General features: G+C 42.4%; 2 protein-coding genes and 1 pseudogene across 2 annotated transcripts; 1 reads left to right on the top strand and 2 right to left on the bottom strand.

The window, feature by feature from the left end:
- Positions 1-23,152: 23,152 nt before the first annotated feature.
- On the bottom strand, positions 23,153-23,950 carry LOC137940626 (uncharacterized). The gene has a single exon (XM_068785780.1). It carries the CDS (start codon positions 23,948-23,950, stop codon positions 23,153-23,155), a length of 798 nt encoding a protein of 265 aa, XP_068641881.1.
- A 14,978-nt stretch (positions 23,951-38,928) lies between these two features.
- LOC137940627 (thaumatin-like protein 1) lies at positions 38,929-39,604 on the bottom strand. Its single transcript, XM_068785781.1, has 2 exons — positions 39,473-39,604; positions 38,929-39,345 (listed from the first exon to the last, which is right to left on the bottom strand). Exons 1-2 carry the CDS (start codon positions 39,602-39,604, stop codon positions 38,929-38,931), a joined length of 549 nt encoding a protein of 182 aa, XP_068641882.1.
- A 12,809-nt stretch (positions 39,605-52,413) lies between these two features.
- Positions 52,414-52,939, top strand: LOC137940628 (aspartate carbamoyltransferase, chloroplastic-like; annotated as a pseudogene).
- Positions 52,940-72,089: the final 19,150 nt, after the last annotated feature.

A 72,089-nucleotide genomic window follows, 5' to 3' on the forward strand; every position in this document is an offset into this window, starting at 1 on the left:
AAGAGGTATTTTATTCCTTATGTTGTGGATAAGTTTATGTGACCAAAATATTCAAGAAATGGGGAGCACAAAAGATGAAGCTTGTGCATCAAAGAAGAAATTTTTATATCGGATTATTTCATGGGTTCTTTGACAAAGTTTACTATTTGGTTTGTGTTATATGTGTTGGAAGATGGTGTTAGGTTCTTCCCGAGCCATGGATCGAGTTACCCTTCTTTCCTCTCTTCCATCCATATTTAATCTTGACGTTGGAAGAGGATTCTTGTTTCTTGAACGTGGAAGGATGGAAATAGGAATGGAATGATTGAGCATTGAAGGAAGCTCGACCTGGACCTCAAAGGGAGAATCCGACCTAGACCTCTGAGGGAGAATCTGACCTGTTTTATTCTAATTTCTCAATACTTACTTTCCTTCACCTTGACGTTCCCATAAATAGGGTTGATGACAGAAATACAAATTAGACCCATGGGTCAATTGGTTCATGCCATATTACATCTAAACCAAACCAAATGGAATTACATTAAAAGTAAAATGACGTAATTTAATTCCTATGCCTATGGATAACTTGTGATGCTATGGAGTCCATAACATCACCCCCTCCTGGAGAAAGAGCTTGTTCTCAGGCTCGAAGTAGGGGTAGAAGGTTTGGAATGCTGCGAATGGCTCCCATGTTGTGTCACTAGGATCAGCATCAGCCCATTGCACTAGGATCTCCCAATCACCCTGAATGCGGCGAGCCTGTAACACCTGTGCTGGAGTAGAAAGGACACGTCCCTCATGTAGTGGGGACAGAGGTGTGTGCAGCAAGGGAGAGTCACCTTGGAAGGCCTTCAGTTGGGAGACGTGAAACACGCTGTGAATCCTGGCCTTTGGCGGAAGCTGGAAGCGGTAGGCAACTATACCAATGTTGTCCATTACCTGAAAGGGACCATAATACTTTGGAGAGAGCTTGTGGTGTTTGGAGGCTATCAGTGACAGCTGCCTGTAGTGTCGGAGACACAACCATACATAATCTCTTCCCTGTGCTTTTTGTCATAATAGAACATCATAGTATTTTGGGCCTCCTGGAGATGAGTGCGCACCTCAGTGAGCAAGGTGTCTCTTTCTGCTAATGCTTGATCCAAAGTGGTGACCTTGGAGGCACTCGGTTCATATGATAAAAGGCTGGGCGGGTCTTTACCATATACTACCTTGAATGGGGTAGTTCCGAGTGCGCTGTGGTAGGAGGTGTTGTAACAGAATTCAGCCCAGGCAAGCCACTTAACCCACCATTTAGGTGAGTCCCCCACGAAACAACAAAGATACATCTCAATTGTTCGGTTGACAACCTCTGTCTGACAATCAGTCTACGGATGGTAGGCGGAAGAGAATGCTAACGTTGTGCCCTGCAGCTTGAATAGTTCTTTCCAGAATGTACTGGCAAAGATAGCATCGCTGTCACTGGTAATGGAAGTAGGCATCCCTTGTAAGCGGACAATATTGACCATAAAGAGCTGAGCTATGTGAGCTGCAATGTAAGGATTCACTAGAGGTATGAAATGGCCACACTTTGAGAAACGATCAACCACTACAAAGATAACAAATTTGTCGGACGATGAGGGAAGACCATCTATGAAGTCCATGGAAATATCTTACCAGACTTGTGACAGCAACTGAAGTGGTTGGAGCAACCCAGCTGGACTTAATTATTCAGCTTTATTCCATTGACAAATCTGACTAGCCGCCACATAATCGGCTATACTGCGCTTCATATCCCTCCAATAAAATTCCCGACTAATCCGGAAATATGTTTTTTGTCGGCCCTCATGTGTATTGTCATGGAAGGAGGCTAAAATGTTGTGAATAAGTGGTGATGTGTGGTGTAGAAAGATTCAGTTTTTGAAGAGGACCAGACTATCCTGAACCGTCCAATGTTTTTCTTATCTCCCATGCTAGATCTCATGATATAAAGCGATAATTTTTGGGTATTGTTGTATCTCTTCCCAAATAGAATCTAACAAGAGAGCTCTGGGTTGACTGATGGCATGTAATTGCAGCTTTGGAATGTCTCGGCGAGATTAACCATCAGCCCCCACATTCAAACTCCCAGGTTTTACTCCAATGTAAAGTCAAACCCCATAAGTTTACTTAACCAATGCTGCTGCGGTGAGCTAGTGAGGCGCTGCTCAAGCACATACTTGAGGCTGCCATGATCGGTGTGAATCAGAAATGGGCACCCCCAGAGATAAGGCCACCAATGTTGTATTGCTTTAGCTAAACCGATCAGTTCCCTCTCATAAGCTGCTAACTTTTGGTGGTGTTGGCCAAGTTGGCGGCTAAAATAATCGATCGGGTGTCCCTATTGGTGTAACACTGCACCAATACTGCCCCCTGAAGCATCACATTCCACTACAAATGACTCATCAAAGTCTGGTAGCTGCAAAACCGATGCGGATGATAAGGCCTCTTTCAACTGCTGAAAGGAATGAGCCACTGTCTTGAGTAGGTTGTTGAGCGGTGCTGCAATCTGGCCATAGTTGTGAATAAATTTCCTGTAATACCCAACTAGGCCCAAAAATCCCCTTAATGTTGTAATGGAGGTGGGAGGAGGCCAATCTGTGACAGCCTGTATCTTACTTTGGTCTACATTCACCCCAACTGCTGAAATAATGTGGCCCAAGTATGCCACTTCTGAGGTCCCCATAGAACATTTGGACTGATTTAAAACCAAATGATGTGAGCGGATAAGAGTAAATACCTGGTAAAGGTGCTGAAGATGTTCTTCCCAACTGTTGCTATATACCAAAATATCATCAAAAAATACCAAAATGTATTTCCTCAAGAGAGAGGAAAATACCTCATTCATGAGGGCCTGGAGTGTGGAAGGCACATTTGAGAGACGAAATGCCCGTGGTGCGTGCGGAACACAGTTTTCTCCACATCTGATGGATGAACTCGGATTTGATGATAGCCAGACTTCAAATCTAGCTTGGTAAAAATTGCAGCACCATGTAACTCATCTAGCAACTCGTCCACCACTGGTAATTTTAACCCCATTGGCTACTGATACAGAAAGGCCTGTCTATTGCTGGACGACTAACCCAAGTTGTTCGGCCGCTGGCTGACTGATGAAATTATGTGTACTGCCAGAGTCAACTAAAGCAAGTACGTGTAGATGATGTAACTGGGCTTTAACTTGCATGGTATTAGAACTGCGTAGACCAGTCATGGCATGAAGTGAAATCTCTGGACCCTCTTGGTCTGTCTCCACAATCTCCTCCTCTAGTAGTATGTCCTCACAATCCTCCCACAGACATATACTGAATAATCTCTTGCATAGGTGACCCTGGACATACTTTTCATCATAGTTAAAACAAAGGCCCTCGGCCTTTCTCTGATCCATTTCTTGTCTATTCAGTTTTTTGAAGTAAGGAGATGGTGGAGTAGAGTTAGAACTGTCTGGGCGCGGTGCTGCACTGGCTCTAGAACGTGGAGGCCCATAATATGTTACTGGCACAGTGGCATTGTGCCTTCCTGGCCAAGCTGGTTTTCTGACCAGTGTATCCTGCAAAACACGCTGCTTATGCTCAATTGACCTGGCTAAATTCATGGCGTGGACCAAATCTATAGGACCATGTAATTCAACTTCTAGATGCAGAGCTTCTATCAAACCAGCAGTAAAGATGTGAACATATTGGGTGTGACTGACAAACTCATTAGTGCGGGCCAAACGTTCCTGGAAGGTCTTTTGATACACCTCTAGTGATCCAGTCTGCTTATAATTGATTAATTTGCCCAATGGATTGCTACTAGTTGGAGGACCAAACCTCATCATGCATGATTGTCTAAAGGTTGCCCAATCCTGAACTAATTGGTTATTTCGGAATTGGTGGTACCATAGGAGCGCTTCATCGAGCATGTGGTAGGCGGCCAAATAAACTTCTCATCCGCATGTGTTTTTTTATGATAAAAGAATTGATCACACTTGGTTAACCAAATCAAGGGGTCCTTAGACCCATCATATGTAGGAAAATCGAGTTTTAGATACCTGAGAACCGTATTTGGTCCCTGAGTGGCAGGCCCCAGATGGGGATTGGTATGGTGCATTGGTGGTCGTGGGTGGTAGTGATGGTGGTCGGTCGGTGGAGAGTAGGCTGCCGGCGGTTGTGCTTGTATACTATTGTCATCTTGTCACCGGAGGAGGGCTTGGATGGTGGCATCCATGGATTTGATGGCCTCACATAGGTCAGATGTAGTCTAACGCACTTCTTCTAGGGATTGAGCTTGAACGTCTGTCCTCTGGCGATTATCTTCAACTAATTGCCTCAAATCCTCAGGGGAAGAGGAATCCCCAAGGGTGGACCTGTCTAATACCAAGATGTTAGGTTCTTCCCGAGCCATGGATCAAGTCACCTTTCTTTCCTCTCTTTCCTCCATATTGAATCTTGACGCTAGAAGAGGATTTTTTTTTCTTGAACGTGGAATGATGGAAATATGAATGCAATGATTGAGCTTTGAAGGAAGCACGACCTGGACCACAGAGGGAGAATCCGACCTAGACCTCTGAGGGAGAATCTGACCTGTTTAATTCTAATTTCTCAATACTTACTTTCCTTCACCTTGACGTCCCCATAAATAGGGTTGAGGACGGAAATACAAATTAGACCCATGGGTCAATTGGTTCATGACATATTACATCTAAACCAAACCAAACCAAACCAAATGGAATTACATTAAAAGTAAATTGACATATTTTAATTCCTATGCATGTGGATAACTCGTGATGCTATGGAGTCCATAACAGATGGTCGTGTTATATTCAGCTACAACTATTATGTCTCTTTGGGGATATTATTATTGAATAAGAGGTAGTGTCATGTCATCATTTATTTTACCTCGTCAAAAAGATCAAAATTGTTTGTGGTTGGGAGTCCACGACGGAGGAACTTCATCCCCGTCAAAAAGATGAAAATTATTTTTGGTTGGAAGTCCATGAAGGAGGAACTTCATCCCCATCAAAAAGATGAAAATTATTTTGTGGTTGGAAGTCCATGACGGAGGAACTTATGATTACATCAATGTTATCCCCCCCCCCCCCCCCCCTGTAATGGATTTCATGTCTCCTACCACTAGAGAGTCGTTGTCCTGTGGAGGGACACAGTGGTGGACACTTCAGAGCAATGCCAAGAGACACACTACTGATAGCAATGGAGTGTGCCCTACATCCAGCATTAAGATTGGAGTGAAGCAATGGCTTACCAGCTAGGAGTGATTTTTTGTTATGGACTCTATAGCATCACGAGTTACCAACAGGCGTAGGAATTAATTAATGTGATTTTCAATTTCCATGTAACTGTCTTTGGTTTGGGTTTGTATTTGGTTTGGGTTGGTTTAGCATTTATTGGTTTGAACCATTGACGCAAGGGGTCTAAAGTGTTTTGGGCGTCCTCAACCCTATTTAAGGGGACGACTAGGGTAATGAGAAAGTAGCAATTGAGTCTACTCTAGCTTAGATTAAATTAGATAAACAGGTCGAGACCTCCTTCAAGCTCTCTCCCGTTTTTCCCCACTTCCTTTTCCGAAATTCTGTCTTCATCATTCCATCATTCCATATCAACGCCAAGCAAGGTAATGGAAGGAGGAGAAGAGAGGAGGGTGACAAGATCCATGACTCGTGAGGATCCTAACAATGTGGTATCAGACAGGTCCACCCTTGGTAATTCCTCTTCTCCAGAGGACATACGTCAAGTACTTTCAGAACTTCAACAACGATCCACTCTTCAAGGTACTGAAATTTCTCACATCCATAATACATTACATACGCTGGAATCATCTCTCCAAACAGTCATCCGACAACTTGCTGCAATTCAATCACCAATGCCACCACCAGCCACCAACTTTCAACCACAACCAGTACATCACCCACAATTCACGCCACCACCAAACCCACCAATGCGCCAACAACCTGTTCCCATGGCTACTCACGCACAAGGACCAACCACGGTTCCATGGTACTTTAAACTTAACTTTCCTACATATGATGGCTCTAAAGATCCTTTACTTTGGTTCACAAAATGTGAACAATTCTTCTATCATCAACAAACGGTGGAAATGGACAAGGTTACATTTGCCGCCTACCACCTGCTCGACGAAGTGCTCATGTGGTTCCATCACTATCGAAATGTCCATTCCACTCAAGATTGGCTACACTTTAAACATGCTTGCCAGTTGAGGTTTGGACCTCCACCTAGCAGCAACCCAGTGGGGGAATTGATCAACATTAAATAGACAGGCACCTTAAAAGTGTACCAAAAAACATTCCAAGAAAGGTTGGCCCGAGCCAGTGAATTTGTTCCTCCTCACCTACATGTTCAGATTTTTATTGCTGGATTGACAGAGGTGGTTAGATTGGAAGTGGAATTACTTGGTCTGACAGATTTGGACTCAACAATGAATTATGCCAGAGTTGTGGAACACAAAAAAAGAGTTCTAAAAGGATCTTTACACTGAAAACCACTTTTGAACAATAGAATACAGGGTACTGCATCTGGTCCACGTTTTGGGTCCTCTACCCCTAACCGATCAGATCAGTCTACTGTGTGCCTCCCCACACTCTTCCACGTAAATTTTTGACTAAACAGGAAATGGAGGCTGGAAAGGCCAAGGGCCTATGTTTTAATTGTGACGAACAATTCCTTCCAGGACATACCTATAAACGTTTATTCAGTATTGAACTTTTGGAAGAGGATTCTGATGAGCTTCTTGAAAATGAATTTGTTGAAGAGGTACAGCAAGAACCAGAGCTCTCTCTCCATGCCATGCATGGCCTGCGTAGTTCTAACACCATGCAGGTAAAGGCCAAGTTACACCACCTCATGCTACTTGCTTTAGTTGACTCGGGCAGCACACATAATTTTATCAGTGAACCAACAACGACACAATTGGGATTGGAAATTCAACTGCAAAGGGGTCTCTCGATTTCAGTGGCCAATGGGGCTAAAATTTCAAGTGTGGGTGTTAGGTTCCTCCCTTGCCATGGATCGAATCACCCTTCTTTCCTCTCTTCCCTCCATGGATGATCTTGACGTTGGAAGAGAATTCTTGTTTCTTGAACGAGTAATGGTGGAACTCAATTAGAATGAAGGAGCTTTGGAGGAAGCTCAACCTTGGACCTCAAAGGGAGAAATTCGACCTAGACCTCTGAGGGAGAATCTGACCTGTAAAATATAATTTTCTCAATACTTGCCTCTCTTCTCCTTCACGTCCCCCTAAATAGGGTTGAGGACAAAAATACAAAGATGACCCATAGGTCAAGTGGTTCACGCCACATTACACTGAATCAACCCAAAGTAAACCAAACCAAATAAAGTAAACCAAACCGAATTGAAATTACATGAAAAGTAAATTGACATAATTTAATTCCTATGCCTATGGATAACTCGTGATGCTATGGAGTCCATAACAGTGGGGTTATGTGCAGACACCCCTTTCACCATTGAGGGACATTCATTTCAGGTAGACTTACTGGTCTTTCCCTTGGCTGGATTTGATTTGGTGCTCAGGGTCAAATGGCTTCAGTTATTAGGCCCTATATTATGGGACTTTCAGGCTCAGACTATGATATTTATAGCAACACATGGCCAGATTACATTACAAGGTATTGTGGCACAGGTCCTTAATGCACATCACACTTTATAGCTTCAGAACAATGGTGATAGTCAGTTAGCACCTTTACTTACAACATTTATGGATTTATTTAATGACCCTACGGGTCTGCCACCAGTACGTCACTGCGATCACCGCATTCGTTTAAAGTTGGGAACTGATCCAGTAGTGGTGCGGCCTTATCGTTACCCGCATATACAGAAAGATGAAATAGAACAACAATGCCTGAATATGCTCGCTCAGGGAGTGATCCAGCCCAGTCGATCTCCTTTTTCCTCACCAGTGTTATTAGTACGCAAAAAGGATAAATCATGGAGGTTTTGTGTCGACTATAGGCAACTCAACTTGCAGACAATTAAAGACAAGTTCCCAATTCTAGTCGTGGACGAGTTGCTGGATGAGTTACATGGTGCAACAATTTTTACCAAGTTAGATTTGAAATTGGGCTATCATCAAATAAGAGTTCACACGACTGATGTGGAGAAGACTGCGTTCCGCACACATCACGGTCATTTCGAGTTCCTCGTCATGCCCTTCGGTCTCTCCAATGCACCCTCCACCTTTCAGGCCCTCATGAATGAGGTATTTTCATCGCTTCTGCGCAACTATGTGTTACCAGTCTCCAACACCTCCATCAGGTATTTACCATTCTACGCTCCCATCATTTGGTTTTGAATAAATCCAAATGTTCTATGGGTACATCTGAGGTGGCATATTTGGGCCACATCATATCAGCTGTGGGCGTGAAAGTTGACCAGAGCAAGATACAAGCAGTAACAGATTGGCCGATTCCCACCTCCATCACAGCATTAAGGGGATTTTTGGGCCTAGCAGGTTATTACAGAAAATTTATCCAATCTTATGGCCAAATAGCAGCACCACTCAACAACCTTCCCAAAAAGCATGCCTTCCACTGGTCTTCTTTAGTGGATCAGGCCTTTCAGCTGTTAAAGGAGGCCTTAGCCTCAACGCCAGTACTATAATTACCAGATTTTGAGGGAGACTTTGTGGTGGAATGTGATGCATCCGGGGGAGGTATAGGGGCAGTGTTACAACAATTGGGACACCCCATTGCTTATTTCAGCCGTCAGTTGGGACAACACCACCATAAGTTAGCTGCATATGAGAGGGAAATGATTGGGTTAGCCAAGGTTGTCCAACATTGGCGACCTTATCTATGGGGATGACCATTTCTCATTCGTACAGATCATTGTAGCCTCAAGTATCTTCTTGAACAGCGCCTCACCACATCCCCACAGCAGCATTGGTTAACTAAACTCATGGGCTTCGATTTTACGGTTCACTATAAGCCAGGTAGTTCGAATTTGGGGGCTGATGCTTTGTCATGTCAGGATATTTCAGCCCCACAAGTTTATGCTATCTGGCCACGTTCACTTGTGCTAGATTCTATTCATGAGGAAGTACATCAATATCCGGAACTCATGTCATTATATCAGGAAATTCAACAGGGGACAGCAACTCCTCATTGGACGATTTAGGATCATCTTATACTCTACAAAAATAGGATTTTTATGCATCATACGTCCCCACTTCTTCACACCATCCTATCTTCTATCCATGATAGCACACATGAGTGTCGACAGAAAATATATTTCCGAATCAGTCGGGACTTTTACAGGTAGGGCATGAAGAGCACGATTACTGATTATGTAGCTGCTTGTCAGATTTGTCAACGAAACAAGGCCGAATCTTTAAGTCCTGCCAGCCTTCTGCAACCTCTGCAACTACCGTCTCAAATCTGGTATGACATTTCATTGGACTTCATTGCTGGCTGTCCCATTTCATCAGGTAAATCAGTGATATTCATCGTCGTTGATCGATTTTCAAAATATGGTCACTTCATTGCTTTGGCGCATCCATATACTACTGCTCAGGTCGCTCAATTATTTATGGACAACATTGTCCGATTACATGGAATAACCACATCCATTATCAGTGACAGGGATGCCACTTTTACTAGTATCTTTTGGAAGGAATTATTCAAATTACATGACACCCAATTGGCATTTTTGTCTACATATCATCCACAAACGAACGGACAAATAGAGGTCGTCAATTGCACGATTGAAATGTATCTTCGTTGTTTTGTGGGGGACACACCTTGACAGTGGGTGAAATGGCTTTCATGGGCAGAATTTTTCAATAACACATCTTACCACATAGCACTGGGAACTAATCCTTTCAGGGTAGTCTGTAGCAGAGATCCACCTCGTCTGTTACCATATGAACCTGGGGCATCCAAAGTCGTCACTTTGTACCAAGCGTTAGCTGAAAAAGACACTATGCTCACTGAGGTACGTACTCATCTTCAGGAGGCCCAACACTCTATGAAGCTCTATTATGATAACAAGCAACGGGAGGTATCTTATTTTCCTAGAGACTATGTGTGGTTAAAGCTTCAACACTACCGCCAGTTTTCCCTGACTGCATCAAAGCGCCATAAGTTGTCTCCAAAATATTATGGTCCATTTCAGGTGTTGGACAAAATTGGGCCCGTGGCTTACCGCTTGTACCTACCAACGGAAGCAAAGATCCATAATGTATTTCACGTCTACCAATTGAAGCCATTCCAGGGTGACTCGTCCCTACTGCACACTCCACTGCCGCCACTACATGAGGGCAGAGTCCTTTCTCTTCCAGTTCAGGTTTTAAAAGCACGCCACATTGAGGGTGATTGGGAAATTTTTGTCCAATGGGCAGATGCCGACCCTAGTGACACCACATGGGAGCCGTTATCAGCATTTCGACTCCTATATCCTTCCTTCGAGCTTGAGGACAAACTCTTTCTCCAGGAGGGGGGTGATGTTATGGACTCTATAGCATCAAGAGTTACCAACATGTGTAGGAATTAATTAATGTGATTTTCAATTTCCTTGTAATTGTCTTTGGTTTGGGTTTGTCTTTGGTTTGGGTTGGTTTAGCATTTATTGGTTTGAACCATTGTCCCAAGGGGTCTAAAGTGTTTTGGGCGTCCTCAACCTTATTTAAGGGGATGGCTAGGGTAATGAGAAAGTAGCAATTGAGTCTACTCTAGCTTAGATTAAATTAGATAAACAGGTCAAGAGCTCCTTCAAGCTCTCTCCCATTTTTCCCCAATTCCTTTTCCAAAATTTTGTCTTCATCATTCCATCATTCCATATCAACGTCAAGCAAGGTAATGGAAGGAAGAGAAGAGAGGAGGGTGACAAGATCCATGGCTCATGAGGATCCTAACATTTTTACTCTCACTTATAATGACATAGGGACTCATGGAAGGGCGCAATAGCGTGAGAGGGAATGTTGGAAGATGAAGGCATTTTGGAAGATGTGTCATTTTATACAAAAATATTTTATACATCATTTGCAGCAAGCTGGGAGTTCATGTTGTTCTCTCACCCCCAGCTTGAGGGGGCAGTGTTGGAAGATAAGATCAAGCCCAAACCACCAAGGAAGGCCTACATATGTAGGATTATTATATGATGGGCCACATTACCAAAGAAGTCCCACAAGATGGGCCCAAGCCCATAAGAAGTAGGACCCACAATGATTACCAAGAGCTGGCATCCTTATCACATCAGTTGGAAGATCAAGGACTCACAAAAGTATCTTTATCTTAGGGTCATGACCAAGAAGAGTTTTAGTTTAAGTTATATTTGTCTTTTATTAATATTGAGTTACCTAATTATGTTAGGACTTACCTTAACTGTTAGAGTTTGGGTGTAATTGGGACAAGGGTAGTTTTATTGTAATTGGACTCTACTACCTTCCTCTATTATAAATAGAGGTTCATGTACTCTGATTACAACAAGTTATTGAAGTCAATGAAGTATTTCACTTTTCCATAAATTCAACACTCTCCTTTCCACTTGCTGGCGAGCACTCAAAATTTTGATGGGAGTGAGAGAAACTTTACCGTCTTCAATCAGTGGTAAGGAAGGAATGGAATTTGGTGTTGATCCTTTGAATGGCTTCAGCAAAGAGATATGAAAAACATCGTGAAGCTTGGACTCTGGAGGAAGCTGGAGCTTATAGGTGACTTAGCCAACCCGCTAGATAATGATGAAGGTACCAAAATATTTCGGAGAAAGCTTGTGTCGATTGCCCGCAATGGAATTTTATCGGTAAGGTTGGAGACGGAGCCATACGAATTCCCCCAGAGTGTATTGAACATCGCGGTGACCCTAATCATAATAGTCCTTCATCCGTGCTTGAGCTTTTCTTAGGTGTTGGACAGCATACTCCAACAATTGATCTCGACCCATAAGATCTTGGTCAACTGCATCCACCCTGGTTGACCCCTTAGCATACGAAAACAAATGAGGGGGATCCCTACCATAAAATATTTTGAATGGTGTCTCCTGTAGAGCCATGTGGAACGAGGTATTGTAGCAATACTCCACCCATGGAATGCATTGCACCCATCTTTTAGGGTTGTCCCCCACAAAACACCTTAAATACATTTCAATGGTGCGGTTCACCACCTCAGTCTGGCCATCTATTTGAGGATGATACGTGGAGGAATATTTAAGTTTTGTACCGCATAATCTGAATAGGTCTTTCCAAAAGTTACTTGTAAAGATTACATCTCGATCGCTTATGATATATTCCGGAATGCCGTGGAGACGAACAATATTCTCAAAAAAGACGTGGGCTACGGTCGCTGCTGTATAAGGATGCTCCAAAGGAATGAAGTGTGCATACTTTGAAAATCGATCAACCACCTAAAAAAGAATAGACTTCCCCGATGCCTTAGGGAGGCACTCAATGAAATCCATAGAGATGTCCGACCATACCTGTGTGGGAAGCTCGAGTGGTTGCAGTACCCCAACTAGAGTTAAATGGTCTGTCTTGTTCCGCTGACACACCGGACAAGCAGCCACTTATGTTGCAACTGTGGATTTCATACCTGTCTAATAAAAATCCCCACGGATTCAATGTAATATTTTCTATAGGCCGTCATGAGTGTTGTCATGATAAGATGATAATGCCTCAGCCACCAAAGGAGAAGTGTGAGATTAATAGATGTGCCATTTATATATAATAATGTTGTCATGAAGTGACCATGTGGACGGCATTTTTCCCTTTGCAATCTGTTGGGACAACTCCTTCAGTTCTTGTGTGTGCTGGTTTTCCTCTCGTATGGAATCACGTAAGAGAGCTGTAGTAGTTCTTCTGAACGACGTGAGAGTGCATCAATAGCTTTGTTCAATGTACCAGCCTTATGTTCCACTGTAAAATTGAACCCCATTAATTTGCTAATCCAGTGATGTTGGGGAGAAGTTGATATGAGATGGTCCAACAAAAACTTCAAACTGGACTGGTCAGTGCGGATGTTAAAAAATCTGCCCCAAAAATAAGGTCTCCAATGGCGGACGGCCTTTGCTAAGCCAATGAGTTCTCATTCATAGGCCGGTAACTTATGATGGTGGAGCGCTAGTTGACGGCTGAAATATGCAATAGGGTGCTGAGATTGTTGGATCACCGCCCCAATACCGCCTCCAGATGCATCACATTCTACCACAAATACAGCTTTGAAATCGGGTAACTGTATTATTGGAGCGGAGGGCAAAGCTTGCTTGAGTGTCTGGAATGATTGTTCAGTGGCATCATTCCAGTGGAAGGCATTTCAGCAAAGCAGGTTGGATAAAGCAGCTACTAGTGGCGCATAATTGTGGATGAACTTTCTATAGTAACCCGCTAAGCCCAAAAATCCCCTTAATGCTGAAATGTTTCTCGATTGTGGCTAGTGTATGATAGCTTCAATTTTTTTTTGGGTCCACTGTGACCCATGTTGTTGTAATAATGTGACCCAGATAGGCCACTTGATGTCGACCAAATGAGCACTTGGAACGTTTTAAGTATAGATGATGAGTCCGAATAAGTTGGAATACCAGACGTAAGTCTTTTAAATGTTGATTCCATGACTTGCTGAAGATCAAAATATCATCAAAGAATAATAAAAAAAAAATTCTGATATAGGCACTAAATACCTCATTCATTAAGGTTTGAAATGTTGAAGGGGTGTTAGATAGACAGAAGGTCATGTCGATGAAATCAAAGTGACCAAGGTGAGTACGAAAAACGGTCTTCTCTATATCCAAAGGGTACATTCTGACTTGATGATACCCCGAGCGCAAGTCCAACTTTGTGAAGAATTGTGCCCCATGCAGTTCATCTAATAACTCATCCACAAATGGTATAGGGAACTTGTTCTTAATGGTCTTGGCATTTAATTCCCGGTAGTCCACGCAAAACCTCCAAGTGTTGTCATGTTACATCACCAATAGAACTGGAGAGGAGAAAGGGGACGTACTCATTCTTATGATGCCTTGTTCTGACATAATTTTGCATTGACATTCAATTTCATCCTTTTGGAGGTGGGGGTACCTATATGGTCTCACAACCACCACTTCGGACCCAGACTTCAAACGAATCTGATGGTCACAATGTCTCAATGGTGGTAGAGTGATAGGTTCCTGAAAGGGGTCTGTAAACTTATCCAACAAGTTATCTAAAGTGCTCTCCGTCGGGTGCTGTTGCTGAAGTCCATGTACATGGGCTGTAACCTCAGGTTGACAGCCATGTAATTTAACCCTATCATTTTCAAACTCAAAGCTCATGGTAAACGCTGCGAAATCCCACAAGATTGGGCCCAACGTTTGGAGCCAATTGATGCCCACAACCAAATCAAATCCTGCTAATGGAATGATAAAAAATTACGTCAAAAATTGGTGTCCAGCAATACTAAACACGACTACCTTGCTGACCCCGTAACTAGGAACCTTTTCCCCATTGGCAACCGAAACTGAAGCTACTGGCCGAGTTTGAATTGGAAGTTGTAAATACTTGGCTACTATGAAACTCAAAAAATTATGAGTGCTTCCTAAGTCCACAAGACTTAAAGGTGGATGATCACTGACTAAGGCACAGACTTGCATTGTTTTGGTGGTCTGGAGTCCTGTGATTTCCTGTAAGGAAATGGCAAGTTCTTCAGCCTCTAGCTGCTCTATTTCTGGTTCTTCTTGTTCCTCATCCTCAATTTCTAACCAGAATAGTTTCTTACATTGATGGCGGGAAGTGTACTGCTCATCACAATTGTAACATAACCCCTTTGCTCTACGTTCTTCATTTCAGCCTTGTTTAATTTTTGGATGAACGCTAGAGTGGATGGAGGATTTTTAGGGGTTGGAGGATTAGGGGCAGCAACACTACTTCTCCACATTGGTGCTATAGGGGGCACTCCCGAACTATTTTTCCCCCCTTGCCACATTGGTCTTCTTGTTTGAAATTTTTGTTTGACCTCCAACGTTCTTGCTAAATTCATGGCTCTAGCCAAATCCGTAGGTCCAAAGAGTTCTACTTCTAATCGTAGTGCCTCAGTTAAGCCTGCCATGAACAAACTAATGTGCTGGTCTATGCATATGTTAGGATCCTCACGAGCCATGGATCTTGTCACCCTCCTCTCTTCTCTTCCTTCCATTACCTTGCTTGACGTTGAGATGGAATGAGGAGTTGAAGGGAATTGAATTTCGGAAAGGAGAATTGGGGAAAAACGGAAGAGAGTTTGAAGGAGCTCTTGACCTGTTTATCTAAATTACGCTAACTAAAGTGAACTCAATTCATAATTCTCATTACCCTAGTCGTCCCCTTAAATAGGGTGGAGGACGTCCAAAACCCTAAAGACCTCTTGGGTCAATGGTTCAAACCAATAAATGCTAAACCAACCCAAACCAAGACAAAACCAAACCAAGAAACAATTACATGGAAATTAAAAAACACATTCATTAATTCCTACGCCTGTTGGTAACTCGTGATGCTATAGAGTCCATAACATCACCCCCCTCCTGGAGAAAGAGCTTGTCCTCAAGCTCGAAGGAAGGATATAAAAGTTGAAATGCTGATAACGGCTCCCATGTGGTGTCACTGGGATCGGCATCTGCCCACTGGACTAGAATTTCCCAATCCCCTTGAATGTGGCGTGCTTGTATTACCTGAGCCGGAATAGAAAGGTGTTAGGATCCTCACGAGCCCTGGATCTTGTCACCCTCCTCTCTTCTCTTCCTTCCATTACCTTGCTTGACATTGAGATGGAATGAGGGGTTGAAGGGAATTGAATTTCGGAAAGGAGAATTGGGGGAAAAACGGAAGAGAGCTTGAAGGAGCTCTTGACCTGTTTATCTAAATTACGTTAGCTAAAGTGAACTCAATTGATAATTCTCATTACCCTAGCCATCCCCTTAAATAGGGTGGAGGACGTCCAAAACCCTAAAGACCTCTTGGGTCAATGGTTCAAACCAATAAATGCTAAACCAACCCAAATCAAGACAAAAACCAAACCAAGAAAGAATTACATGGAAATTGAAAAACACATTCATTAATTCCTACGCCTATTGGTACCTCGTGATGCTATAGAGTCCATAACATCACCCCCCTCCTGGAGAAAGAGCTTGTCCTCAAGCTCGAAGGAAGGATATAAAAGTCGAAATGCTGATAACGACTCCCATGTGGTGTCACTGGGATCGGCATCTGCCCACTGGACTAGAATTTCCCAATCCCCTTGAATGTGGCATGCTTGTATTACCTGAGCCGGAATAGAAAGGTGTTAGGATCCTCATGAGCCACGGATCTTGTCACCCTCCTCTCTTCTCTTCCTTCCATTACCTTGCTTGACGTTGAGATGGAATGAGGGATTGAAGGGAATTGAATTTCGGAAAGGAGAATTGGGGGGAAAATGGAAGAGAGCTTGAAGGAGCTCTTGACCTGTTAATCTAAATTACGTTAGCTAAAGTGAACTCAATTTATAATTCTCATTACCCTAGCCATCCCCTTAAATAGGGTGGAGGACGTCCAAAACCCTAAAGACCTCTTGGGTCAATGGTTCAAACCAATAAATGCTAAACCAACCCAAACCAAGACAAAAACCAAACCAAGAAACGATTACATGGAAATTGAAAAACACATTCATTAATTCCTACGCCTGTTGGTACTTCGTGATGCTATAGATTCCATAACATCACCCCCCTCCTAGTGAAAGAGCTTGTCCTCAAGCTCGAAGGAAGGATATAAAAGTCGAAATGCTGATAACGGCTCCCATGTAGTGTCACTGGGATCGGCATCTGCCCATTGGACTAGAATTTCCCAATCCCCTTGAATGTGGGGTGCTTGTATTACCTGAGCCGGAATAGAAAGGACTCTGCCCTCATGTAGTGGCGGCAGTGGAGTGTGCAGTAGGGGCGAGTCACCCTGGAAGGGCTTCAATTGGGAGACGTGAAATACATTGTGGATCTTTGCTTCCGGTGGTAGCTGCAAGCGGTATGCCACGGGCCCAATTTGGTCCAATATCGGAAATGGACCATAATATTTTGGAGACAGCTTATGCGCTTGGCTGCAGTCAGGGACAGTTGGCGGTAGTGTTGAAGCTTTAACCACACATAGTATCCAGGGCAATAAGATGCCTCCCGGTGCTTCTTATCATAAAAGCGTTTCATAGAGTGTTGGGCCTCCTAAAGATGTGTACGTACCTCAGTGAGCATAGTGTCTCGTCAGCTAATGCTTGGTCCAAAGTGATGACTTTGGATGCCCCAGGTTCATATGGTAACAAACGAGGTGGATCTCTGCCATAAACTACCCTGAAAGGAGTAGTACCCAGTGTTGTGTGGTAAGATGTGTTATAGCAAAATTCTGCCCATGAAAGCCATTTCACCCATCTTCTCGGTGCGTCCCCCAAAAAACAACGAAGATACATTTCAATCGTATGATTGACAACCTCTGTTTGGCCGTCCGTTTGTGGATGATAGGCAGACAAAAATGCCAATTGGATGCCCTGTAATTTGAATAATTTCTTCCAAAAGAGACTGGTAAAAATGGCATCCCTGTCACTGATAATGGATGAGGGAATTCCATGTAATCGGACAATGTTGTTCATAAATAATTGAGCAACCTGAGCAGCATTATATGGATGCGCCAAAGCAAGGAAGTGCCCATATTTTGAAAACCGATCAACGACGACGAATATCACCGATTTACCTGATGAAATGGGAAGTCCAGCAATGAAGTCCATGGAAATATCAAACCAGATTTGAGATGGTAGTTGCAGAGGTTGCAGTAGGCCGGCCGGACTTAAAGATTCGGCCTTGTTTCTTTGACAAATCTGACAAGCAGCTATATAATCAGCAATTGTGCTCTTCATGCCCTTCCAGTAAAAGTCCCGACTGATTCGGAAATATGTTTTATGTCGACCCTCATGTGTGCTATCATGGATAGAGGACATGATGGTGTGAAGAAGTGGGGATGTATTATGCAAAAAGATCTTGTTTTTGTAGAGAATGAGACGATCCTGAATCGTCCAATGAGGAGCAGCTGTCTGATACCACGTTGTTAGGATCCTCACGAGCCATAGATCTTGTCACCCTCCTCTATTCTCTTCCTTCCATTACCTTGCTTGACGTTGAGATGGAATGAGGGGTTGAAGGGAATTGAATTTCGGAAAGGAGAAATGGGGAAAAATGGAAGAGAGCTTGAAGGAGCTATTGACCTATTTATCTAAATTATGCTAACTAAAGTAAACTCAATTCATAATTCTCATTACCCTAGCCGTCCCCTTAAATAGGGTGGAAGACGTCCAAAACCCTAAAGACCTCTTGGGTCAATGGTTCAAACCAATAAATGCTAAACCAACCCAAACCAAAGACAAAACCAAACCAAGAAACAATTACATGGAAATTGAAAAACACATTCATTAATTCCTACGCCTGTTGGTAACTCGTGACGCTATAGAGTCCATAACAGCATACCATCTTGCTTGCTTGTGCTAATTTTTCTTGAAATTGTTTTTGGTACTGTGGTACTCTTCCCGTTTGTCTTAAGAGTACTAAATCGCCCAAAGGATTGCTTTGAGTGGGCGGTCATAACCGAATGGTGCACAATTCCTTAAATCCCTCCCAATCTAGACCAGGATGTTCCAATTCGAGTTGATGGCCCCATAGCTATGCTTCATCGAGCATGTGGAAGGCGGCCAATACAACTTTGTCTATTTCAGTCATTCTTTGATTAGAAAAAAACAACAACGATACAACCAAATTAAAGGGTCCTCCGACCCATTGAACACTGGAAAGTCTAGTTTAGTGTAGCTTGGGACCACTCCTCTGCCTGGACTGAAATTTCCCCCATATACAGTGTGCTCTGTGTGTCCAGCCTGATGTGCGCCTTGACCATTCGAAGGGCCCCTTTCCCCCTCTCTCGGGGTTGGTGTCCTTCCTAAAAACATCTCATACACCCGATTAGTGACCGCTTCTACTTGTTGAGATACCGCTTGAGAGACTTGGCTATCCAACAGTGCTGCTAATTGGCCCTCAGTCTCTTCTTGACTGGCATTGATCACTTCCGTGAACCTTGCCAGCAATTCCTCATGGTTTGAAAACTCCCCCATACTTACCTGCTCTGATACCAAAGTGTTACGGTCCTTGACCATGGACCTCATCACTCAATGAAGTGAAGGATCGTCAAGGGGAGCAAGGGATGAACCAGGGCGAACAGACCTGCCTGGTCGACCTATATTTCCAAGAATGGATGGAATGATGGATTGAGTGGAGAGAAGAAGTTAGGCTTGTCGAAGGGAGACCTGAACCTTGGGTTCGTCAAGGATAAAACCGATCCTAGGTTCATTAAAGGAGAACGTTGATCCTGATTTAGGTTGAAATGATGCTTGCCTTCTTCCCTTTCATAAGCCCTCTTAAAGGCTAATCACGCCAAGGACTTGATTTAGTGTTTTTACAATAATGCCATTGTTGGCGTACATGCTACCATCTACTGAAATAAAGTAAACATATAAATCCTAAGGTACTTGAATGATCCTCTGAGTCACCAACTCACCCGCATCGTGTTATGGTCCTAGGTCATGGATCGAGTAACACGGTGTGGGATTTGTGAATCCGGCACTGATACTGAGTTGCTGGACTCAGTAAGGAGGGTTAAAGATCCCTTCTTTGACTTCTCTTCCACACGTGATCAGTCCCCCTTTTTATGAATCCACTCTAGTGCTAAAGTTATAGCTAGAATTGAATTAATTCACGTGGAGAAAGAACTGGAAGAGATACCTTTTGTTGCTCACGGAAATCAGGGTTTCAACCCTGGTTTGGTTGCTGCTCGTGCTAGGATTGAAGTCCTAGCTTATGGGTAGCCCTTGGCTCACCTTGGTGAACGTTGCTGCTATGTTTCCATGATGTCTCCAAGCTAGGAAGAGATGCACCAGCCCTTCACGTGGAAGAACCAAAAAAACCTTCCTTTTTCTACTCGTCAAGAGGGTTAGAACCCTTGCTTGTTGTTGACGCTGAGGAGGGGAGACCCTCTCTTTGGGCTTAGAGAAGGGGCAGGAAGTTCCTCTTCCAGCTATGGATGATGGAGGATGAAGGTTGATGAAGATGGATGGCAATGGAGGGTGAAGGATACGTTGGATTTTTGGAGTAAACCCTAAACTCGAGATCAAGAGGTGATCTCAGCCTGTTTACACTAGGTTATTCTAAAATCTCAAAGCTTGCCTCTTTCATTCATTCTTTCCCTTTAAATAGATCACGTCATGGAATTATAGGGTTAGGGTTACAATAATTCCCATAATAGCCCTACATATAAAAGTAATTAGAAATAACTCCTACTTAAAAAAATATAAGAAATAAATCCTATTGAGTGAGTTGTTGTTGCCCCCTTCGTTGTGTGACTTAGTGTGCTATTGAGTCCACAACATCTGCCTCCCCCTGGAGAAAGAGCTTGTCGTCAAGCTCAAAAGCTGGGTAGACTTGTTTGAAGATGTCCACATGTTCCCATATTGCAGCATCGTGATCAGTGTTTGTTCACTGAACGAGAATCTCCAAATGGTCACTGGTCAGTCGAGCATGTAACACCACAGCAGGGGTAAGAATAACCTCGCCATTATCAATCGGTGGTAGGAATGGAGTGGATGTAGGCAGCACCACGGAATTTTGTTTCAAAAGAGAGACATGAAACACATCATGAAGTTTGGCCATGTCCGGTAATTTGAGCTGATAGGCGACTGGTCCCACGCGCCGAGGAATGGGGAATGGCCCAAAACATCTGGGAGAGAGCTTATATCATGGAGGTCTGGCAAGAGACTACTGGCGGTAGGCCTGGAGCCGTAGCCACACATAATCCCAAACCTCAAAAGAGACCTCACGGTGGCCTTTGTCTTAGACATCCTTCATCCGAACTTGGGCATGTCGTAGCTGTTCTATGATATTTTGTTGCAGTAGATCACGGTCCATGAGTGCCTGATCAATCGCGTCCACACGGGTGGACCCTGGGGTGTACAAGAGAAGGCGAGGTGGATCCCGGCCATATAGAACCCGAAAAGGAGTGGATTGCAAGGCAGAGTGGAATGAAGTGTTGTAACAGTATTCAGCCCACGGAAGCCATTGAACCCATTGCCGCAGACAATCACCCTCCAAGCACTGGAGATACATCTCGATGGTGTGGCTCACCACCTCTGCCTGCTCATCTTTTTGCGGATGATAGGCAGAGGAGAACTTCAATTTAGTCCCACTCAAGCGAAAGAGTTCCAGCCGAAAGGTGCTCGTGAAAACTGCATCTCGGTCATTCATAATGGATTCGGGAATGTAAGCAGATTATCTGCTCCAGGAAAGTTTGAACAACCCCTGTTTCTGAATAAGGATGAGCCAATGGTATAAAATGTCCCTACTTGGAGAATCTAACAACCACCACAAAAAGTACAGATTTGTCGAAGGATAGGGGTAGACCTTCCACAAAATTCATCGAAATGTCGGCCCAAACCTGCGTAGGAAGGGCCAGAGGCTGGAGAAGACCGGCTGGATTCAAGTGCTCGACTTTTTTTCGCTGGCAGACTTGACAATCACCCACATAAGTCGCAATAGAGAGCTTCATGGCTTGCCTGTAAAAATCAACTCAAATTCTGTGCAAGGTCTTTTGTATCCCTTCGTGTCTACTATCATGGTAGGCCGAGAGAATAGTTGGAATCAACTCAAACTCAAGTGGAAGGAAAAGCTGCTGCTTGTAATAAATAATTGAATCCTGGATGGACCACTTCGAATTCATTGTCCCTTTCGAAATCTTCCGATGCAGTTCCTACAGTGCAGGGTAAGTGGCATGTGCATCTCTCACCATCGAATTCATTGTCCCTTTCGAAATCTTCCGATGCAGTTCCTACAGTGCAGGGTAAGTGGCATGTGCATCTCTCACCATCGAATTCATTGTCCCTTTCGAAATCTTCTGATGCAGTTCCTACAGTGCAGGGTAAGTGGCATGTGCATCTCTCACCATGTCAAGGATGAGAAATCTCAGCTGGCTGATCGAATAGACCGACTGCTAATCCTCAAAACACCGCAACAAGGCGTCTGCCACCTTATTCAATCTCCCCGCACGATATTCCACTGAGAAGTCAAACCCCAACAACTTATTGATCCAGTGCTACTGTGGCAACGTCGTCAAACGTTGTTCCAGTAGGAATTTAAGGCTATAGTGATCTGTGCGTATGAGAAAAGCCCGGCCCCATAGATAAGGCCTCCAATGTTGGACTACCTTGGCCAACCCAATTAATTCCCACTCATAGGCTGCTAGCTTGTGATTTCGGACTGCCAACTGTTTGCTAAAATACGTAATAGGATGGCCCAGCTGGTGTAAAATGGCCCCAATGTCCCTCGCTTGAAGCGTCGCACTCTACCACAAATAATTCGTCAAAGTTGGGAAGCTGTAATACTGGTGCGGATGCGAGAACAGATTTTAGTGCTGCAAACGACCGGGTGGCCTACTCATTCCAAATAAAGGAATTTTTTTAGCAGACTGGTCAATGGTGCTACCACCGGCCCACAGTTCTGAACAAAATTTGTGATAGTAGCCCGCAAGACCCAAAAAACCCCATAATGCAAAACAAGACTACAGCTTCGGCCACTCATGAATAACTTGGATCTTCTCGGGATCCACCATAACCCCGTCATGTGAGATAATGTATCCCAGATAAGCCACATGTGAAGCCGCAAAATAACACTTGGAATGATTTAAATAGAGCTAATGTGCTCGTAACAAGTCAAAAACAATCCTCAAGTGTACACAATGCTCCTCAACCGACTTGCTATATATAAGAATATCATCGAAAAACAAAAGAACAAATTTTCGAAGATAGGGGCTAAATACCTCATTCATCAAAGCTTAAAAAGTGGAGGGTGCATTGGATAACCCGAATGGCATGACGACGAACTCAAAGTGGCCATGATGTGTGCGGAACGCCGTCTTCTCAATATCAGAGGGGTGCATCTGGACCTGATGGTATCCCGAATGGAGGTCGAGTTTAGTGAATAACCACGACCCATGTAACTCATCCATCCACTACTGGAATCGAAAACTTGTTTTTCATTGTCTACACGTTCAACTCCCAATAATCCATGCAGAATCTCCATGTCCCATCATGTTTCTTCACAAGTAAGATGGGTGAAGAGAACGAGGAGCGACAGGGATGAATAAGACCCTATTGTAACAAATCATGGCACTGATGCTCTATCTCGTCCTTCTGAAGGTGTGGGTAATGGTACGGTCGCACGACCACTACCTTAGATCCTGGTTTCAGACAGATCATATGGTCACAGTGCCTCAGGGTAGGCAATCCCGAAGGCTCCTGGAAGAGGTCAGAGAACTCAACCAGATCAACAATAGTACTGGTAGGTTGTTCCAGTGTCTGCAAAGTGTGAATGCGGTGGGCCCTATCCACCTGACAACCTTGTAAGAGCAGCCGACTCCCCGCCAAATAAAAGCTCATGGTTAAAAACGAAAAGTCCAACAGAATGGGCCCCAACGTTTGTAACCATTTAATGCCTAATACCATATCAAATCCAGCTAGGGGAATAACAAAAAATTCTGCATTAAACGAAGTAGAGGCAATGGAAATAGTTACCGCCTTACTAATCCCATAGCTAGGGACCTTCTCGCCCTTGGCCACTGAGACGGTGGCTGTCGAACGAGGGTGTATCTGGAGTTGGAGGTGTTGTGCTGCTGTCAAACTCAAAAAATTGTGTGTACTCCCCGAGTCGACTAGTCTCACTAATTCTCGGTTAATGACATGAGCTCGGACTTGCATTGTGTTAGGCGATTTCTGCCCAGTAATAGCATGCAAGGATATCTCTGGTGGTTCCTCCTCGATAATATCCTTTGGCACCTCTAGATCATCTGAATCTGCCACCTTGAGCCAAAAAAATTGTTTACATTGATGCCCCACCCAATACTGCTCATCACAATTGTAATATAAATTTTTGGACCGCCATTCTGCCATCTCTGCACTCATTAATTTTTTGATAAAATGCGGTAGGGGATTGGCTATCGGAGTCATAGTCGGAGTGTATCTAGAGGATGGTGCTGCTAGAGATGCTCCCTAAGATATAGCGGCACCCTTTCCAAGTGGAGGAAGTGTTCCTCTCACCCGACCAACCCGGCTTACGTTGCTGCAACTGTTGTCGTTGTTCCATTGCTCGGGCCATATTCATTGCATGAGCTAAATCTGTAGGCATAAGGAGTTCTACCTCTAGCTGTAAATACTCATTGAGACCCACCATGAATAGGGAGACCTATTGGTCGGCCAATATCCTTTCAACACCATGAGCCAACTTTTCCTGGAACTGTTTTTTATATTGTTTCACATAACCAGTTTGTCGCAATAGGACTAACTCCCCCAGGGGGTTGCTGTTGGTGGGAAGGCCGAATCTATCTGTGCATAGATTTTTAAATGCTCCCCAATTCATCCATGGTCTCTCTTTTTATACCTTAGTAACCCATAACAGGGCTTCATCTGTCATATGGAAAGAGGCTAGTTGCACCTTATCCCATTCAGTCGTCCCTTGGTTTTAAAAAAAAATTCACATCTATGAAACCAAATTAAGGGATCAACTAAACCATCGAAAGAGGGAAACTCTAAATTGGTGTACCTTGGAACTGTGCCTCCATGTCGGGGTTCTTGGACAGCAGTGCGCCCAGGCCACTGTTCCCCTCTTTTGTGATATGGTTGAGTCACCTCTCTCACCTCTGGGGTCTGATGTCTCTCTGCCCTTAGTTCAGTTAGCATGTTAATGACTCATCTCTTCTTCCAAACCACAAACCTTTCCCAGTACTGGTTGTGCTGTTTCAAGGTTCTCTTCTATCTTTTGTATCCTGATTTGGATTTGTTTATTGCTGAGAGTATCCCCCATGTGTACCCTATTCTGATACCACATTGTTACGGTCTTGGGTCATGGATCGAGTAACATGGCGTGGGATTTGTGAATCCAGCACTGATACTGAGTTGCTGGACTCAGTAAGGAGGGTTAAAGATCACTTCTTTGGCTGGTCTTCCACACGTGATCACTCCCCCTTTTTATGAATCCACTCTCGTCCTAAAGTTATAGCTATAATTGAATTAATTCACATGGAGAAAGAACTGGAAGAGATACCTTTTGTTGCTCACAGAAATCAGGGTTTCAACCCTGGTCTGGTTTCTGCTCGTGCTAGGATTGAAACCCTAGCTTATGGGTAGCCCTTGGCTCACCTTGGTGGACGTTGCTGCTATGTTTCCGTTATGCCTCCAAGCTAGGAAGAGATGCACCTGTCCTTCACTTGGAAGAACCATAAAAACCTTCCTTTTTCTGCTCGTCAAGAGGGTTAGAACCCTTGCTTGTTGTTGACGCTGAGAAGGAGGGAAGACCCTCTCTTTGGGCTCGAAAAAGGGGCAGGAAGCTCCTCTTCCAGCTATGGATGATGGAGGATGAAGGTGGATGAAGATGGATGGCAATGGACGGTGAAGGATACGTTGGATTTTTGGAGTAAAACCTAAACTCGAGACCAAGAGGTGATCTCAGGTTATTCTAAAATCTTTCATTCATTCTTTCCCTTTAAATAGATCACGTCATGGAGTTTTAGGGTTAGGGTTACAATAATTCCCATAATGCCCTACATATAAAAGTAATTAAAAATAACTCCTACTTAAAACAATATAAGAAATAAATCCTATTGAGTGAGTTGTTGTTGCCTCCTTCGTTGTGTGACTCGGTGTGCTATTGAGTCCACAACACGTCGCCTTTGGATGACTCATCTGGCTATCGACTCCATAACACATACGGACTCCCCCTCAACCACATATCCAGGTGGTTGAATCATATAAATTTCCTCGTGTACATCACCATTTAAGAAAACATTTTTGACATCGAGTTGATAGATGGGCCATGAAGAGTTAGTGGCAAACAATAATAGGATACATACAGATTTTAACTTGGAAATAGGAGAGAAGATCTCCTCATAATCCACTCTAAAACATTGAGTGTTCCCTTTAGCTATGAGGTGGGCCTCAAGGCTAGCAATGTACCATCCAAATTATGTTTGAATATAAAATTCCATTTAAAACCCATTGATTTCTTACTCGTCGGAAGTAGTGCTAAGCTCCATGTCTAATTTTCTTATAAGGCTTGCATTTCCTTATCCATAGCCACCTTCCATCCTAGATGTTTCAGGGCCTCCTCATAGGATTTTGGAATTGAGATGGAAGAAATAGATGTAACGAACTGATAACATGTGGAAGACAACCGATGGTGAGACATAAAGTTGCAGATAGGATGAGAAGTAGTGTAAGTACGAGGTTCTTTTCTTAGTGCAATGGACCGAGTATCAAACTATGGACCAAATGGAATAGGGGAAGCACTTACCTTGGTAGGATAAAAAAATCCACAAGTGTGGTGTTGGTCGATGCTTCTAAGGGGATGGAGTGTCATTGGCATTAAAAGGCACAAATGGACGAGGAGAGGTAGGAGGGAATGATAGACCCGAAGGAGGATCATTCGAGGTATGGAATGATGTATATTAAAAATAGGTCACATCCCTAGACACAAGTAACCGCCGAAGGGTAGGCCTATAACAAACATAAACTTTTTGGGTGCAAGAGTAACCCAAGAAAATGCACTTCATAGAATGAGGGACAAGTTTACTATTCGAACGAGTTGTGATATAGACAAAACAAGCACACCCAAAGACCTTTAGGGAAGAGAAAATGGGTCGTCACTAAGAAAAAATATAGAATATGGAGTCCTATTACCAACTACAGATGAAGGTAACCTATTGATAAGAAAAAAAAACGTAAGTATGGCATGAGGCCAATAAAACTAGGGTACCTTCATAGAGTGGAGGAGGCCTCGGGTAACCTCAAGGAGATGATAGTTCTTTCTTTCGGCACCAACATTTTTTTTGAGGTGTGTAGGCACATAATATTTGATGGATAAGGCCGTTACCTTGATAGAAGGACAGGAACTCACTAGAAAAGTATTCTTTATCATTATCAGACCTAAGTACTTGAATTTTCTTGTCAAACTGGGTTAATACCATAGCATGAAAGTTCTCAAAGATCATAAATATTTCAGATCTTTCTTTAAATAGATATAACCAAGTAACTCGAGTAAAATCATCAACAAAAGTAATAAAATATTTAACTTGAGAAATATTGGAGACACTCAAAGGTCCCCATACATCTGAGTGTACTAGAGAAAAGGGAGCAACACTTTTATTGGTAGGGCGAGGAGAATATGTGCTCCTCTGGTATTTTTTTAATTGACAAACCTCACAATTTAAAGTAGACAAAAACTTTAAAGAAGGAAATAAATGTCGAAGAGAAGATGTAGAAGGATGGCCAAGCCGGTTGTGCCAAAGTTACACTTCAAATGGAGAGGATAAAAGTGTAGCAAATAAAAGCAGGTCCAAGTAATACAAACCCCCCTTTTTATGGCCTCCACCAATAACCCACTTTGTTGATAGATCCTGAAATAAACAAGAAGAGGGTGAGAAGGTGACAGAGCAATTTGGATGTTTTGTGAGCTGACTTACTGAGGGTAAGTTTAAAGGGGATTTAAGAAAAAATAGGACATTTCAAAGTGGGATTGAGGGTGTAATAGAAGATTATCCCTTGCCAAGTACTTTGGTTTGGGTACCTTTATTTATAATAACAAACTTATCGGGAGCACTGTTATGGACTCTATAGCATCACGAGTTACCAACAGGCGTAGGAATTAATAAATATATTTTTCAATTTCCATGTAATTGTTTATGGTTTGGTTTTGTCTTTGGTTTGGGTTGGTTTAGCATTTATTGGTTTGAACCCTTGACCCAAGGGGTCTTTAGTGTTTTGGACGTCCTCAACCCTACTTAAGGGGACGGCTAGGGTAAAGAGAGATATGAATTGAGTCTACTTTTGCTAGAGTAAATTAGATAAACAGGCCAAGAGCTCCTTCAAGCTCTCTCCCCTTTTTCCCCAATTCATTTCCGAAATTCTCTTTTCTGAAATTCAATCTCCATCATTCCCTTATTCCATCTCAACGTCAAGCAAGGTAATGGAAGGAAGGGAAGAGAGGAGGGTGACAAGATCCATGGCTCGTAAGGATCCTAACAACGTCGTATCAGACAGGTCCACCCTCGGTGATTCCTCTTCTCTAGAGGACATACGTCAAGTACTTTCAGAACTTCAACAACGATCCACTCTTCAAGGTACTGAAATTTCTCACATCAATAATACATTACATATGCTGGAATCATCTCTTCAAACAGACATCCGGCAACTTGCTGCACTTCAAGCACCAACGCCACCACCAGCCACCAATTTTCAACAACAACCAGTACATCAACAACAATTCACGCCACCACCAAATCCACCCCTGCGCCAACCACTGGTTCCCATGGCTACTCACGCACGAGGACCATCCACGGTTCCAAGGTACTTTAAACTTAACTTTCCTACATATGATGGCTCTAAAGATCCCTTACTGTGGTTCACGAAATGTGAACAATTCTTCTATCATCAACAAACGGTGGAAATGGACAAGGTTACTTTGGCCGCCTACCACCTGCTCGATGAAGCGCTCATGTGGTTCCATCACTACCGAAATGTCCATTCCACTCAGGATTGGCTGCACTTTAAACATGCTTGCCAGTTGAGGTTTGGACCTCCAGCTAGCAGCAACCCAGTGGGGGAATTGATCAACTATAAACAGACACGCACCTTAGAAGTTTACCAAAAAACGTTCCAAGAAAGGTTGGCCCGAGCTAGTGAATTTGTTCCTCCTCACCTACATGTTCAGATTTTTAATGCTGGATTGATAGAGGCGGTTAGATTGGAAGTAGAATTACTTGGTCCGACAGATTTGGACTCAGCAATGAATTATGCCAGAGCTGTGGAACACAAATAGAGAGTTCTAAAAGAGTCTTTACACCGAAAACCATTTTGGAACAACAGAACACAGGGTACTGCATTTGGTCCACGTTTGGGGTCCTCTGCCCCTAATCGAGCAGATTAGTCTACCAGTGTGCCTCCACACACTATGCCACGCAAATTTTTGACTAAATAGGAAATGGAAGCTAGAAAGGCCAAAGGCCTATGTTTTAATTGTGACGAACAATTCCTTCTAGGACATACCTGTAAACGCTTATTCAGTATTGAACTGTTGGAAGAAGCTTCAGAAGAGCTTCCTGAAAAAGAATTTGTTGAAGAGGTACAACAAGAACCAGAGCTCTCCCTCCATGCCATGCATGGCCTACGTAGTTGTAATACCATGCAGGTAAAGGCTAGGTTACATCATCTCATGCTACTTACTTTAGTTGATTCTGGCAGCACACATAATTTTATCAGCGAACCAGCCGCACAACAATTGGGATTGAAAATTCAACAGCAAAGGGGACTCTCGGTTTCAAAGCCAATGGGTCTAAAATTGCGAGTGTGGGTTTATGTGCAAACACACCTTTCACTATCGAGGGACATTCCTTTCAAGTAGATTTACTAGTCATTCCCTTGGCTGGATTTGATTTGGTCCTCGGGGCCAAATGGCTTCAGTTATTAGGACCTATATTATGGGACTTTCAGGCTCGGACTATGACCTTTACAGCACCACAGGGTCAGATTACATTACAAGGTATTGTGGCACAGGTCCATAATGCACTTCACACTTTACAGCTTCAGCACAATGGTGATGGTCAGTTAGCTCCTTTACTTACAGCATTTGCGGATTTATTTAATTACCCTACGGGTCTACCACCAGTGCGTCACTGCGTTCACCGCATACGTTTAAAGTTGGGAACTGATCCACTAGTGGTGTGGCTTTATCGTTACCCACATATACAGAAAGATGAAATAGAACGATAGTGCATGCATATGCTCGCTCAAGGCGTGATCCAGCCCAGTCGATCTCCTTTTTCCTCACCTGTGTTACTAGTACGTAAAAAGGATAAATCATGGAGGTTTGTGTCGACTATAGGCAACTCAACTTGCAGACAATTAAAGACAAGTTCCCCATTCCAGTCGTGGACGAGTTGCTGGATGAGTTACATGGTGCTACAATTTTTACCAAATTAGATTTGAAATCAGGCTATCATCAAATAAGTGTTCACCCAATAGATGTGGAGAAGACTGCATTCCATACACATCACAGTCATTTTGAGTTCCTCGTCATGCCCTTCGGTCTCTCCAATGCACCCTCCACCTTTCAGGCCCTCATGAATGAGGTATTTTCATTACTTCTGCGCAACTATTTGTTAGTATTTTTTTATGACATGCTGGTCTACAACAAAAATTGGGAAGAACATCTCCATCGCCTCCATTAGGTATTTACCATTCTACGCTCTCATCATTTGGTTTTGAATAAATCAAAATGCTCTATGGGTACATCTGAGGTGGCATATTTGGGCCACGTCATATCAGCTGTGGGCGTGAAAGTTGACCAGAGCAAGATACAAGCAGTAACAGATTGGCCCATTCCCACCACTATCACAGCATTAAGGGGATTTTTGGGCCTAGCAGGATATTATAGAAAAATTATCCAATCTTATGGCTAGATAACAGCACCACTCAACAATCTTCTCAAAAAACATGTCTTCCACTGGTCTTCGTCAGTGGAACAAGCCTTTCACCTGTTAAAGGAGGCCTTAACCTCAACGCCAGTCCTACAATTACCAGATCTTGAGGGAGACTTTGTGGTGGAATGTGATGCATCCGGGGGAGGTATAGGGGCAGTGTTACAATAATTGGGACATCCCATTGCTTATTTCAGCCGTCAGTTGGGACAACACCACCTTAAGTTAGCTGCATATGAGAGGGAATTGATTGGGTTAGCCAAGGTTGTCCAACATTGGCGACCTTATCTCTGGGGACGACCATTTCTCATTCGTACAGATCATTGCATCCTCAAGTATCTTCTTGAACAGCACCTCACCACATCCCCACAGTAGCATTGGTTAACTAAACTCATGGTCTTCGATTTTACAGTTCACTATAAGCCAAGTAGTTCGAATTTGGGGGCTGATGCTTTATCATGTCGGGATCATTCAGCCACACAAGTTTATGCTATCAGTCACCCACGTTTACTGGTATTAGATTCTATTCGTGAGGAAATACATCATAATTCGGATCTCATGTCATTATAACAAGATATTCAACAGGGGACAACAGCTCCTCATTGGACGCTTTAGGATCGTCTCATACTCTACAAAAACAGGATCTTTATGCATCATACGTCCCCACTTCTTATCACCATCTTGTCCTCTATCCATGATAGCACACTGTTAGATTCTTCCCTTGCCATGGATCGAGTCACCCTTCTTTCCTCTCTTCCCTCCATGGATGATCTTGACATTGGAAGAGAATTCTTGTTTCTTGAACGAGTAATGGTGGAACTCAATTAAAACGAAGGATCTTTGGAGGAAGCTCAACCTTGGACCTCAAAGGGAGAAATCCGACCTAGACCTCTGAGGGAGAATTTGACCTGTCAAATATAATTTTCTCAATACTTGCCTCTCTTTTCCTTCACATCCCCCTAAATAGGGTTGAGGATGAAAATACAAAGATGACCCATAGGTCAAGTGGTTCATGCCACATTACACTGAACCAACCCAAAGTAAACCAAACCGAATTGAAATTACATGAAAAGTAAATTGACATAATTTAATTCATATGCCTATGGATAACTCGTGATGCTATGGAGTCCATAACATCACCCCCCCCCCCCTGGAGAAAGAGCTTGTCCTCAAGCTCAAAGAATGGGTAGAGGGTGAGAAATGCCGCTAATGGCTCCCATGTGGTGTCACTGGGGTCAGCATCTGCCCATTTCACTAAGATCTCCCAATCACCCTGAATACGGTGAGTTTTTAATACCTGTGTCGGGGTAGAAAGTACACGTCCCTCATGGAGTGGGGCCAGCGGGGTGTACAACAAAGGCGAATCACCTTGGAAGGCCTTTAATTGTGAGACATGAAAGACGTTGTGAATTCTGGCCTCTGGCGGAAGCTGCAATTTGTAGGCCACTGTCCCAATGTGGTCCATCACCTGAAAGGGACCATAATATTTCGGAGAGAGCTTGTGACGTTTGGAGGCTGACAAAGACAGCTACCAGTAGTGTTGGAGACGCAACCAAACATAATCTCCAGGAGAGAAAAAGACTTCCCGATGCTTCTTGTCATAATATTTTTCATAGAATGTTGTGCCTCCTATAGATGAGAGCGCACCTCAGTGATGAATGTGTCTCTTTTAGCTAATGCTTGGTCCAAAGTGGCGACTTTAGAGGCCCCTGGTTCATAGGCTAAAAGACGGGGAGGTTCTCTACCATATACCACCTTGAATGGGGTTGTGCCGAGTGCACTGTGGTAGGAGGTGTTGTAATAGAACTCAGCCCAGGCGAGCCACATAACCCACCTCTTAGGTGAGTCCCCCACGAAACATTGGAGATACATTTCAATGGTTCTGTTGACGACCTCTGTCTGACCATCAGTCTACAGATGGTAGGCTGAAGAAAAGGCTAACTTTGTGCCCTGTAACTTGAAGAGTTCTTTCCAGAAGGTACTTATAAAGATTGCATCCCTATCACTGGTAATTGGATTAGGCATCCCTTGTAAGCGGACAATTTTATCCATAAAAAGTTGAACGACCTAGTTGCAGTGTAAAGATGCGCCAAAGGAATGAAATGCCCATACTTAGAGAAACGATCCACCACTACAAGGATAACAGACTTACCCGACGAAGAGGGAAGTCCATCTATGAAGTCCATAGAAATATCAGACCAGACCTGTGACGGAAGCTGAAGTGGTTGGAGCAACCCCACTGGACTTAATGTTTCAGCTTTATTCTATTGACAAGTCTGACAAGCCGCCACATAATCATCTATACTGCGCTTCATGCCCCTCCAATAAAATTCCCTACTAATCCGGAAATATGTTTTTTGTCGGCCCTCGTGTGTACTGTCATGGAAGGAGGCTAAAATGTTGTTAATCAAAGGGGATGTGTGGTGTAGAATTCTGTTTTTGTAGAGGACGAGATTGTCCTGAACCCTACAATGTGGTGTCGTTGTCCCTTGCTGGATGCCCTGGCATAAGGAGATAATATCCGGGTACTGTTGTGCCTCTTCCCGTAAAGAATCCAACAAGAGAGCTCTGGGCTGACTTATGGCGTTTAATTGCGGCTCTAGAACGTCCTGGCGAGATAAGGCATCTGCCCCTACATTCAAACTTCCCGGTTTATACTCGACAGAAAAGTCAAACCCCATAAGCTTACTTAACCAATGCTGTTGTGGTGAAGTAGTGAGATGCTGCTCAAGAAGATACTTGAGGCTGCAATGATTAGTACGAATCAAAAACCAATGTCCCCATAGATAAGGGTGCCAATGTTGTATAGCTTTCACCAATCCGATCAATTCCCTCTCATAAGCTGCCAACTTGTGGTGGTGTTGGCACAGTTGACAGCTAAAATAAGCAATCGGGTGGCCCTGTTGGTGCAACACTACTCCAATACCGCCCCCCGAAGCATCACATTCCACTACAAAGGACTCCTCAAAGTCGGGGAGCTGCAAAACTGGGGCTGATGATAAGGCATCTTTCAATTGCTGAAAGGAATGAGCTGTTGTCTCTGACCAGGTAAAAGCATTTTTCTTGAGGAGATTGTTGAGTGGAGCTGCAAGCTGGCCATAGCGACGAATAAATTTTCTATAATATCTAGCTAGGCCCAAAAATCCTCTTAAGGCTGTAATAGATGTGGGAATAGGCCAATCTGTGACCGCCTGTATCTTAATCTGGTCTACCTTCACCGCCGATGCTGAAATAACATGGCCCAAATATGCCACTTCTGATGTGCCCATAGAACATTTTGACCGATTTAAAACAAAATGATGTGAATGTATCAGAGAAAATACCTGGTGAAGGTGATGAAGATGTTCTTCCCAGCAATTGCTATAGACCAAAATATCGTCAAAAAATACCAATACATATTTTCTCAAGAGAGAGGAAAATACCTCATTCATGAGGGCCTGGAAGGTGGAAGGCGCATTTGACAGACCAAATGGCATTACGAGGAATTCAAAATGGCTGTGATGCGTGCAGAACGCTGTTTTCTCCACATCTGATGGATGAACTCGGATTTGATGATAGCCAGATTTCAAATCGAGTTTAGTAAAAATAGTAGCTCCATGTAGCTCGTCTAACAGCTCGTCCACCACTGGAATAGGAAATTTATCTTTAATCGTATGGGCATTGAGTTGTCGATAATCCACACAGAACCTCCATGACTTATCATGCTTGCGGACTAGTAATACCGGTGAAGAAAAAGGAGACCTGTTGGGCTGAATAATACCCTATGCTAACATCTGTTGGCATTGCCTTTCAATCTCATCCTTCTGTAAGTGAGGGTAACGATACAGACGCACCACTACCGGCTCGGTCCCCGTTTTCAAACGGATACGGTGATCACAATGCCTAAGTGGATGTAAGGTAGTAGGGTCTTGAAAGATATCTTCAAATTCTGTAAGTAAGTGAGTTAACTTACATGTGTTTGTGGACTAGACCTGGGCAACCTGTAGTGCGCAAGTGAGTGGTGCTTGTGTGCTATGCAATATAATCTGATGTTGGACCTCTATAAAAGACATGGTCAGAGCTTGGAAATCCCATAGTATTGGTCCCAACAATTGTAGCCATTTAATTCCTAGCACCAAATCGAATCCTGATAGTGGAATCACCAAAAAATCTGCAACAAAGGCATATCCCTCAATATCAAAGTGTGTGGCTGGTGATATGCCTACACTAGTAATTTTAGCCTCATTGGCTACTGATACAGAAAGACCAATCTGTTGCTGTACTACTAACCCAAGTTGTTCTGCCACCTGCTGACTGATGAAATTATGTGTACTACCTGAGTCAACTAAAGCCAATAACTGTAAATGATGTAATTGGGCTTTAACCTGCATTGTGCTTGCACTACGTAGACCAGTCATAGCATGAAGGGAAATCTCTGGACCTTCTTGGTCAGTTTCCACAATTTCCTCCTCTGGTGGTATTTCTTCTCCATCCTCCCACCGACATATACTGAATAATCATTTGCAGTGGTGTCCAATGACATACTGTTCATCACAGTTAAAATAGAGGCCCTTGGCCTTTCTCTGGTCCATTTCCTGTCTAGTAAGTTTTTTGAAGTAAGAAGCAGGTGGAGTCGAATTAGAGATGTCTGGGTGTGGGGCTACACTGTCTCTAAATCTTGGAGATCCATAGGAAGGGTTTGGCGCTGAGGCATTGTGCCTCCCTGGCCAAGCTGGTTTTCTGACTAGTGACTCCTTTAGAACACGCTACTTGTGCTCAATTGCCCTGGCTAAATTCAAAGCGTGGTCTAAATCTGGAGGAGCATGTAATTCAACTTCTAAACGCAGAGCTTCTGTCAAACCAGCAGTAAAAATATGCACATACTGTGTGTGGCTAACAAACTGGTTTGCTCTGGCTAACCTTTCCTGGAAGGTCTTTTGTTACACCTCTAGTATTCCAGTCTGATTGTAATTGATTAATTCTCTCAATGGATTGCTACTAGCTGGAGGACCAAATCTCATCATACAAGACTGTCTAAAAGTTGCCCAATCCTGAACCACTTGGTCATTTCAGAATTGGTGGTACCATAGAAGCGCTTCATCGAGCATGTGGTAGGCGGCCAAATACACTTTCTCATATGTAGGTGTTTTTTGATGATAAAAGAACTGATCACACTTGGCTAACCAAATCAAAGGGTCCTTAGACCCATCATACCTAGGAAAGTCAAGTTTTAAATACCTGGGCACAGTGTTTGGTCCTTGAACGGTAGGCCCCAGATGGGGATGGTGTTGACGCATTGGTGGTTGTGGGGGAGGTGGTGGGTGGAATGGATGGTGGTCGGCCGGTGGGGAGTAGGCAGCTGGTGGTTGGGCTCGTGTATCATGGTCCTCTTGTCGCCGGAGGAGAGCTTGCATGGCAGCATCCATTGATTTTATTGCCTCCAGCAAATCAGAGGTTGTTTGACGCACCTCTTCCAGGGCATGAGCCTGGTTATCTGTCCTCTGCCTAGTATCTTCCGCTAACTATCTCAAATCGTCAGGGGAAGAGGAATCCCCAAGGGTGGACCTATCTGATACCAAGATGTTAGGTTCTTCCCTTGCCATGGATCAAGTGACCCTTCTTTCCTCTCTTCCCTCCATGGATGATCTTGACGTTGGAAGAGAATTCTTGTTTCTTGAATGAGTAATGGTGGAACTCAATTAAAACGAAGGAGCTTTGGAGGAAGCTCAACCTTGGACCTCAAAGGGAGAAATCCAACCTAGACCTTTGAGGAAGAATCTGACCTGTCAAATATAATTTTCTCAATACTTGCCTCTCTTTTCCTTCACTTCCCCCTAAATAGGGTTGAGGACAAAATACAAAGATGACCCATAGGTCAAGTGGTTCACGCCACATTCCACTGAACCAACCCAAAGTAAACCAAACCAAATAAAGTAAACCAAACCGAATTGAAATAACATGAAAAGTAAATTGACATAATTTAATTCTTATGCCTATGGATAACTCGTGATGCTATGGAGTCCATAACACACACATGAGGGTCAACAGAAAACATATTTCCAAATTAGTTGGGACTTTTACTGGAAGGGCATGAAGAGCACAATTGCTGATTATGTAGTTGCTTGTCAGATTTGTCAACGAAACAAGGCCGAATCATTAAGTCTGGCAGGCCTACTGCAACCTCTGCAACTACCGTCTCAAATCTGGTCCGACATTTCCATGGACTTCATTGCTGGCCTTCCCGTTTCATCAGGTAAATCTGTGACATTCGTCGTCGTTGATCGGTTTTCAAAATATGGTCACTTCATTCCTTTGGCGCATCCATATACTGCTGCTCAGGTCTCTCAATTATTTATGGACAACATTGTCCGATTACACGGAATTCCCTCATCCATTATCAGTGACAAGGATGTCATTTTTACTAGTATGTTTTGGAAGGAATTATTCAAATTACAGGGCACCCAATTGGCATTTTCGTCTGCATATCACCCACAAACGGACGGACAAACAGAGGTTGTTACTTGCATGATTGAAATATATCTTTGTTTTTTTGTGGGGGACGCACCTAGACGGTGGGTGAAATGGCTTTCTTGGGCAGAATTTTGCTATAACACATCTTACCACACAGCACTGGGAACTACACCTTTCAGGGTCATTTATGGCAGAGATCCACCTCGTCTGTTACCATATGAACCAGGGGCATCCAAAGTCCTCACTTTGGACCAAGCATTAGCTGAAAGAGACGCTATGCTCATTGAGGTACGTACTCATCTACAGGAGGCCCAACACTCTATGAAACGCTATTATCATAAGAAGCACCGGGAGGTATCTTATTTCCCTGGAGACTATGTGTGGTTAAAGCTTCAACACTACCGCCAGCTGTCTATGACTGCATCCAAGTGCCATAAGCTATCTCCAAAATATTATGGTCCATTTCAGGTGTTGGACAAAATTGGGCCCGTGGCATACCGCTTGTAGCTACCACAGGAATCAAAGATCCATAATGTATTTCACGTCTCCCAATTGAAGCCCTTCCAGGGTGACTCGCCCCTACTGCACACTCCACTACCGCCACTACATGAGGGCAGAGTCCTCTCTATTCCAATTCAGGTGGTAAATGCACGCCATAATCAAGGTGATTGGTAAATTCTCGTCCAGTGGGCAGATGTCGACCCCAGCGACACCACATGGGAGCCGTGATCAGCATTTCGACTCTTATATCCTTCCTTCGAGCTTGAGGACAAGCTCTTTCTCCAGGAGGGGGGTGATGTTATGGACTCTATAGCATCACGAGTTACCAACAGGCGTAGGAATTAATGAATGTGTTTTTCAATTTCCATGTAATTGTTTTTGGTTTGGTTTTGTCTTTGGTTTGGGTTGGTTTAGCATTTATTGGTTTGAACCCTTGACCCCAGGGGTCATTAGTGTTTTGGACGTCCTCAACCCTATTTAAGGGGACGGCTAGGGTAATGAGAGATATGAATTGAGTCTACTTTAGCTAGAGTAAATTAGATAAACAGGTCAAGAGCTCCTTCAAGCTCTCTCCCGTTTTTCCCCAATTCGTTTCCGAAATTCTCTTTTCTAAAATTCAATCTCCATCATTCCCTTGTTCCATCTCAACGTCAAGCAAGGTAATGGAAGGAAGAGAAGAGAGGAGGGTGACAAGATCCATGGCTCGTGAGGATCCTAACAAGCACATGGAGATAAAAAAATTAGCATATTGTTGGAAGATAGGGCCCAAGACCACAAGACCAAAACATATCCAAGTGTATTAGAAGATGGAGCTCAATCCCAAAAGACCAAGGAAGACCCATGTATCTAAGAGATATAGAAGATGGGGTAAAGGCCCATAGATCAAGGAGAAGGTCCATACGCTCACATACAAGATGGCAAGATGGTAAACAAAGGGTCATCTCATAGAGATAGCATTGATGTTATTAATGTTCCAGGGTTAAAACCCTAAACCCTATGTTCAAGGGTATTATTGTAATACAGTAGTTTCATAAATCTATAAATAGAGTTTCAGGGGGAGGGTTAGGAATCTAGTCCTTAACCCTTCTTCCTCCAGTTTTCTTCCAATGGATTTCTCTTTTTTTTCACCATGAGCTAAATTCATGGAGTCCTGAAAATCAACATAGTATCAGAGCTTTGATTTGCAGGACTCATAGTATGGTTTTACACAATTCCAAAAATCCTTTATTTTCTTTTCTCGTATAGATGCCTTGTTTTTCCATAGTTTTTTGGAACTTCAGTTTTTTTATTTTTCTTGCTCGTTTTCCCCTTAGCCCAGTTATTCTTGAACAGGGCCCGTGTTCTGCTACTAGTAATAGAGAAGAGAAAGATGGGTTGATAATTTGCTACTTATCAGTACGAGCACAATGAAAATATATCTGTTGTTGCTCCTCTAATTGTTGCTCCTCAAGATCAGCTCTGTAAAGACAACCGGAACCACACTGCTGTAGGGCAGAAGGTGAGAATGTAAGTAGGAGCTTTGCATGTAAAAGTGCTCATCTTATCATTATAAGCGTAGCTATATGCCATAGGGTAGGCTTGTTTGAACACGGTCGAGTACTTGTTGGGATTGCAGTAGTATTCATCGGTGTTAAACACCTCATAGGTGCTCTTGCAAGCAATAATGGCGCCACCTTCATCTGTCACCTTCAATTCTGGTGGGCACACTGTGTTGATATTTGCACCACATGCACTCACACTGTAGTTTCCGCTACTGGCTTCTGCGTTCACCGAGAAGGGTACGTTGTAACCGTTGACAAGTCTTGTGTCGTAGAAATCTTGGCCACTAGCTCCATCGAGGGTGAACTCGATGAGAGTCGTCAGGGGAATCTAGAGGTAGACTGTCGGGAACTCAAATGATAAAGTGCTTGTTGACGAGCCTGCGAGATCATTTGGCGTCGGGAAGAAAACGTTTATGCTGCTCCATTAATAGGGAAAAGTTTCCCTTCCTGACTACTTCTCCAGGATCCTCGGCCCCAACGTTGCTGCTGTCAGAAAGTTTCCTCCCAAAGAGAAGGTTTTCTGCTCTGTTCGATGATATTTCTTTCCATTTTTCGTTTCCATAATCCGGGAAAACATTTTCAGACATTCTATTCGGCGCCGAGAGGAGGAAGAAGCACTGTTGCCAAATTTAATTCTTCCTAAGTTTGGAAGAGCTGATTAAATTTGGGTCGCGTGTGTTCTACCGCAACCCAGACCAAGCCAAGAGCAACCCAGCAAAATGTTAGGTTCTTCCCTTGCCATGGATCGAGTCACCCTTCTTTCCTCTCTTCCCTCCATGGTTGATCTTGACATTGGAAGAGAAACCTTGTTTCTTGAACAAGTAATGGTGGAACTCAATTTAGAATGAAGGAGCTTTGGAGGAAGCTCAACCTTGGACCTCAAAGGGAGAATCTGACCATGACCTCTGAGGGAGAATCAGACCTGTAAAATATAATTTTCTCAATACTTGCCTCTCTTTTCCTTCACGTCCCCCTAAATAAGGTTGAGGACAAAAATACAAAGATGACCCATTAGGTCAAGTGGTTCATGCCACATTACACTGAACCAACCCAAATTAAACCAAACCAAATAAAGTAAACCAAACCGAATTGAAATTACATGAAAAGTAAATTGACATAATTTAATTCCTATGCCTATGGATAACTCGTGATGCTATGGAGTCCATAACATCACCCCCCCCCCCCCTTGGAGAAAGAGCTTGTCCTCAAGCTCAAAGTATGGGTAGAGGGTGCGAAACGCCGCTAATGGCTCCCATGTCGTGTCACTGGGGTCAACATCTGCCCATTGCACTAAGATCTCCCAATCACCGTGAATACGACGAGTTTGTAATACCTGTGCCAGGGTAGAAATTACACGTCCCTCATCGAGTGGTGGCAGCGGGGTGTGCAGCATGGGCGAATCACCGTGGAAGGCCTTTAATTGTGAGACATGAAAGACGTTGTGAATTCTGGCCTCTGGCGGAAGCAGCAATCTGTAGGCCACTGTCCCAATGCAGTCCATCACCTAAAAGGGATCATAATATTTTGGAGAGAGCTTGTGACATTTGGAGGCTGTCAACGACAGCTGCCCGTAGTGTTGAAGACGCAACCAAACATAATCTCCAGGAGAAAAGAAGACTTCCTGGTGCTTCTTGTCATAATATTGTTTCATAGAATTTTGTGCCTTCTGTAGATGAGTGTGCACCTCTGTGATGAATGTGTCTCTTTCAGTCAATGTTTGGTCCAAAGTTGCGACTTTAGAGGCCCCTGGTTCATAGGCTAAAAGACGGGGAGGTTCTCTACCATATACCACCTTGAATGGGGTTGTGCCGAGAGCACTGTGGTAGGAGGTGTTGTAACAGAACTCAGCCCAGGCGAGCCACTTAACCCACCTCTTAGGTGAGTCCCCCACGAAACAGCGGAGATACATTTCAATGGTTCTGTTGATGACCTCTGTCTGACCATCAGTCTGCGGATGGTAGGCTGAAGAAAAGGCTAACGTTGTGCCTTGTAACTTGAAGAGTTCTTTCCAGAAGGTACTTGTAAAGATTGCATCCCTATCAATGGCAATTGAATTAGGCATCCCATGTAATCGTACAATGTTATCCATAAAAAGTTGAGCTACCTGCGTTGCAGTGTAAGGATGTGCCAGAGGAATGAAATGCCCATATTTAGAGAAACGATCCACCACTACCAGGATAACAGATTTACCTGACGAAGAGGGAAGTACATCTATGAAATCCATAGAAATATCAGACCAGACCTGTGACGGAAGGTGAAGTGGTTGGAGCAACCCCGCTGGACTTAATGTTTCAGCTTTATTCCGTTGACAAGTCTGACAAGCCGCCACATGATCAGCTATACTGCGCTTCATGGCCCTCCAATAAAATTCCCTACTAATTCGAAAATATGTTTTCTGTCGGCCCTCATGTGTACTGTCATGGAAGGAGGCCAAAAGGCTGTTAATTAGAGGGGATGTGTGGTGTAGAAAAATTCTGTTTTTGTAGAGGACGAGATTGTCCTGAACCGTCCAATGTGGTGCCGATGTGCCCTACTGGATATCCTTGCATAAGGAGATAATATCTGGGTACTGTTGTGCCTCTTCCTGTATAGAATCCAACTAGAGAGCTCTGGGCTGACTGATGGCGTTTAATTGCGGCTTTGGAACGTCCCGGCGAAATAAGGCATCAGCCCCTACATTCAAACTTCCTGGTTTATACTCAACAGAAAAGTCAAACCCCATAAGCTTACTTAACCAATGTTGTTGTGGTGAAGTAGTGAGACGCTACTCAAGAAGAAACTTGAGGCTGCAATGATCAGTGCAAATCAAAAAACAACATCCCCAAAGATAAGGGCGCCAATGCTGTATAGCTTTCGCCAATCCAATCAATTCCCTCTCATAAGCTGCCAACTTGTGGTGGTGTTGGCCTAGTTGACGGCTAAAATAAGCAATCGGGTGGCCCTGTTGGTGCAACACTGTGCCAATACCACCCCCTGAAGCATCACATTCCACTACAAAGGACTCCTCAAAGTCGAGGAGCTGCAAAACTGGGGCTGATGATAAGGCATCTTTCAATTGTTGAAAGGAATAAGTTGCTGTCTCTGACCAGGTAAAAGCATTTTTCTTGAGGAGATTGTTGAGCGGAGCTGCAAGCTGGCCATAGCTACGAATAAATTTTCTATAATATCCAGCTAGGCCCAAAAATCCTCTTAAGGCTGTAATAGAAGTAGGAATAGGCCAATCTGTGACCGCTTGTATCTTACTCTGGTCTACCTGCACCCCTGATACTGAAATAACGTGTCCCAAATATGCCACTTCAGATGTGCCCATAGAACATTTTGAATGATTTAAAACCAAATGATGTGAACATATAAGAGAAAATATGCGGTGAAGGTGCTGAAGATGTTCTTCCCAGCTATTGCTATAGACCAAAATATCGTCGAAAAAGACCAATACATATTTTCGCAAGAGAGAGGAAAATACCTCATTCATGAAGGCCTGGAAGGTGGAAGGCGCATTTGATAGACCAAATGGCATTACAAGGAATTCAAAATGATCGTGATGTGTGCAGAACGCTGTTTTCTCCACATCTGATGGATGAACTCAGATTTGATGATAGCCAGATTTCAAATTGAGTTTAGTAAATATAGTAGCTCCATGTAGCTCATCTAACAGTTCATCCACCACTAGAATAGGAAATTTATCTTTAATTGTATGGCCATTGAGTTGTCGGTAATCCACACAGAACCTCTATGACTTATCATGCTTGCGGACTAGTAATACCGGTGAAGAAATAGGAGACTTGCTGGGCTGAATAATACCCTGTGCTAACATCTACTGGCACTGCCTTTCAATCTCATCCTTCTGTAAGTGTGGGTAACGATACGGACGTACCACTACCGGTTCGGTCCCCGTTTTCAAACGGATACGGTGATCACAGTGCCTAAGTGGCGGTAACGCAGTAGGTCTTGAAAGATATCCTTAATTTCTATAAGTAAGTGAGATAACTGGCATGTATTTGTGGACTGGACCTGGGCAACCTGTAGTGTGCAGGTGAGTGGTGCTTGTGTGCCATGCAATATAATCTGATGTTGGTCCTCTATAAAAGACATGGTCATAGCTTGGAAATCCCATAGTATTGGTCCCAACAATTGTAGCCATTTAATTCCTTGCACCAAATCGAATCCTGATAGTGGAATCACCAGAAAATCTGCAACAAATTTATATCCCTCAATATCAAAGTGTGTGGCTGGTGATATGCCTACACTAGTAATTTTAGCCCCATTGGCTACTGATACAGAAAGGCCATTTTTTTGTTGTACTACTAACCCAAGTTGTTCTGCCGCCTGCTGACTGATGAAATTATGTGTACTACCCGAGTCAACTAAAGCCAGTAACTGTAAATGATGTAATTGGGCTTTAACCTGCATTGTGCTTGCACTGCGTAGACCAATCATAGCATGAAGGGAAATCTCTGGATCTTCGTGGTCAGTTTCCACAATTTCTTCCTCTTGTGGTATTTCGTCTCCATCCTCCCACAGACATATACTAAATAATCGTTTGCAGTGGTGACCAAAAACATACTGTTCATCACAATTAAAACCGAGGCCCTTGGCCTTTCTCTGCTCCATTTCCTGTCTAGTAAGTTTTTTGAAGTAAGGAGCAGGTGGAGCTGAATTAGAGATGTCTGGGCGTGGGCTGCACTGTCTCTAAATCTTGGAGGTCCATAGGAATGGTTTGGCGCAGAGGCATTGTGCCTTCCTGGCCAAGCTGGTTTTCTGACCAGTGACTCCTTTAGAACATGCTACTTGTGCTCAATTGCTCTAGCTAAATTCATAGCGTGGTCTAAATCTGTAGGAGCATGTAATTCAACTTCTAAACGCAGAGCTTCTATCAAACCAGCAGTAAAAATATGAACATACTGTGTGTGGCTAACAAACTGGTTTGCTCGGGCTAACCTTTCCTGGAAGGTCTTTTGGTACACCTCTAGTGTTCCAGTTTGTTTGTAATTGATTAATTCGCCCAATGGATTGCTACTAGCAGGAGGACCAAATCTCATCATGCAAGGCTGTCTAAAAGTTGCCCAATCCTAAACCACTTGGTCATTTCAGAATTGGTGGTACCATAGAAGCGCTTCATCGAGCATGTGGTAGGCGGCCAAATACACTTTCTCATCCGCTGGTGTTTTTTTATGGTAAAAGAACTGATCACACTTGGCTAACCAAATCAAAGGGTCCTTATACCCATCATACGTAGGAAAGTCAAGTTTTAAATACCTGGGCACAATGTTTGGTCCTTGAACGGCAGGCCCCATATGGGAATGGTGTTGAAGCATTGGTGGTTGTGGGGGAGGTGGTGAGTGGAATGGATGGTGTTCAGCCGGTGGAGAGTAGGCAGTTGGAGGTTGGTCTCGTGTATCACGGTCCTCTTGTCGCCGGAGGAGAGCTTGGATGGCAGCATCCATTGATTTTATTGCCTCACGCAAATCAGAGGTTGTTTGAAGCACCACTTCCAGGGCATGAGCCTGGTTATCTGTCCTTTGCCTATTATCTTCCACTAACTGTCTCAAATCGTCAGGGGAAGAGGAATCCCCAAGGGTGGACCTGTCTGATACCAAGATGTTAGGTTCTTCCCTTGCCATGGATTGAGTCACCCTTCTTTCCTCTCTTCCCTCCATGGTTGATCTTGACGTTGGAAGAGAAACCTTGTTTCTTGAACGAGTAATGGTGGAACTCAATTTAGAATGAAAGAGCTTTGGAGGAAGCTCAACCTTGGACCTCAAAGGGAGAATCCGACTTGACCTTTGAGGGAGAATCAGACCTGTAAAATATAATTTTCTCAATACTTGCCTCTCTTTTCCTTCACGTCCCCCTAAATAGGGTTGAGGACGAAGATACAAAGATGACCCATTAGGTCAAGTGGTTCACGCCACATTACACTGAACCAACCTAAATTAAACCAAACCAAATAAAGTAAACCAAACTGAATTGAAATTACATGAAAAGTAAATTGACATAATTTAATTCCTATGCCTATGGATAACTCGTGATGCTATGGAGTCCATAACACAAAACAGCCAACCGGTCGACCCGAGGGTACTGTTTCTGCACCAGCTAGACCGAATCAACTCGGACCAACTCAGTCCGGGCCAACCCAGACCAAGTCAACCTAAATCGGGCCACTTATTTTCTGCCTCGGTATACATGCCCAAGGTTTTTTCGACGTGACTCGGTAAATGTTTTTCTCTGGCTGGATTAATATTTTTGAAGAATTGATGGATTATTCCTTGGTCAGCATATTATTTGGTACAGATACTTGCATTGGATTATTTTATGGGTCAATTTTACATGGATTATTTTGGGTCGTGTTAAATGGGCCCGAGCCCATTTCAGCTGCTGCTATTTTTTCTCTTTTTGAGACATTATTATTGACGAAGAGGTAGCCTCATACGTCCATGACGGAGGAACTTCATACCCGTAAAAAATATCAAAATTGTTTGTAGTTGGGAGTCCATGATGGAGGAACTTCATCCCCATAAAAAATATCAAAATTTTTTGGTTAGGAGTCCATGACGGAGGAACTTCATCCCCATCAAAAATATCAAAATTATTTGTGGTTGGGAGTCCATGACAAAGGAACTTCATCCCCGTCAAAAATATCAAAAATATTTGTGGTTGGAAGTCCATGATGGAGGAACTTCATCCCTATCAAAAATATAAAAAATATTTGTGGTTGGAAGCCCATGACAGAGGAACTTATTATTACATTTATGTTACTACCCCCCATTAATGTCATCATTACTCTACCACTTGAGAGTTGTTGTCCTGTGGAGGGACACGGTGATGGAGGTGGACACTTCAGAGCAATGCCGATAGACACACTACCTACAGAGGACGGAGTGTGCTCTACATCCAGCATGAGTTAAGACTAGAGTATGGAGCAATGTCTTACCATATAGGAATGATTTACTCTCACTAATATTATACCAGCTGGGCCTCGTGAACGAGAGCACCAGCGTCAAGAGGAGTGTTGGAAGATGAAGGCATCTTATACAAAAAAAAAATTATTTATACATAATTTATAGCAAACTGGAAGTTCATGTTGTTCTCTCACCCCCGGCTTGAGGGGGAGTGTTGGAAGACAAGGCCCAAGCCCATACGACCAAGGAAGGCTCACTTATCCAAGTGTATCAGAAGATGGGCCCAAGCCCATAAGACGAAGGAAGACCCATCCATCTAAGAGATATAGAAGACGGGCTCAAGGTGTTATGGACTCCATAGCATCATGAGTTATCCATAGGCATAGGAATTAAATTATGTCAATTTACTTTTCATGTAATTTCAATTTGGTTTGGTTTACTTTATTGGGTTTGGTTTAATTTGGGTTGGTTCAGTGTAATGTGGCGTGAACCACTTGACCTAATGGGTCATCTTTGTATTTTCGTCCTCAACCCTATTTAGGGGGACGTGAAGGAAAAGAGAGGCAAGTATTGAGAAAATTATATTTTACAGGTCTGATTCTCCCTCAGAGATCAAGGTCAGATTCTCCCTTTGAGGTCCAAGGTTGAGCTTCCTCCAAAGCTCCTTCATTCTAAATTGAGTTCCACCATTACCCGTTCAAGAAACAAGGTTTCTCTTCCAACGTCAAGATGAGACGCTGCTCAAGAAGATACTTGAGGCTGCAATGATCAGTGCGAATCAAAAAACAACGTCCCTAAAGATAAGGGCGCCAATGCTGCACACCCCACTACCACCACTCCATGAGGGACGTGTACTTTCTACCCCAGCACAGGTATTACAAACTCGTCGTATTCACGGTGATTGGGAGATCTTAGTGCAATGGGCTGATGCTGACCCCAGTGACACGACATGGGAGCCATTAGCGGCATTTCACACCCTCTACCCATACTTTGAGCTTGAGGACAAGCTCTTTCTCCAAGGGGGGTGATGTTATGGACTCCATAGCATCACGAGTTATCCATAGGCATAGGAATTAAATTATGTCAATTTACTTTTCATGTAATTTCAATTCGGTTTGGTTTACTTTATTTGGTTTGGTTTAATTTGGGTTGGTTCAGTGTAATGTGGCATGAACCACTTGACCTAATGGGTCATCTTTGTATTTTCGTCCTCAACCCTACTTAGGGGGACGTGAAGGAAAAGAGAGGCAAGTATTGAGAAAATTATATTTTACAGGTCTGATTCTCCCTCAGAGGTCAAGGTCGGATTCTCCCTTTGAGGTCCAAGGTTGAGCTTCCTCCAAAGCTCCTTCATTCTTAATTGAGTTCCACCATTACTCGTTCAAGAAACAAGGTTTCTCTTCCAACGTCAAGATCAACCATGGAGGGAAGAGAGGAAAGAAGGGTGACTCGATCCATGGCAAGGGAAGAACCTAACACAAGGCCCACAGGCCCACATAAAAGATGGCAGGAAGGTAAATAAAGGGTCATCTCATAGAGATGGCATTGATTTAATTAAGTTAAAGTTCTAGGGTTAAAACCCTAAACCCTAAGTTTAGGGGTATTATTGTAATACAGTAGTTTCATAAATTTATAAATAGAGTTTTAGAGGGAGGGTTGGGAATCAAGTCCTTAACCCTTCTTCCTCTAGTTTTCTCCCAATGGGTTTCTCTCCTTTTTTCTCCATGAGCTAAATTCATGGAGTCTTGAAATTCAACACAAATGTTTGTTACCTGAGAAATCTTCGGAGGCCCCAGAGTCTCTTATCCAAGATGAAGATGAGGAAGTGGACGAAAACATACCCAGAGCAATAGTGGTAGCGGCCGTAGTAAAGATGTAAGGGAAGACCCCATGAATCACTTCATTTTCTCAAATGTTTCATAGTCTTCATGAGTGAGAATCATCCTCCCAGTGTGTGATTCAGCCTTTTTCTTCCTGTTTAGCATTGGTAGTGGAGGTTGGAGTAGTCGTGACCCATTCTAGTTTGGCATGAAGCTTCCAACAAGTTTCTACAAGGTGGTTTTGACCACCACAATAAGTGCATATTCAAGGCTCTCTTCGAGAGTAGCTGGGACCGGTTATACCACCTCTTGTTTGGCCTCCTCTATAATATCTGTTGTAACCTTGGTTAGAGGATGATGTACTTCTATTACCTGAATACATAGAAAATGAAGCATCATTATTTGAGTTAAGAGACGGATAGGGGATTCACAGTAATGTGGCACTTATATCATCAAAGGACAGTAGTGTGGAGGAGCTAAGAAGTTGAGTTTTAGCAACTTCAAGGTATGGCTTGATATTTTTCAAACAAATTACTGCATCTAAAGCTTCCCTTTGCGTCTCTTGAACCGAAATATCGGTGATGGTTGAGTGATCTTCCACTCTTGAAGTAGATACCGAAACCAAGCTAAAAATTCATGAATATTGTCTCCTTGCTTAGTATTGAGCATGTTTTGCAATATATCAAATAACTTTTGTAAAGTAGCCATACTAGAATATAACTTAGTACAAGTGTCTCAAATCTGTTTGGCTGATTCTACGTGGACAATATTGTTGTCGTCATGCTCTTCTATACTATTAATAAGCCAAGTAATTACCAAATTGTCATCCTTAACCCACTTTATATAGGATTTACTTTCTTCATCAATTGGTGGAGAAGGCTTGGTTAAGCGCCGAGAAGGTATCAAGTAACAAGAAACCTTCTAACCGATTGAGACCAACTAAGATAATTGGATAATCCCCTTAAGGGAATGGTAGTAATTGTGAGTATGTCACTCTTACTACTTGTATTTCCTTCAGATATCTTAAGTCAACCAATGCTTAGAAAAGCACAAACAAGAGGAGGATATGATGAAGATCCAATCAAACTAAAGCTACAATTAAGATGGTGCAATTGCTATAATCCCATATTGAAGAACTGATATGGACTGAAATAGAACTGATATGCCACCTCTCTTGGACGTGTGGACTTGAGCCCATCTTCTAACACAATTGGACTCAATCTACTCTTGATTACCCACTACTCCTATTTATGCAAACAATTATCTAAGTTAAATTTCATCGAATAACCCTGGTATAGCCACAAATGACTTCACAATCACTACGTGTTCAATTGTGGAGCCTAATCAACGCCTTATGCTGATTCGGTACACAAAAGTTCCACTATATATTAACTGTTATTTCATTAAGGGAAGTTTGGAGATTTTGCTCTTGTATTGCATTTGGCCTAATTTTTTTTCTTTATATTTGGAGGTGCCATTATTAGGGTTTTATCATCATGGAGAAGGATCTTGAGTTGTGGCCCAAGAGAGGGTAGAGAAAAACACATGTAAGTTGTGTGCAATTTCTCTTGTAAATTGTTTCATCTTTATAGTGGATTACAACAACGGCGGAAGACAGGACGTAGTGTCACCTTGTGGTGAACCTGTATAAATCTTGTTGTCTTATTTTCGGGCTTGATTTTTTCTTTCTTCCACGTCTTTTATTATTGCTCTCGTTAGTTTGGAATTAGGGCGTCTAATTCCTAACAAGTGGTATCAGAGGTTTGGTTCGTGATTGAGAGCAATGATTAGCGGAGAAGGATCAACACTTGGAATCAACAAGTTGAATGGTAGAAATTTTGCGTTTGGAGGATGCAAATCAAAGATTATCTATATAGTAAAAAGCTGCACTCACTAGTTCTGGATATGAAACCAGAAGGAATGAAAGATGATGAGTGAAATCTCCTTGATAGATAGGTGTTGGGAGTAGTTTGGTTGACAATGTCAAAGAACGGTGCTCTCAACTTGGCATTGAAGAAAACCATAGCGGGAATGTTGAAGATTCTGTCCGACATGAATGAGAAGCCTTCTACAAATAATAAGGTACATATCATGAAAAAAATCTTCAATTTAAAGATGATAGAAAATACATCAATGGTAACACATTTGAATGAGTTCAGCATGATTGTCAATCAATTGACGTTCATTCACATTAAATTTGATGATGATGTTCTTGCTTTAATTCTTTTGGCATCTCTGCCAAATTGTTGGGAGCCTATAGGGCTGTAGTCAGCAACTCTGTAGACAAAGGGAAGTTTATTTTTAATGATGTCTAGGATACCATTCTTGTAGAGGAACTTCGTAGAAAGGACTTCAGAGAATCGTCGACATCTAATTCTGCCCTATGTGTCAATACTAGGGGCATGAACTTCGAGAGGAATTTCAACAACGGCAATGGTAGAGGGAAGTCAAGGAGTTGTAGAAGAAGGTCCAAATTCGGAAGGAATGTAGGTTGTTGGAATTGTGGTAAGTTTGGTCACATAAATAAGAACTATAGAGCACCGAAGAAGGATGAAAAGAAACACAATGACACAATTGTGGTGACTGAAGAAGTACAAGATGTTTTACTCTTGTTGGTTGATAGCCCTATTGACTCTAGGGTGTTAGATTCAAAAACTTCTTCTCACATCACTATACACCGTGAGATCATGGAGAAAAGGGTTGAAAAATATAAACAAAAGTTTGTCTGAAGACTGTATTTTCGACAAGCAGAAAAGGGTTAGCTTTTCTAAGGCTAGAAAGGAGCAAAAGACAGCAAAATTGGAGTTGGTTCACACAGATGTGTGGGGGCCTTCAATTGTTACCTCCCTTGGTGGTTCGAACTATAATGAGACATTTATTGATGATGCAAGCAAAAAGGTATGGGTTTATTTCCTGAAAAAGAAATTTGATGTTTTTTTATACCTTCAAGAGATGGAGTGCAATGGTTGAGAATGAGACAGGTTTGAAGGTGAAGTGTTTGCAGTCAGATAATGGGGGAGAATACGTAGATGATGATTTCAAGCGATATTGTGCTGATAATGGAATCAAAATGAAGAAGACAATTCCTAGAAAATCTCAAAAAAATGGTGTGGTAGAGAGGTTGAATAGGAGTTTGAACAAGCGAGCTACAAGCACTAGATTGTATGCGGGATAGCTAAAGATGTTCTGGTCTGAGGCCATTGTTAAGCACCTAGCCAATATATCCCAAAAGACTAGCCTGTTAGGAGTGGAAGACATAGGTACTTAACCCAAGACCATAACATCACACCCCATCTTCGCGAGCCGATGACCACGGCGGCCCACTCTAGCGATGGCCTACTCTAGCGACACTAGCCGAACCCCGATTAAGTTCCTACGGCCTACCAGTAATTTTAATCTGGCCTCTAGGTCGCCTCCTCTGGGATTCAAACTCACGACGTGGGAGCCCGCTCTGATACCAAATGTTAAGCACCTAGCGAATACATCCCAAAAGACCGGCCTGTCAGGAGAGGAAGACATAGGTACTTAACCCAAGACCATAACATAAGTGAAAGACATAGGTACTTACCCCAAGACCATATGTTATGGTCTTGGGTTAAGTACCTATGTCTTCTGCTCATAACAAGCCGGTCTTTTGGGATGAATTGGTTAAGTGTTTAACATTTGGTATCAGAGCGGGCTCCCACGTCACGCGTTCAAATCCCAGAGGGAGCGACCTAACGGAAGGGGCGTCCTAGCGGAGGGGGCGAAGGGGCTCTCGGCAGTCCTGTGGAGAACCAAATTCAACATATTTTTGGGTAAGTTTCTGAAATGCCCTCAATTGATATGTCTAAATGATTTTTCCATAGGAGTGAAGGGGCTCCAAGGGGCTGAGCAGCAGTGATGCTACTCTAATTTTTGGCCTAGTGGTTTTTTGTTCCTGGAAGCAGAGAAACAGAACCATTTTGACGAAATTCTGGCTTGTGTGTATGAATTCCGAGATGGAAGTTTTTTGGGGATGTCGGGATTGATAGAAAAAATATATGGGTGCTTTTTTATTTTTCTATTGACAAGAACAGCAGTAGTGTGCATGTCCCTTTTCAATTTGGCAACCTTGTGTTTAATTTTTTGGATGCTTTGTATGCTGCTCGACCACTGTTTGTCAAAATTCTTCAACCAGGTGTGAATTTTGGTGAAGAAATTTTGTTGGGTATTCAGGGCAAGGCTGAGATAATTCTGTGGATGAATGATTTTCCTATTGATGGGACCAGCAGCAGTGAATTTGTTCTTGGTCAAATTAACAACGTTGTGCTAAAATTTTTGGGTCCCATGTATGGACTGGTTGTGCAAGATTTAGTGTCATGGAATTCCATGATTATGGGTTATGCAAGGGGGACCATAACAAAGTGTCATCCAGCCACTTCGTGTGGTTATGCAAGATTTCTATCTAAACATTTTCTGGTTCATTACTTTCTGTATAGAAGTCCATTTCCATCACACCAACGAGGTTGGCCATGTATGGACTGGTTGGAAGAACGAACTAAAAGAATGTCACTTGGTCAAGAAATTCAAGGCTTTTCCTCAAGTTCTGGAATTACAACTTATTCTGTGGGAGAAATATTTCAACTAGATGATGTAATTGAGGCTCAACAATTTGATAGAGATATTCTCAATGCAATATGTGAAGTGGCATGGTGAATGGAAAAGATAGAGAAAAAATCTTCTAACTCTCACATTTTGAGGCGGTATCTCCTGGCCACTCTCTTTTATGAGCCTTTAACTAGGACCACTCTCTTTTGTGAAGTCGGCCATGAAAAGGTTGGGTGGAGAAGTTTTGACGACAGAAAATGCACGGGAATTTTCTTCAGCAGAAAAAGGAGACACACTTGAAGATACCGTAAGAACTATCGAAGGATACTCTGATATAATTGTCATGAGGCACTTTGATAGTGGTGCTGCCAAAAGAGCTGCATCAACAGTAGGGATTCCTGTTATTATTGTTGGGGATGGTCCATGCCAGCACCCTACACAAGCTCTGTTGGATGTGTATCCAATCGGCAGAGAGATAGGCAAATTGGATGGCATTAGTGTTGCCTTAGTGGGATATCTGGCAAATGGCTGGCCTGTTCGCTCATTAGCTTATCTGCTCGACTTGGTGGCTCCTGATGTCGTGAAGATGAAGGATGATATCAAAGAATACCTGACATCTAAGGGGATAGAGTGAGAAGAAAGCATATATCTGATGGAAGTGGCGGCTAAATGCGATGCACTCCATGATGTTTTCTATTTGGGAGAGGCTCATGGGTTCTTCCACCAACAACAGTGTTGTTGTGCCAAGGACCTAGACAGCCAAGGACACAGGCTGCTGCAGTGCAAAAAAATATTGCTGGTAGCCATCCAGCAACTAGTGCTGAAAACGTGTTAGGATCCTCGCGAGCCATGGATCTTGTCACCCTCCTCTCTTCTCTTCCTTCCATTACCTTGCTTGACGTTGAGATGGAATGAGGGGTTGAAGGGAATTGAATTTCGGAAAGGAGAATTGGGGGAAAAACGGAACAGAGCTTGAAGGAGCTCTTGACCTGTTTATCTAAATTACGTTAGCTAAAGTGAACTCAATTCATAATTCTCATTACCCTAGCCGTCCCCTTAAATAGGGTGGAGGACGTCCAAAACCCTAAAGACCTCTTGGGTCAATGGTTCAAACCAATAAATGCTAAACCAACCCAAACCAAAGACAAAACCAAACCAAGAAACAATTACATGGAAATTAAAAAAAACATTCATTAATTCCTACGCCTGTTGGTAACTCGTGATGCTATAGAGTCCATAACATCACCCCCCTCCTGGAGAAAGAGCTTGTCCTCAAGCTCGAAGGAAGGATATAAAAGTTGAAATGCTGATAACAGCTCCCATGTGGTGTCACTGGGATCGGCATCTGCCTACTGGACTAGAATTTCCCAATCCCCTTGAATGTGGTGTGCTTGTATTACCTGAGCCGGAATAGAAAGGACTCTGCCCTCATGTAGTGGCGGCAGTGGAGTGTGCAGTAGAGGCGAGTCACCCTAGAAGGGCTTCAATTGGGAGACGTGAAATACATTGTGGATCTTTGCTTCCGGTGGTAGCTGCAAGCGGTATGCCACGGGCCCAATTTGGTCCAATATCGGAAATGGACCATAATATTTTGGAGACAGCTTATGGCACTTGGCTGCAGTCAGGGACAGCTGGCGGTAGTGTTGAAGTTTTAACCACACATAGTCTCCAGGGCAATAAGATGTCTTCCGGTGCTTCTTATCATAAAAGTGTTTCATAGAGTGTTGGGCCTCCTGCAGATGTGTACGTACCTCAGTGACCTGTGCCACAATGCCTTGTAATATAATCTGGCCCTATGGTGCTAAAAATGTCATAGTCCGAGCCTGAAAGTCCCATAATATCGGTCCAAATAACTGGAGCCATTTGACCCCGAGCACCAAATCAAATCCAGCCAATGGAATGACTAGTAAATCTGCCTGAAAGGAATGCCCCTCAATGGTGAAAGGGGTGTTAGCACATAACCCCACACTAGCAATTTTGGCCCCATTGGCCACTGAAACTGAGAGTCCCCTTTGTTGTTGAATTTCCAATCCCAATTGTTGCGCGGCTGGTTCACTGATAAAATTATGTGTGCTGCCCGAATCAACTAAAGCAAGTAGCATGAGATGATGTAACCTGGCCTTTACGTGCATGGTATTAGAACTACGCAGGCCATGCATGGTATGGAGGGAGAGCTCTGCTTCCTGTTGTCCCTCTTCAACAATTTCATTTTCAAGAAGCTCTTCTGAATCTTCTTCCAACAATTCAATACTGAATAAACGTTTACAGGTATGTCCGGGCAGGAATTGTTCGTCACAATTAAAACATAGGCCCTTTGCCTTTCGAGCGTCCATTTCCTATTTAGTCAAACATTTACGTGGCATAGAGTGTGGAGGCACACTGGTAGCCTGATCTGCTCGGTTAGGGGCAGAGGACCCAAAACGTGGACCAGATGTAGTACCCTGTATTCTGTTTTGCCAAAATGGTTTTCTTTGTAAAGACTCTTTTAGAACTCTTTGTTTGTGTTCCACAGCTCTGGCATAATTCATTGCTGAGTCCAAATTTGTCGGACCAAGTAATTCCACTTCCAATCTGACTGCCTCTGTCAATCCAGCATTAAAAATTTGAACATGTAGGTGAGGAGGAACAAATTCACTAGCTCTGGCCAACCTTTCTTGGATAGTTTTTTGGTAAACTTCTAAGGTGCTGGTCTGTTTGTAGTTGATCAATTCCCCCACTGGGTTGCTGCTAGCTGGAGGTCTGAACCTCAACTGGCAAGCATGTTTAAAGTGCAGCCAAACCTGAATGGAATGGACATTTCGATAGTGATGGAACCACATGAGCGCTTCATCGAGCATGTGGTAGGCGGCCAAAGTAACCTTGTCCATTTCCACCGTTTGTTGATGATAGAAGAATTGTTCACATTTGTGAACCACAGTAAAGGATCTTTAGAGCCATCATATGTAGGAAAGTTGAGTTTAAAGTACCTGGGAACCGTTGATGGTCCTTGTGTGTGAGTTGCCATTGAACCCATTGGTTGGCACAGGGTTGGATTTGGTGGTGGCGTGAATTGTTGGTGGGGAACTGGTTGTGGTTGAAAATTGGTTGCTGGTGGTGGCGTTAGTGCTTGAAGTGCAGCAAGTTGTCGGAGGATGGTTTGTAGAGATGATTCCAGTGTTTGTAAGGTAGTATTGATGTGATAAATTTCAGTACCTTGAAGAGTGGATCGTTGTTGTAGTTCTGAAAGTACTTGACGTATATCCTTTGGAGAAGAGGAATCACCGAGGGTGGACCTGTTTGATACCCGTTGTTAGGATCCTCACGAGCCATGGATCTTGTCACCCTCCTCTCTTCTCTTCCTTCCATTACCTTGCTTGACGTTGAGATGGAATGAGGGGTTGAAGGGAATTGAATTTCGGAAAGGAGAATTGGGGGAAAAACGGAACAGAGCTTGAAGGAGCTCTGTTCCGGTTTATCTAAATTACGTTAGCTAAAATGAACTCAATTCATAATTCTCATTACCCTAGCCGTCCCCTTAAATAGGGTGGAGGACGTCCAAAACCCTAAAGACCTCTTGGGTCAATGGTTCAAACCAATAAATGCTAAACCAACCTAAACCAAAGACAAAACTAAACCAAGAAACAATTACATGGAAACTGAAAAACACATTCATTAATTCCTACGCCTGTTGGTAACTCGTGATGCTATAGAGTCCATAACAAAACGATGGCAGTGCAACAAAACTTGCTACTAGACAGCCAAAAACCATTTCGAAAACAGTGATTTTTTTTGCTTTGCAGTTGGGTTTTTCTAGAAATGGGGGAGAATATACTGTGGAGAATGATTTTTCATACTGTGAATAGAACACAAATCAATATCTGGACAATCTAATGGACAACGATGTTGTTGGACTCTACACAAAAGTTTTCCGAGGCTTATTCATTGTCTTCAACAAAGGGAGCTGATGGTCATCGCCTTGGGGAAGCTGGTACAGTTGAAGCAATCCTTGCTGTCCTTTTGACAGCAATAGCAATGCCATACATGGCAAGGACTGCCAACTTGAATGCTGCTGCTACAAAAATTCCCCATAGCGCACTACTTGCTCTTGGTGACTCCTTTTAGCAGAATTCCCGCAATGTTGCTACTGCCAACACAGGTATCCACCATATTGGTCTACGGCTGCAGCAAAGACTTCAATAGCGGAAGTATGTTGCTGTTTGTGTGAACTTCATCAGTAAGGGATCCATAGATAAAGCTATTGGTTTTGCAACACAGGGGTTATGCACAGCTTCACTAGAACTATTTGGTTCAATGGAAACTCATGTTGTTGGACTAAATGAGGTCACTTACCTATGTCTTTTTAGTGCTTCCACTCATGGTACTTTAGTCAAGAATGCTGAGAACTTTGCTGAGTATGAACTGGGTCCAAAGAATGATGTTACCGGGGACATGCTGCATTTTGCCAATGAAGCAACCATTGGGGCAGATCACACAAGGGTTGTTCATATCAAAGTAGAAGTTGCCAGTTTGGAGCAGGGGATAGTTCAACTTGTTGTCCGGTTCCTTATCCATATTGGGGTATGCTACAACAAGTGATGCTGGCAGAGTCAGCAAAAAAAAAATTACTTCTCTGGTTGGATGCTCCAGTTTTGTAGTCCAGAGGGCTGCAACAGATACCGCGGTTGATACTTGAGAACAAAAGGAGACGTCAGCACGGGCAAGCAGACCCTACCATCAAGCTTGAGGACAAGCTCTTTCTCCCTGGGGGGTGTAATGTTATGCACGCAATAACATTATTATTTTAATTTTTCTCTTTAATTTACTTAATTTTATTTCAGTTAAAGAATTAATAGGACATAGTGGCATTTTTGGAATATTTTATTTATAGATGTATTTTTGTAATATTTTATCTTAAACCTTGTAAGGGTGAACCCTATTTAAGGGGTAAGAGTAATGAGAAAGACAAGCATTAATTTAGAGTAAACAAGGATTTTGAATTCTCCTTAACGAGCTCAGGGGTGTGCGTTCTCCTCCAAGAACCTAGGATTTTCAAGCTTCCCTTTGGCTTGATTTTCGTCTTTCTCTTTTTCCTCCCTACGAATCCATGTGTAAGATCTGGGACCATACCATCTTCCAATATGCCTTCATCTTCCAATGACTAATTAAACCCTTATGCCATCCTTATGGGATGACACCTTAATTACAATCATGCCATCCCTCTTGGACATGTCGGCCTTCTTCATACTCGCATGGGATAGGGCCCATCTTCTAACAAAATTTAAAGGAAATTGAGGGACAAATAAGACACTGATAAGCAAAAGAGATGGTGCAACAAGGGAGGATCCCTTCCCATGAACTTTGGTTTGGGATCCTTCACCAATGGTAACAAACTTATTGGGTAGACATGGAGATAGGGAATGTAACTGACCCTTATTACCTATAAGATGCTCGAAGGCCCCTGAGTCAATGATCTAGGATAAAGAGGAGGAAGTTTCAAAAATCATACCTGAAGCAATGGTGGGAGCAGCAATAGTTGAAGGTGCTAGAGAAGATGGAGGAGATACCATCAGAGTTTTCATCCTTTGGAAGAGGTCATAATCACCATCGGTGAGAGTCTGCTTCCCTTGTTGTGGCTCAGATTGAGCATCATTCTTCTCATTCCGAATCGAGGTTTGGTTGGCAGTGACCCAATCTGGTTTGCCATGAAGCTTCCAACTAGTATCCACCAGATGGTTCAATCAACCATAGTGAGTGCATACCCTGTTGTTTGACCTTGTAGGACAAGAGCCATTTCTACCACCTCTTACTTGGCCTCCTGTATATTTTCTACCATGCCCTCAGGTGGTAGAAGATGTACCCCTATTTCCTGAGTACATAGCATATAATACTTTAGTACGAGAGTTGGAGGAAGGATCTGGTATTCAAAATAATGTTGCACAAATGTCATCAAATGATGGAACATCAGAGGACCTAAGGAGTTGGATTTTGGCCACTTCAAGTTATGGCTTGATATTTGACAAGTAGATAGCCACTACTAAGGCCTCCTATTGCTTTTCTTGAATTGATATATAGGTTGAATAAGGCTGAGCAAGTTTCCACTCCTAAATCAGCCCTCTAAATCTAGTCAAGAACTCATACAGGTTCTCTCCTTGTTTTGTAGTAAACATATTTTGAAACACATCATATAATTTCTGTAAATTCTCTCTACTAAAGTACAACTTGGAGCAAGTGTTCCGTATCTACTTTGCTGTCTCAAGGTAGACAACAATATTTGCCATAAGTTCTTCCATGCTGTTAACGAGCCAAGTAATGAAAAGTGTGTCATTTTTGAGCCATTTAATGTAGGAACTATCATCTTCATCTATGGGTGGAGCTGGTTTAGCCAAATGTCCTAAGAGATCTCTAGTGATAAGGAACCTCTTAACCGATTGAGTCTAACTTAAGTAATTTGATAACCCTCTCATGAGTATTGTGGTAATCTTCAATATGTCACTTTTACCGCTCATATAAACATAATATTCACCCATCACTAATGAATATTTAATGCACTATATCAACCAACCAAAAATAGAGGAGAGAAAACAAATCAATCCAAACCGATCCAAACCGAGTCAATTAATAATTTACCTTAGGCCAAACCAAACCAAGGCCTTAATCATGCAAGTAATCAAGGAGATTATGACTTCACATGATAATCCAAATCAGATAAGATTGATTCCATATCTTCCTCAATTAAGAAATAATTATAAAGGCAAGAGAAATCTCAAGGGGTCTTGGATAGCTTAGAGGATCTTCTTAAAGAAGATAACTTTCCTTCTTTGTCACTTGCATCAACTATGAAGATAAGATCTCAATATTTTACATAATTTTCTTCCTAAATGATTTAGGAAAGAAATTACAGTGAATAATCTCATATAGGAAGCCTTTACATAGATAAATCACTGCACTTTCTTTTTCAACCTACCTTTTTTCCAAGCTCTAGATGGAACTTTCCTTCTATGCAAAGTGAGCCAGCTTTGTGATTTAAATCATAGCTTGATCTTAACTTTTATCCTTGATTTATTTAGGTAAGATAATCTAGAGGATAACACAATCAATGTAACATAAAAAAAATTGTGCAAAAAATACCAGCACCGTTTTCAAAAAAAAAAAAAAAAAAAAATCCACCTCTTGTAACTTGAAAGTCTGCCTTCACCAAGCTCTTTACAGAGTAAAACATACAAACAACAACATAAACCAGTCTTGAACAAAATTAATCATGGTTTGATCATGATAATCCATATATACATCAAGAAAACAAGATATTTTTTATCCAACATATGTTTTTCTAGGAGAGAAAATTGAACTTATGATAATCCAACATAAGCTCAAACTGAGCATTCTCTTGCATGAAAAAATAAACCAAGCACAAGACATTATCATGCATGAGATGAAACACTTGTATTTTATCCAGAGGATAAAAAATCAGTAAACATCTTTTCAAGATCAAGACATGTTTTGATTACATCTTTTCCAAGGGTAGAAAAAAAAAGAACTTATCTTTCTTTCCGAGCTTTTACTTCACCAACAACAATACATGAAGCTTGATAAAAACTCACTTAATCACCAACTTAATATCGACATCCTAAACCCAATGCTGTGATAGCATGTTGGATTTAGGATCCCATGATAAGGTCCTCGAGTAGAGAATGAGAGAGAGGAGAGGAAGAAGAAGAGGAGAAGAAAAGGAAAGGAAGAAGGAAGAGATGAGAAGAGAGAGAGGGGCAGCTAAAGAGAGGAGAAAGGGAGAGACTTTGAGAGAAAAGTTTAAGGATGACTACAATGCCCCTAGGACTACAAACTCTCAAGAGGAAAAATATAAGTAGACATACATCATGTTCTCTAATTACACCCTTGTGTCATCCTTATGAGAAGAACATTTAATTACTCTTTGTGCCACCTCCTTGACGTGGGTAAGGTTATCACCTTAATGCCACTTGAGTTGTCTTCAAACAATAAGGAGAGTACACTTTGGTCAAGATCATCAAATAGGTAGGGCATGGAAGGTTTTCTCACCTAGGAAAGAATATTCACTAAGAAATCAAATCAAGGAAGATATTCCATCTATCAGCCACTTTCCAAAATGAGATAGGAAACCTTCCTTTAGTGTCTTAGGTGCCACTTCAGAAAATCAATCTCAAACCTTGACTTGCCTTAAATATTTTGGGCAAGAGGATAATTAGGGAAGGTAATCAGTAATCATACCAAGAGGGATATCTCGGAGATCTTGGAGATCCTTTAAGGAAGGAACCTTTCCTTCTAGTGATTTGGCACTAGCACATAACCCAAAGAACCAACCTTTGTTGTTATTTTCCTTAATAATTTTTTTGGCAAGTCTTTCTAATATTGTTTTACATGGATACACCCCAATGAGAAGATCAAGATATGTGAAATTATACCAAAACTCAAGAGATATCAATTAATTTTGTGGATCTTCTAAAGAAGGAACTTTCCTTCAAGGGAATAGCAAGTCTTCATTCAAAAAATAAAGAACCAGAAATCCACAAGCTATATCAATCTAAAAAACTAATCTCTTTTTATCAAAGATAGCATGGAATAAACATATCGATATCAACCAAGCTGATGTTAATATATAAGATGAATTAACTCTATATTTTCAGAACAAATCATACTTAATAAACCTTCAACTTTCCTAGATTTATAGCAGCATTCATCTCGAGGAAAATAAGAGAAGAAAAAACTTATCTTTGTGAGCCAAAAGAGGTTCAAAATAGAACCTTGTTCAATACCTCAACTTCCACTGAAAGAGTTGATAAAACTTTGATTAACAAGCATCATAATTTTGGGATCTCAAACCTAATGCTCTGATACCTTGTTATTTTTAGGATCCCATGAAAAGGTACTCGACCAAGAGGGTGAGAGAGGAGAGAATGAAGAAGAGAAGAAGAAACGGAGAGGAAAAAGTAAGATAGGAGAAAGGTGAGAGAGGGGTGACAAAGGAGATGGGGAGAGAGAGGAAGGTTGAGAGAAAAGAGTAAGGACAAATCTGAGAGAGAAGAGGGGAGACTTAATGATATACCTTTTTCCTTGAGTCTCTATTTATAGTTGATGAAGGAAGTTTACAATGACTACATTGCCCTTAGGGCTACAATCTCTCAAATGGAAAAGACACAAGTAGACATACATCGTCTTCTCTAATAACATCCTTGTGACATCCTTATAAGAAGAACACTAATTTACACCCTTTGCCATCCTTATGAGAAGAACACTAATTTACACCCTTTGCCATCTCTTTGATGTGGGGAAGGTTACCTTAATGCCCCTTTGAGATGTCTTCCAACACATAGGTGGGCTTGAATGCCCTAGTATATAAGCAAGTCAAAAAATAACTCTCGACTTATAACTAATTAGAACCTGTAACAATGACTCTCTTAATTTCATGATATACCACTTGAATGTCTTTAACAAGGTGAATGCCTCAGAAGTCATTGATGTGGCAAATATAGGCACCGATTTTATCTCAATGTGATTATCGTTTTGTTTGTGGGATGTGCCCTAATGGGAGTATTGATGTTGTTAGAAGATAGATTATTAGCATTCTTGTAATATAGTTGAATTTATTTGACCTTTACCTATATTTTTTAGGGTAAAGTGTAATTATTTAATACGTACACCTTTAGTTATGTTAAAGAAAGCTTAGAGGAGAGAACCAGGGATCATAAACTTGCCCTAATTCTCCAACCTATTTTCTCCTCCAAATTCGCCACTCTTCTTCTCCACCTCTCAAACCTTCTCATCACCACTCTCCTTCTTCTCACCTCTTCATCTTCTTACACTTCATTTATTCATCATGGAATCCTAAGATTTATTAGATGTAATTGTCTATGAGTTTTAAACTTATGATATAATAAATAAACAATAGTATTTTCTATAGTCAAGAATGTTGAATTTAGGACCCCTTTACTGATATCTCGAGCAGGGTGAGAGAGGAAAAAAGAAAAGGAAAGGGAGAGAGAGCTCTCGGGTAGAGAAGAGAGAAGAGAGAAGAGAGAAAAAAGAAGAAATAGTTTAAGCAAGAGAAGAACTCTTCGCGTCAAATAAGTGGAAACGTACTTTACTTTGATATATTATTTTTGAGTACTACACCTCTATTTATAGTAGAGGAAAGTTGTAGAGTCCAAGTACAATTAAACTACCTTCACCTAATTACATTCAAACTATAAATCTTTAAAGATAAGTCTATCATAATAAAACAACTCAACATAATTAGAAGACTAACATAACTCAAACTAAACCTCTTCTTTGAGGACGTGACCATATGATAAAGATGCCAGCTCGTGGTCATCTTTGTGGGTCCCACTTGATCTTCCGGCTCATGTGATAAGGATACCAACTCATTTCTGCTCATGTTTCTTATCTTCCAACTCATGTCAGCTCGTGTAATGACTCCTCTTGGCATCTCACGTCCTCATGGTGGGTCTCACCAGCTCGTGCAACCATGGTGAGTCCCACATTGTAACAAAGAAAAACCGATTTTTTGGAACAACTTGACACTTTAGTGTTGTAACGAGCTACATTCAAACCAGAAATAAAAATTCAAAATATGGTTAGTCTTCAAATATTTGGATAAAAAAAATCCAAATATCCAAAGGACTTATTTGAGGTAAGACCAAAAATCTAATCAACCATCAACCCGATCTATCGAAGGGGTCTCTTTCGCTAAAGAAAATAATCAAAATAAGAAAAAGACAAAAACAAAATTCATACCTAGGGAAGAAAGAATGAGATGAGGACCTTAAGTGGGAGAAAGGAAAATTAAATTTTTTGTTTCCTTGTCTGTATTTGCTTCTTTCTATGAAAAAAAGAAAAGAAGGAGACAAAAAATGAAGACAAAGATTGTATCTATGATGAATATAGGGAATTACAACTATGACGATGGAGAACTAAGACGAAGATTGCCTCTACTGCCTAGAGATGAAAAGAAGAGAAGTAACTTGAAAGTTACCAAACAAAAGACCAAAAAGAGGGAACCTAAAACATTTCCTAAAAAAAAGGAAAGCTAAAAATTAATTCAATATGAAGTGTTTTTTTAGATATAAGAGGTTGTAGAGAGATAGGTCATAGGATAACTGATTTTGGATCCGGATCTTTATCAAGTCCAAACATTTTGATTTTGGTTATGATCAGTTCTCTATCAAATACCTTAAAACATATTCAAGTAAGATCTGATGGAATCAAAATTTTGGATACTATACAAAGTTTTTAATTCAAATACAAATCATATCAAGATAGAGTTGATTTTCAGGACTACATGGATTACATCTTCAAAAAAGGAGAGAACACATGTTGGGGATAAAATAGGAGGAAGAATGGGGTTATGGACTTAATCCAAACCCTCCCTCTTAAGCTCTATTTATAAATGATAAAAATACAATATTACAATTATACCCTTCACCATAGTAAGAGAGAATAAGAGACATAAAATATAAATTAATTACATTAATGACACACTAATTATGTCATATCTTCCAACACTTCCTCTCAAGCTAGGAGGTAATGGCAGTGATCCCAGCTTGAATCAAATAACATAGATGTAGTAATAATTTCCTCCAATACGTTGTCCCAATAATAAGTGGGACACCGGGCACAAACTCTCAAAGGGTAGAAATGGGTGATAAAACACAAGTCAAAACCAACTTCAAATGACTTCAAAAAAATAGTGTTAATAATCACTAAAGTGGGAATGCCTGTCATTCACAAGATGGCAATAAAAGACCCAAGGGTACCGATAAAAAGTCTCTAAGGATTTAAAATACTCATATAAATAAAAGGACTAGGACCAACCAAAGCAACACTCATTAAGGGTTGGCCAAAAGGGTAAGTGAGAGTCAAATAAAGGACGGTAGAGAAAGGTTGTCAAATAATAAAAGGGTAATGGATAATCAAAGGAAGATAAGATGTTGGGTCCACCATGTGCTTTATTTTCCTAAGAACTTCAAACTCTTCATTAGATGAACCAATGCTAACAACAGTAAGCAAATAATGAACCCAAGTCAAGCAACCGAAGAGTTTTATCTTCAATAATAATGTCTCATTCAATGAAACTCAATAGCAGCAACGGTAATTAGACAATGCCCAAATAACACGTACCAAATATGTAGTTGTATAGCAGTGGATAACTCGTAAATAATGAAAGTCCTAAAGAGTAATAAGGATACATGAAATACTTCGTAGTGAGTCCATCCTTGAATAAAGAAGATGGACACCAAGTAATAAGTTAATGCTAATCCAAGATAATAATCAAGCCAAAGTCAAGGATCCGAGTCAAGAGTGACTGAACCCAAGTTAAAAAATTGAGTTACATCGAGTCGGTGTTAGACCAATATAGTCGAGTCACTGAAGGAATTGGAAGAGTACTCAGGATCTGGACCAGTATACTAGAGGCAAAAAGCAAGTCAGCTAAGTCTGGCTGACTCGAGTCTGAGTCAACTCGAACCGAGTTAACCAGAGTGGAACCCAATCAGTATGGTTTTTAGGTTGGTGGTTCGCTGCTTCAAACAAACAGTCACCTCTCTCTCTCGACCTTCCTCTTGTTTCTGCAACAAAGAAAATGGTAACCGAACAGTCATCGAGTTGAGACTCCAAGAAGATCAATCCAATGCAATGTTAGTGAAGAGATGAGCTAGTGACTTCCAAAAAATAGGAATGAGAATCGGGATCGAAACCGGACAATGCAGCAGCATTCCAAGCTAATTTTCATAAATAAATCAACAAGATTGTCAGTTTATATCAGGCTGGACCAAGCACGACAATAGAAAACGTGTGAGTAATCAGCAAGATTATTGTCCAGTTACGGCAATAAGAAGAAAGAAAAAATCCTCTACTTGGATGAAATGCCACCAACAACTTCCAAAAAAAAGAGACGGATGCTATTGTGCTGGAAATCCCAACAAGTTTCCAAGATTGATGAAGATTGATGAGTCTTGATAGCAACTTCCAATCCAACAAAATTGATGGAGCTTGTATGTCAAGAGTTGGTAGTATATCGAGTAACAAAAAAATACATAAGTGATGAATTACAAAACAAGTGAGCTATTCCAGCAATGGCTGAGTAGAGGGCGTTATAGATGAGAGCAGAGAGCAATCACCAAGTGTTTCCTCCAACCAACCAATGTTAGGAATACCCTCTAAGCGACTGCCGATGACCAGAAACCACTTCAAGACCAAAATAGAAGGTTGTTCTAAAACTAAAGGAAAGCAAAAATCATTTTTGATGAATGCAACGAGGAAGGAATAGTCTACTGAAAACTTAAGCAAAAAAAAAAAAAAAAAATTGTTGTAAGTAACTTCCTCAACAGTAGAAACACCATCCAAGCGACTCCCGGTGATGAGTATTCTGATACCAGAAGACCTTGCTTTCTGACACAGAAAGTATTTTGATGAGTATTCTGATATAGAGATCCAAGATCACCGTCTGCTCAATAGTAGGTCCTTGTTTTCAAGCAAATTGAGCTGCCTCACAGGGCAAAAAAATATGAGTTTGATGAGTTCATGGATAAAAAACTTTAGCAACATGGAAGCAAAGCAACATTTCAATCCAAGAAGTGCAACAAATACTGATATATGTCCGAGTTCATTCCAAGAAGTAGCATAACAGATAATGATCATCTTAACAGCAGTAGATAGCAACAATCAAAGACAAAAAATAAACTGATGTTGTAGAAAAATGAGATACCATCAGCAAGTCAATGATCCACCGAGCAATAGCAAGTTTGGAATTCTAAAAAACCATAGCTATGAATCCAAAGAATTATTGCTTTGATGCCATGTTGATTTTTAGGACTCCATGGATCACATCTTTGGTAAAGGAGAGAACACATGTTGGGTAGAAAATAGGAGGAATAATTGGGTTATGGACATGATCCAAACCCTCCTCCTTAAGCTCTATTTGTAAATGATAAAAAAGTTAAGCAGTGGAGCCGAATCAATGCCCTACATTGAGTCGGTACGCAGATCGACCTTTGCGTTAAGGTCTCCATGGGGGATGGAAGGGGTTAGGGAGCCCCCCCTCTCCTAGTGGTGTGGGGGCGAAGCCCTGCCAGATCCACTATATATTGACTATTATTTCATTAAAGGTAGTTTTGGAATTTCACTCTTGTAAAGAGGTTGCCCTAGATTTCTTTTTATATTATGGTTTTATCAATCATCTGAGGAACATAAGTTGTGGCCAAGAGAGGTTAGAGAAAAAATACCTGTAAATGTGTGTGATCTCTCTTGTAAACTAGTTTATCTTCATTGTGGATTACTGCAGCGACATAGGACAGGACGTAGTCTCACCTTGAAGTGAACCTGTATAAATCTTGATGTGCTTTTCTATGCTTGTTTATTTTCTTTCTTCCTCGTTTATTATTGTTGTTAAAATTAGGGCAATTAATTCCTAACAAGTGGTATTAGAGCTTTGGTTCGTGATTGAGAGCAATGGCTGGCGGAGAAGAATCATGTTAGGATCTACCCTTGTCATGGATCTCGTCACCTTTCTTTCTCCTCTTTCCACCAGAATTTCCATCGACGAAGAGGTGAGCTTTCTATGCTTAGTGCGTGCAATGATTTGGGAATGAATTGAGCCTTGAAGGAGGCTCAACTTTGGACCTCAGAAAGGGAGAATCTGACCTCTAATCTATTTTGATTTAATGCTTGCCTTTCATCCAAGCCCCTTCTCCCATATAAAGAGGATTATGAACGTAAACAACCAGCCCAAACCGAGGGGCACAAGATTCAAGAGAATTACAATTAAACCAACATAACACCTAAAAGGAAATTACATAAATTAATTCTGTTTATTACCCCAAATGCTTTGGAGTCCATAACATCACCCCCCCCCCCCCCCCCTCCTGGAGAAAGAGCTTGTCCTTAAGCTCGAAAGTGGGTAGAGATCCTTAAAAGATGCCAAGGGCTCCAATGTACTGTCAAGAGGGTTAGTGTCAGCCCACTGCACTAAAATCTCCCAATCGCCCTGAACTTGGGGAGCCTGCAACACCTGAGCTGAAGTGGATAGCACACGTCCTTCCTGAATTGGTGGACAAGGTGTGTGAAGCAAAGGAGAGTCGTCGCTGAATGTCTTCAACTGAGAGACGTGGAAAACATCATGTAGCCTGGCATCCGGTGGAAGCTACAAATGGTAGGCAACTATGTCAATGTATTCCAGGACTTGGAATGGGCCATAGAACTTGGGGGAGAATTTGTGATGTTTGGAGCCGTAAGGGAGAGCTGCCGGTAATGGTGAAGATGAAGTCATACATAATTCCCTAGAGAAAAGACCAAGTCGCGATGTCTTTTATCATAGTTGGCTTTCATTGTCAGCTCAGCGTCCTCTAAATGAGAGTGTACCTGGCTGAGCAATGCATCACGTTCAGCCAAAGCCTGGTCAAGAGTTGCCACCTTAGAAGATCCAGGTTCATAGGATAAGAGCCGAGGAGGATCTCTGCCATAGACAACCTTGAAAGGAGTGGTGCTGAGAGCGGTGTGGTAGGATGTTTTGTAATAGAACTCCGCCCATGCCAGCCACCTGACCCAAATTTTAGGCGAATCCCCGACAAAACAACGGAGGTACATTTCAATGGTGCGGTTGACTACCTCTATTTGGCCATCAGTCTGCGGGTGGTAGGTTGAGGAGAAGGCCAACTTCGTCCCTTGCAGCTTGAAGAGTTCCTTCCAGAAAGTACTAATGAAGAGGGCATCTCTGTCACTTGTAATGGATGTAGGAACCCCATGTAATCTGACAATATGATCCATGAAGAGCTGAGCAACCTGAGTTGCTGTATAAGGGTGCGCCAAGGCCAAGAAGTGAGCAAATTTGGAGAAGCAATCGACTACCACAAAAATAACTAATTTGCCCGAATATGGGGGAAGACCACCAATAAAGTCCATGGATATATCGGCCCATACATGGGAAGGTAACTGAAGGGGTCGGAGCAACCCTACTGGACTTAAGGACTTGGTTTTGTTGCGCTGGCAAATCTGGCAAGCTATCACATAGTCCATCACACTACTTTTCATGCCCCACCAATAAAATTCCCGACTGATCCAAAATAATCTTTTCTATTGGCCCTCATGTGTGTTGTCATGAAATGTGGATAATATGCTATGAATGAGTGGCGAGGTGTGATGGACATAAATCCGATTCTTGAATAATATGAGTCGATCCTACACCTCCCTATATAAAAAAAATGGTCCAAATGCTATCCATTTTGTTCTGCTCAATATTAAGATATAGCTCAAGGAGCTCGGGGTGCTGTTGTGTTTCATCCCAAATAGAGTCCAGAAAAAGAAATTTGGGGTGACTGATAGCATGTAGCTAAGGCTCAGACAGGTCTCTGCGGGACAAGGCATCTGCTCCCACGTTGAAGTGGTCAGGTTTTTACTCAATCTTAAAATCAAATCCCATCAATTTGCTGAACCAATGCTGCTGGGGGGATGTGGTGAGACACTATTCAAGTACATTAAACTGTAATGATCGGTCTGGATAATAAAGGGACGTCCCCAGATAGAGGCCTCCAGTTCTGAATGGCTTTAGCTAAACCGATCAGCTCCCTTTCATAGGCAGCTAATTTGTGGTGATGTTGGCTGAGCAGCCTGCTAAAATAAGCTATGGGGTGGCCTTGCTGTTGTAATACCGTGCCAATACCCCCTCCAGAAGCATCACATTCAATAACAAACAATTCATCAAAGTTGGGCAGCTGAAGTACCGGGGCAGATGATAACGCTATTTTCAAATTTTCAAAGGATGAAGCTGCTGTCTCTGACCAAATGATGATAGAGAAACAAATGATGGGAGCATAAGATAGTGAACACCTGGCGCAAATGCTGAAGGTGCTCGTCCCATTGCTTACTATAACCAGGATATCATAAAAAAAAAGACAAGAACAAACTTCCGTAAGATAGAACGAAATACCTCATTCATGAGAGCCTGGAAGGTGGAGGGTGCGTTGGAGAGACCAAATGGCATGACTAAAAACTCGAAATGCCCATGATGTGTCTGGAATGCTGTCTTCTCCACGTCAAAAGAGTGAACTCAAATCTCTTGATATCCTAATTTCAAATCCAGTTTGGTGAATAAGTTGGCGCCATGCAATTCATCTAATAGTTCATCAACCACTAGAATGGGAAATTTATCTTTAATGGTATGAGCATTGAGCTCTCTGTAGTCAACAGAAAACCTCCATGATTTATCATGCTTCTTGACGAGTAACACTGGTGATGAAAATAGAGACCTGCTGGGCTGAATAATCCATTGGGTGAGCATAGTCTGGCACTGGTGCTCAATTTCATCCTTCTGTAAGTGTGGGTAGTGGTCAGGGTGAACCACTACTGGCTCAGTACCCAATTTCAATTGGATACGAAGATCACAATGTCGGATAGGCGGAAGTGCAGTGGGGGTCTGAAATAAGTCACCAAATTCGGTAAGTATATCATTTAACTTACAGTTATCTGCGTCCTAGACTTGAATTTCATGAAGAGTATAGGTGTGGGAGCATTTGTGCCATGAAGTGTAATTTGATGTTGGTTGGTCGTAAATGTCACAGTGAGCGCCTTGAAATCCCACAAGGTGGGCCCCAACGTTTGGAGCCATTTAATGCCCAGTACCAAGTCAAACCCAGCCAAGGGAATGACCAAAAACTCTGGTACGAATGAATGCCCTTCAACACAAAATTTTGCTGAGGGAAAAATGCCTGCACTTGAAATTTTTGCCCCATTGGCCACTGAGACTGAGATGCCCGTGTTAGTTTTAATCCGCAACCCAAGTTGTTGTGCGGATGGCTGACTAATGAAATTGTGAGTGTTGCCTGAATCCACTATTGATAGTTATTGTAGATGGTGCAACCCCGCATGGACTTGCATAGTGTTGGAGCTGCGCAAGCCAGTCATAGCATGGAGGGAAATGGCTGGTTCATCCTGTTCGATCTCAGCACTATCTTTCAACTGTGGATCTTCCTCTGTGTCATCCAATACCTCCAACCAGAATAAACATTTACATTGGTGACCCTAGACATATAGTTCATCACATTTATAACAAAGTCCCTTGGCTCGTCGCTGTTCCATCTCAGGTCTAGATAGGCAACGAATATATTGTGCTGGGGGCGTGGAGGGAGAATTTTCAGGACGGGGTGCTAAATTTTGCCCAGTGTGTGGAATCCCTGAATAGGATGATGGGGCACTGGTGGGTGCCCTGCTTGGCCAAGAGGGTCTTTGTTAAGTACCTAGCCAATACTACCCAAAAGACCAGCCTATTAGGAGCGGAAGACATAGGTACTTAACCCAGGCCCATAACCAGGATGTCCCATAACATCACACCCCCCCCCCCCCTTCGTGAGCCAATGACCACGGCAGCGCAAAGACACAGGCCCAACCCGGGTTTTTATCCTACGACCTACTTGTATTTTAATCCAGCCTTTGCACGCGATGCAGCGACACTGGCCCAACCAGAGTTTTTATCCTACGGCCTACAAGTATTTAAATCCAGCCTCTGCAGCATTGCCAGGAATCGAACTCGCAACCGAGGGTCAGCTCTGATACCAAATGTTAAGCACCTAGCCAATACTACCCAAAAGACTGGCCTGTTAGGAGCGGAAGACATAGGTACTTAACCCAGGCCCATAACCAGGATGTCCCATAACAGTCTTCTGACCAGAGTCTCCTTGAGGACATGCTCTTTGGTATCTATAGTCCTGGCAAGGCTCAAAGCATGGGCCAGGTCTTGAGGGTCATGCAATTCTACTTCCAAACACAAGGCCTCGGTCAACCTAGTAGTAAATAGATTAACATACTACTATGGAGGCACAAACCGACTGGCGCGGGTCAGACATTCCTAGAAGTGTTTCTGATACAATTCAATAGTGCCAATCTATTTCAAATTCATCATATCCCCCAAACGGTTGCTACGGGTAGGAGGACCAAACCTCAATAGGAAATATTCTTTAAATAAATCCCAATCCTTAATCTGATGCTCTGAATTAAATTGGTGGTACCAAATGAGCGTTTCATCGAGCATATGGAAGGAAGCTAAATGGACCTGATCATCAGCATGTGTTCTTTGATTGTAAAAGAACTGGTCACAATGGTGTAACCAGATCAAGGGATCCTTCGACCCGTCATAGGTAGGAAAGTCAAGCTTGGCATACCTGGGCACCATATTTTGACCTAGTGCGTGGGGTCCCATGGCTGGGGAAGGGTGGTGGCGCAAATGTGGTGGAAGTGGGGGCGGTTGTGAAGGGAGTGTCTCGGCCGGAAGAGTAGAGCTGCCCGGCGGCGTAGGACCTCGAGCAAAGCCTTCCTCCACTCACCTGAGAAGGTGTTGTGTTAGGATCCTCACGAGCCATGGATCTTGTCACCCTCCCCTCTTCTCTTCCTTCCATTGCTTGTTTGACGTTGAGGTATATTGATGGTGTGCTGAAGAAGAATTTTGGAAAGGAATTGGGGGAAAAATGAGAGAGATCTTGAAGGAGCTTCGACCTGTTTAGCTAAATTACTCTAGGCTAAAGTAGACTCAATTGCTGCCTTTCATTAACCTAGCCATCCCCTTAAATAGGGTTGAGGATGCCAACTACAATTCAGACCCCTTGGGTCAATGGTTCAAACCAAATAAGTTCTAAGCCAACCCAAACAAAAATCAATTACATGAAAATTGAAAATCACATTAATTAATTCCTACACTTGCTGGTAACTCATGATGCTATAGAGTCCATAACATGTTGCAGCGTGTCATTCATGGTGGACATGGCATATTGCAGTCCGTCACTACGCCTCCG

This window comes from Aristolochia californica, unplaced genomic scaffold (assembly GCF_029961685.1).
Source record: "Aristolochia californica isolate CCGP_79_NKW_82.1479 unplaced genomic scaffold, dmAriCali1.0.hap1 SCAF_9, whole genome shotgun sequence".
NCBI classification, from domain to species: domain Eukaryota; kingdom Viridiplantae; phylum Streptophyta; class Magnoliopsida; order Piperales; family Aristolochiaceae; genus Aristolochia; species Aristolochia californica.

Excerpts from the sequence above, each read along its gene's own strand:
- LOC137940626 (XM_068785780.1), bottom strand. The coding sequence starts at position 23,950 with ATGGCAGAATGGCGGTCCAAAAATTTATATTACAATTGTGATGAGCAG.
- LOC137940627 (XM_068785781.1), bottom strand. The coding sequence starts at position 39,604 with ATGTCTGAAAATGTTTTCCCGGATTATGGAAACGAAAAATGGAAAGAA. Across the intron at positions 39,346-39,472 it reads GGGCCGAGGATCCTGGAGAA|ATTCCCCTGACGACTCTCAT; the intron begins GTAGTCAGGAAG and ends GTCTACCTCTAG.